This window comes from Rattus norvegicus, chromosome 3 (assembly GCF_021556685.1).
Source record: "Rattus norvegicus strain SHRSP/BbbUtx chromosome 3, alternate assembly SHRSP_T2T, whole genome shotgun sequence".
Classification (NCBI taxonomy): Eukaryota; Metazoa; Chordata; class Mammalia; order Rodentia; family Muridae; genus Rattus; species Rattus norvegicus.
In genome coordinates this window covers 71,901,295-71,962,340 of record NC_141536.1, presented here as the reverse complement: position 1 = coordinate 71,962,340, position 61,046 = coordinate 71,901,295, and the positions used below count along the sequence as shown (strand labels likewise).

Genomic DNA, 61,046 nt, shown 5'->3' with positions numbered 1-61,046 from the left:
CTAGCTGAAGGTTGAAGACCATTTATTTGTGGGTATACAGACAAATGTTTATAGATGGTTGTTAGGGGTTATGCAGGTTTAGAAATTAGTAGCTGTAGATTTTCCTCTAGTAACTATGGCTTCACTAGCACTGAGTAGGTAGGTTTCTCAATGTTGAGTATGATCCCACATGTTAAATCCATTTAGTGAGCTGATGTTTATCCCCAAAGTATGTATGCCATTATTACACTCTATGTTTACAATGTCATGATATATGTTTATATACTTCAAAGCATCATAACTTCGCTGAACTTCTTTTGGGGCTTGCATAGTGCCTTCTACTATTATGAAAGCTAATATTCAGGAAGTGGGCTTTCAGGTCAGTTCCAGCACAGCTGGAAACAACCAGATATCCCACAACAGAATAATGGATAAGAACATGTGGTTCATTTACACAATGGAATACTACTTAGCTCTTAAGAACGAGGACATCCTAAATTTTGCAGGCAAATGGATGGAACTTTCTAGTTCTAATATAATTTTCTATATAATATAATAATAATTTTCTAATATAATCCTGACCAAGGTAACTCAGACCTGAAAGAACATGCATGGTTTGTACTCATAAATAGGTTGATATTAGCCAAATATTTAAAAAGTACAGACCTTCTAGAATGTACTAAGGACCTGGGAAGTGAGAGACTCTGAGAGTTCAAAGAGGGGTACTCTAGATGAAATGCCCTACAATGGCGAAAGGGAACTTATTGAATCCACCTCCAGCAGAAAGACAGGGCATCAAGTGAGGGATGGGGTGGTTATTCTACAGTCAAAATTCTGACCCATAATTCTTCCTGTCTGAAAGAAATGCAGAGATGGAAATGGAGAAGAGTCTGAAGAAAAAGAGGTACAGCAACAGACACAAAGTGGGTTCCAGCTCAAGGGGAGGCCCTAAGGAAGCCTAACACCATTACTTAAGCTATGGGACAGTCACCAAAAGGGACCTACCATGACTGCTCCCCAAAAGACCCAACAAGCAGCTAAAAGAGTCAGATGCAGATATGTCCACCCAACCAATGAACAGAAGCTGCTGACCCCTCTGTTTGAATTAGGGAAATGGTGGAGGAAGATAAAGAAGAGGGTAAACCTGTAGGAGGACCAACAGTATCAATTAACCCAGAGATCACTTAGACATTGGATCACCAACGCGGCAGCATACACCAGCTGAGGTGAGGCCCCCAAAACATATACAGTAGAGAACTCCCATGTTTGCTTTCAGTCAGAGAAGATGCACCTAACCCTCAAGAGACTGGAGGCCCCAGGAAGTTTACAGGTCTGGTGGGTGGGGTGGGTGGTGTGGGGACATCCTTGTGGAGAAGGGTGGGGGTGGGCAGGAGTTATGGAATATGGAATCCTCAGGTGGTAGACTAGGAGGGGAATAAAATCTCGAGTGTAATAATAAATAAATAAATAAATAAATAAATAAATAAATAAATAAATAACAGAGCTAGTGACTAGGCTTTGTGTTCGATAATGGAATCCTCAGGGGGTAGACTAGGAGGAGAATAAAATTTCTGGTATAATAATAACAATAATAATACATACATACATACATACATACATACATACATACATACATAGAAACAGAGGTAGTGACTAGGCTCTGTGTTCTCTAACGGCTTCCTCTTTACTGTGGAACAGCAACAGACATGCTAAAGGCACAAGTTCACTCAGTGAATGAAAAATATGAATCATGTGAAGCTGTGATTGGACACCCAAACTTACCAACACTGCCCTAATACAGTCCCAGATTAGTACAATTGTAACCAATAAAGCAACTTTTAAAATAAAATTTTAAAAAGAGTCTTTATGCTCTGTTTCTGAAGTCCATGATCTCTTTAAACAATAGGGACTCTCATTCTGCTTACTCAGAATAAAAAAAAAAAGACAATTGACTCTGTTTTAGGACTTTCTTTTGGTTTGCCCTGGACAATAACTGAAAAGAGGATTTCTTATGCTTAGTATCAGGGGTTTTGGTTGGTAATCTTTGACACTTGAGGGGAGCAATGTTAACCCAGGTGAGAAAAGTTTATTAAATCTTTATGTTCTATATATAGTGTATTTTAGGACAGCCAGAGCAACATAATAGGGTAAATCTGTCTCAAATAAAAAAAAGGAAGCAAACAAAAAATATATGTGCATATTTATATGTAGAATTAAGGGTGTTATAGGTTTTTGGATTTACTTTTTGGTAAATATATAATAATATTATTTGTTTCTTTTTCAAATATGCCTATTTTTATTTCACACATCTCCATCATTCTTTGTATTTACCAAACATACTGTTTTGCTTTGACAAATTAATAAACCAATTATTTATCAACATTTAATGTACATTTTAGTAAAATTGAAATATTTTTCATCTTTATTAAATTGGGTATTTCTTATTTACATTTCGATTGTTATTCCATTTCCTGGTTTCCGAGCCAACATCCCCCTAGCCCCTCTCCCTCCCCTTCTCTATGGGTGTTCCCCTCCCCATCCTTCCCCCATTACCGCCCTCCCTACAACAATCATGTTCACTGGTGGTTCAGTCTTGGCCAGACCAAGGGCTTCCCCTTCCACTGGTGTTCTTACTAGGCTATTCATTGCTACCTATGAGGTTGGAGCACAGTTTCAGTCCATGTATAGTCTTTGAGTAGTTTCTTAGTCCCTGGAAGCTCTGGTTGGTTGGCATTGTTCATATGGGGTCCCAAGCCCTTTCAAGCTCTTTCAGTCCTTTCTCTGATTCCTGCAACGGGGGTCCCATTCTCAGTTCAGTGGTTTGCTGCTGGCAAATTCGCCTATGTATTTGCTGTATTCTGGCTCTGTCTCTCAGGAGAGATCTACATCCGGTTCCTGTAGGCCTGCACTTCTTTGCTTCATCCATCTTATCTAGTTTGGTGGCTGTATATGTATGGGCTACATGTGGGGCAGGCTCTGAATGGGTGTTCCTTCTGCCTCTGTTCTAAACTTTGCCTCCCTATTCCCTCCCAAGGGTATTCTTCCCTTTTTAAAGAAGGAGTGAAGCATTCGCATTTTGGTCATCCTTCTTGAGTTTCATGTGCTCTGTGCATCTAGGGTAATTCCAGCATTTGGGCTAATATCCATTTATCAATATTTATTTTATATATGTGCATACCTGATGCCCACAGAGACCACAATAGAGAATTAGATCCCTTGTAACTAGAGTAAAAGAGAGTTATGAGGCTCCATGAGAATTTTGTGTTTTCTGCAAGAGCAGCAATAACCCTTAACTGTTGAGCAATCTCTTCAGCCCTTAAAGTATATTGGTATATGTAAATAAAACCTCATTATTTAAGAGAATAAACATACTTTCATAAAAGTTTCATATTTTGGGACTATATGTAAATAAAACCTCATAATTTAAGAGAGTAAACATACTTTCATAAAAGTTTCATATTTGAGGACTAGCACATTGATGCACAATCTTTTAATGAGGTTTTTTTTTCTATTTCAGTGTTTTTGTAAGTTCATAAAAATTTCCCACTAACTTTATCCTCAACACATCATTATCTTTTTATTCTTATTTCTATATATGTTTTGTTATGACTATAGTAAACAAAATGCCAGTGTTGCTTCAAAAATTTTGGTTCTTCAGTAGATTCATGTTTTCCTAATGCTGCAACCAAGAATGATTTGAGGTGTTGCTTCATTTAATATTAAAATAATTAACATTTAAAATCCTATGACTTGTTTCTCTCAGGGTAGTTCATTATTTTTATACATGTGTATGATGAGTTTGGATTACACTAGATGCATATTTATCCATTGTACTTGCAGTACATGTACATAATGAATTCTGTACTTTCTCCCACCTCCTCATATCTGTCTCTGAACCCTATTAATCCTGCCTTCTTTCTTTCTTTTCCCTTTTAAGATTCATGACTTTTTCTGTAACTAAGTACAACCAGGGACCTCTGTGTGAGCATATGTCAGATTTGTCTATTAGGGCTTGACTATGTCATTACCCACTCACCTGAAATTTATTAATGACAAAAAAATTCATTAGTGAGACATAGTATCTTTGAGCTCCTCTCCCACCCAAGACTTACCTTTACACTCTCACTACATTAGCTACTTTTCAACCTTTCAATGGACTGATCCTAAACACAGAATGAAAGTACCAAGCATATATTAAATCAAATCAAAAGAAAATCCATTTCACATCATGACAATAGCCTCTTGTTATAGGACAAAATTAGTTATTATCCATTCATTGGTCATCCTAAGTTCTTTAGGCATTCTGAACAGAGTATTTAGCAAAAACAGAAAAGGAAAGGCTTTATAAATGACATGGACAGGTGATGTAATATATAATAAGGAATATGAAAGCCCTGTACTAAAGTGTGAACTTAATGATGCATGACAAACTTTGGGTGGTTTCCATATTTTAATCAATATTTAAAGAACATCAGAATAAAACATTTTTCTTTTTGTCTAAATGATGAACAGACATCCACCTATCAAGTATTTGCTTCACACTAGTATCTTACTGAGCAGTTTTCTCAGAGCTGCCATGATGTCCTTGTTCCTCAGAGTGTATATAATGGGATTCAGAGTTGGTATCAAAATGGTGTAGAAGAGAGACAACAGTTTTCCTGTAATTTCTGATTGATTTGGCTTGGGTTGTAAGTATGTGATGCCAGCTGTTCCATAGAACAAGACTACAACAATCAGGTGAGAGGAGCAGGTGGAGAAAGCTTTGGTCCTTCCTTTGGCTGATGACAGTTTCAGAATGCTCAAGATAATTTTGCAATAGGAAAAAATGATCAGCATAAAGGGAACCATGACAAATACCATTGCAACTATGTAGACTGCTATCTCGTTCACAAATGTGTCACCACAAGCAAGTTTGAGTACAGGTGGGATGTCACAGATGAAATGATTAATTCTATTAGAGCCACAAAAAGGCAGAGAGAAAATTTGATATGTTTGTCCAATTACAACTGGTATGACACTGATCCAGCAGGCTGCCACTAACAGGGTACAGATCCTGTGGTTCATGACTAGAGAATAGTGTAGAGGGTTACAAATGGCCACATAACGGTCATAGGCCATTGCTGTCAGGAGGAGGCACTCTGTGCCTCCAAGCATAAGGATAAAACACATTTGAGTGGCACAGGCAAGTACTGAGATATTTCCTTTTTGAGTACACAGGTCCACAAGCATCCTTGGGATTGTGACTGTTACATAACATATTTCCACAAAAGAAAAGTTGCTAAGGAAAAAATACATAGGCGTCTGCAGAGCAGGGTCAGTTCTTGTTATTAGCACTATAGTACTGTTGCACATTAGAATAGTCAAATATACCATCAAAAATATCCCAAACAGAATCCATTGGAGATTGGGGACATCAGAAAAACCCAGTAGAATAAATTCTATCAGAGAAGAAGCATTTGATATTTCTGATTTAATTTTCTGTTCATCTACAAACAGTAAATAAAACATGGTTAATTATGTCATACCTACTATTCTCATTGACATTTTACTGTACTTGAATGAAGAACATTAATATACATATAATATATATTATATATATATAACTGAAAAATTATGATAGCTAACTTAAGGTGTCTCAATGAGACTTGAAATTGTTGTAGACAACAGGTAAATAATAAAAATCAATTAAATCCAAATAATAAGATCTGTTCTATTTTATCAGCTTTGGATAAAATGACATGAAGATATTGAACAGTAGCCATTACCGTTTAAAATGTTACTAACCTATGCTTTTTGTTGTGAGTATTGGTAGCTCAAGCAGCTTAACATATATAAAACCTAGAAAGATCAGATTTTGACATTTGGAGTAACAGAGCAATCTTAATTGTGTGCATCAAAGAAAGAAATAGAGGCTTGAACAGAGAGTTGACAAAATAACAAACCATGACTCTGCTGTCCATATATATGTATTGTATATAATAATATGATTTCTTGGGGATTAACAAACTTGGTTTTATTTGTCCCTCCTTTCTCTATCAATGCTTTATTAATATTGCATCTAGGTTTTATTTTCCTTTCTGTTGTCTTGCTTTATTATTTGATTAATTTTATTGTTTTGTTAAATTAACCTTACCCTTTAGCTCCTGTGAAGTATATTCTAAATATTTAAAACCATTCATTTCAATAAATAAATAAGTTCCATTTATAGTATTTTCATATTTTTAAAATTTTCTTTGTGGAGATTTTCTTGTATATATATATATTTTTTTTTTGGTTCTTTTTTTCGGAGCTGGGGACCGAACCCAGGGCCTTGCGCTTCCTAGGTAAGCGCTCTACCACTGAGCTAAATCCCCAGCCCCTGTGGAGATTTTCTTTAACACAGACTCCTCATTTTCAGGTATAATTCCTTTTTCACATTTTTCTATATTTTCTCACTTTTACTGTTGGACTTTTTAAAGATATAGTTACAGATTCCTCTGGATCTTCAATTGATCAAATATGGAAAGGAGTCTTAAAAGCAAAAATAAACAGAAATTTCCATGCTTTTTCATACTACAATCATCTAATGCAAAGAAGTTAACACTATTTGAAGATTTGCTTACCTTTTTCTTTATGCATATTTTCTAAGTTTGAAAAACAAGACTTTGTTCTTTCATAATTTTCAAGTGCTCATACCTTCCAGAATAATAAACTGATACTTTTTTGTTAGGATAATGCTACATTCATGTTCAAACATTTTCTCCTATCTTATATTAGTACTAGTTTTAAAAATTTATCTCATTTTAATTTCAAATGTAAAATTTTATTTCTTGAAACATACTACTCTTTAATGTTATAAATAATAAACCTAAACATTTATGATTAAGTCCTCCATTTAAGTAAAGTGCATATATTTTTCTTTTTTTAAAATTTATAACTACCCTTAAGTAAATTATAAACAATAATGTTGCATCTTACCTTTGTACCTTTGCATGAAGACACTAATTAAATAAGTGATTGTTAATTTATAGTTTCTTAATCTTATTTTTCAATGTCACAAAACTTCTACAAGTTTATTTTGCTGGCTTTGAACAGCAACTCTGCTTAAATAAGAATACTGATGTTCACTCTAGGGATAAGCTTCCCCAGCGTAACAATTTATCTGGAATAAATCTGTTAGGCAACAATTATGGTTCACTTTTCAAAGCTTTCTTCTTTGCATGAACAAGTCCCTTACTTAGTTACTCATCATTAAGCTAACTCATAGGATTTTTCTACCTTTGTGTGTGCATGTGTGTGTCTCACACAGAGAGCTAGAAAGAAGACAGAGAAAGAGAAAGAGAGAGAGGCAGACAGAGACAGACAGGCAGAGACAGACAGAGAAACAGAAATAGAACACCTATGTGAACCAATGTATGTGTGACGGCAAGGAGATGGGGAGAGAAAAAGCATGGAGCCCATGTACTCACATATGTGTGTAGACATGTGTCTATGTATGCTTGTGACTGTTCCGGTATGTTCTTGAAAAGACTAGAATTCTCATTGTGTAGATTTTTAGAGATACCCACATAGAGGCCAGAAAAATCCTACCATTTTGATTGTATTGTGTGTCCATTCATTTTATTTTTTAATTATTTGAAACTGCCATACATGTATACAAATATTTTGGTGATATAAACCCTCATCTTCCCTCTTCCAACTCTTTTCCATTCCCTTCCCTAGAAGACACATCTGCCCAACTCCTTGTCCTCTTATGGGATTCATGCTTGAGACCTCAGTTACTCAGGATGTTGGGGCAGATGTGGTCTGCTCATGTATGTTCCTGGGTGTGTTAGAGCACCTGTGAGTTGAGCTTCCTCTGGATGTTGTGGGACTGGGTGTGGGACCCGACTGGAACGTGTGTGTGTGTGTGTGTGTGTGTGTGTGTGTGTGTGTGTGTGTGTATTTGTATCCCAAACATTGCCTCTTCCCACAGAGATCCTCACTCCTGCCTTCTCTCTGAGATTGTGATCACTCACTGGTTATTCCTCTACTCTGGCGCATCAAATCCCTGTCACATCCCTTCCCACCAAGACTAGGCAAGGCAATTTGTTTGGTGCACTGGTATCAGTCAGGTTACACCTCCATGGGGAACCTCTGGTAGAGTTGTTTGGGGGCACACATGGGGTTAAGCTGCACATCTGATACATATTTGCAAGAGCCTTGTTCCAAGCTTGTTCCAGGTTTGGTTGGTGGTTTAGTCTCTGAGAACTCCTAGAGATCCAGGTCTGTTGGTCCTCCTGTGGGTGTCCCATTCTCTTCAGCACCTTCAATCTTTCTCCTAATTCTTCCATAAGCGTACCTGATCTCTATCCCATGCTTGGTTATGGGTATCTATGTCTCTTTCAGTAGCTACAGGGTAAAGCTTACAAGAGGGCAGTTATTCTAAGCTCCAATCTGCAAACATAACATACTACCACTAATAATGTAAGGGTGAGATGTTTGCCCATAGGATCAATTTCAAGTTGGACTGGTTATTGGTTGGCCATTTCTTCAGTCTGAACTTCATCTTTGTCTCTGCATTCCTTTAGACAGGACACATTTTGAGTGAAAGTTTTGTGGTGGAATGGTGTACTTACTGGGGGTCCTGGCTGGCTATTAGAGGTAGCCCCTTCAGGTTTTTTTAAGCACCTGGGTGGTCGTATAGGAGCCTCCCCATACCTGGTCTCTTGGACTTTGTAAAGAATCTCCCCATAATCCCTATTCTTGGCAACTTCAGATTTCCTTTCATTCTCCTGGCACTGGATTCTTTCTCCTGTCTCTCCCCACACCTGATCCTCTCCCACATTCCCTTTCTTTCCCCTCCCCCACCCACTTTCCTTTCTCCATCCACATCTAATGACTATTTTGTTTTACCTTTTGAGTGAAATTCATCAGCCACCCTTGGACCCTTCTTATTAACAACATTCTATGAGTCCGTGTGGAGAAAAATTAGCGCCATTTCAAAGAAATTGGCAAGAATATTTTATATTTGGGGTAGGACAAGGAAGTAGGTTCAAGATTTTGATCATGTTTATAAGTCCCTGTATACCATAGGACCATTGTTTATACCTCATTTTTCCTTGACTCCTTTTCTATGATTTAGAACTAGCCATAATTTTTTACCTCTATCTAGAATGATAAAATCAGACTTGAAAAACTTAAACCTGTTTCAGCACTGGTGTGGGGTCATGTTATAAAGTCTAATTGTCTCCTTTTGCTTTAATATTCCCTTCCTTGAGACCAGGTTGACTGACTGATCTTGCTTTATCAGGTGGTGCTTCAATTTTCGGGCTTGAGTATGAGAGATACATTGAAGGACACCATGGGAAAAGGAAGCATACACAACGAAAAATATAGAAAATTTGGGCCATCAGTGAATAAACCCTGTAAAACTGGGACAAATTTAGTGATAGAATACTTTTTGTACATTGTAGATGGTAGCATGGTTATGTTGTACTTTGTGGCTAATGGCCAATTATAATTGAATATTCATCTTTCTTGAGTCTTAGTTATCATACTCAGGATGATATTCTTAACTTCCATTCATTTTCTTTGAACGTTCATGATGTCTTTGTTTTTAATAGCTGTATAGTTTTCAACTGTGTAAATAGACCACATTTTCTTCATCCATTCTTCAGTTGAAGGACATGTAGCTTGTTTCCAGTTTCTGGCTATTGCAAATAAAGTGCAGATGAACATTTTGAGCAATAGTTCCTATGGTATACTAGGGCATTTGGGGAGTATTTGACCAGAGTGGTATAGTTGAGAATTCTGGTAGAACTATCCTCAATTTTTTGAGAAACCATCAGATTGATTTTACAAGTTTGAACTCCCATCATCAATAGAGGGTTATTCACCTTTTACCACATATTTGCCAATGTGCTATCACTTGAGGTTTTGATCTTGACCATTCTGAAGGGAATCTGAGGTCCTTTAGACTTGCATTTCTCTGAAGACTAAGTATGTTGAGTAGAAGTGATTCTGTGACATTAGGGATTTTTGTTGTTGTTTAGAATTCTTTTATGGCTCTTGTCTTAAGGTTTCAGTGCTGTGAATTGACACCATGTCCAATGCAAATCTTGTAAAGGACAACGTTTAATTTGTTCAGAGTTTCAGTCCATTATCATCAAGGTGAGAGCATAGCAGCATACAGATAGGCATAGTGAAGGCAGAGCTAAGAGTTCAACATCTTCATCTGAAGGCTGCAAGTGGGAGACTGACTTCTAGGCATCTAGGAACAAGGTGTTAAAGACCACTCCCACAATGACACACCTACTCCAACAAGGCCACATCTCCAAATAGTGCCATTCCCTGGGCCAAGAATGTATAAACCATCACAGCTCTGTATCTACTTTTAATTGGTTATTTGATTTATTGGTATCTAATTTCTTGAGTTCATTATGTATTTTTGAATATTAGTCCTTTTTTGGAATCAGGGGTGGTCAAGATCTTTTCCCATTCTCTAGACAAATGTAGGTGTTTATTTATTTTAGCCCATTTGAGAAGCCATTTATTGTAATACCTAATGGATAGAACATAATTTTTAGTCAATCATTCAAATCACCAGTATAAACATTCACAATGTTAGAAGGTGATTTCATTGTAATGTAGCCAAACAATGGAAACCCTAGTTATTTGTTTGTTTGTTTACATATTTATTTATAGAAGATTGCTTCTTTCATGTCGAATTTTAGCAGGATCAAATATTCTTAGCACAATAAAGTGTTAGAAAATTTGCCGTAGTTACTATTTCAAGTCACAGTCCTGAAGGTGAGTCTTGCTGTCATCCAAAAGGAAAACGTTGATTCAGATGATGAGCAGCCTGTTCAGTCACGGAAAGGGAAACTACAGCAGTCACAGGTGTGAACAACATAAAGAATTACTGCCCCATTCATGACATTGTAGGTATGTGAAAGGACTACCCCTTCTTTTATGAGGTGTGTAACATGCAGCAAATATCTGATCTCAGCTCTCAGTTTGGAATTATACACATCCCTTTGTTGAAATAACCTAAGCTAAACGAATATTTATTAGCCATGAAAGACAAGACATAATAGGAAATCTGTATTGTTGGGTATTTGGAGAAATTGAACTTTCCATAAATTAAACTGAATTTCCTTTTGAACTTTTTCCTTTTAAAATATTCCATAACAATGCATGTTACTGTTCATCATTGTCTTTTCAAATTTATAATTATATGACATAATTACTCCAGCTTTGTGACACTTTGTTTAGCAATTAATAATTTTAACAATCTGAACAACAATTTCAAGGCAGAATTAAATACATAAAGAATTTGAGCCTGTTTGTAAGAAGTCTACTCCTTATGTCACATTTACTATATCTAATGTAAATTTCTCATTGGTATAACACTGCAGTATTGGATGTGTAAACAATTATATTCTATTTAGGCCACATAAATTCCTGAAATGTGAATATTTAAAATAATTCAATTTCAATGTACAATAGTTTTAGTTATGTACAATGATTTCATTCAATTTTTCCCCTCAGAATTTATTTTTTAATTAAATTAATTAATTACTTTTTTTACTTATTAACTTTATATCATACTCACTGTCCCCTCCCAGTCAAACCCTCCCAAAATCCTTCCCCCTTACCCGTCTCCTTCTCTGAGTGGGTGGGATCCCTCTGGTGTTCCCCAACCCTGTCACTTCAAGTCTCTGAGAGGCTAGGTACTTCCTTTCTCACTGAGGCCAGACAATGCAGTCCAGCTAGAAGAACATATCCTTGAAGAGGGAATAAAGTAATCAAAAGTGGCAGATGAAGTGAGGGAACTGGGAGGGAAGGGGGAGAGGGAGGGAAATGGTGGTTAAGGATCAGATTTGAGGAAGAACAGAAGAGATGGATAGATGGTCATGTGTCCCACGCTACGTCTTGCCAGCAAGAATGACGCAGGACACAAAGGATCCTCCTGCAGAAATAGCTTTAATGCATCTTGAGAGCGAGAGCACAAGCTTAGAATACGGAGACCCCGAGTGAGGGAAAGACCATCCCTTATATAGGAAACTATCCTCGCCTCGGACGTGTCACTCTCTGGCTGGTCGCTGCCAGATGTGCCAGATGACGTACCACAGCATACGTGTCCCCCTGAGTGAGGAATTTACCAGGCGCTTGCGTATTGCCCTTTTATTAGGTGCATCCTGCCGGATATCGGTGCCATCTTACAATGGAGAATGTGAGGACGGCCCTCCACATCTCCCCCTTATCTGTTTTTAAGCAAATAGGACACCCATAAATAGGAGGGTGAAGGCAGAGGTCATATCCTCGCACAAAGTTGGCGAACCTGTACAAGAGAGATACCCTTAAGCTGTTGTTGAGACCCAGGGCACTCCCGACCCATCGCACTGCCATTTTTTCAAGGGAGGGAAAACTGGGGCAGATACCCTCATGTAATATGACATTCCTTCCAGGGAGCGTGTTTGGTAGAGCTTCCCTGTGCGATGCTAAGCTCGTCATCCCTCATGGGCTGCTCAAGCCGGACACTCTAATCCTGTGCAATGAACCGAGGTTCTAGGAGTGCAAGAGCTGTCCAGCCGGCGACCTATTGCTTAAGCATGGTTAACCAAATATCGGCTGACGCTTCTTGTTCAAGGGCTATAAGCGCCTGGGCGATCACAATTTTGTCCCTCTTTGTTTGAAATCTTAATTTGCAAAGCAACCAGAGGAGTAACACTAATCCGCAGCAGAGGACTGCTCCAAAAAGTCCCACCCCCACCCATTCCTTAAAATAAGAGACTGCTGAGGTGATCCAGAATGACAATCCTTCTGTCAAAGACATATCCAGTTGGGTAGAGTTTACTTGAATGATGGCCGCTCTCAATTCCCTGAGCGTCTGTTCAAAATCCGAGGTCCAATTCTGTAACAAATGCTGTGAAAGGGTTTTAGACAAATTGGCAGCTTTGGTAAATTGTTCATACTGTATAGACGTGACACAAAAGCCGGGGAGCTTTAGTTCACAGCCAAGCTGGGCCAGTTGCCATAGGATGTCTAGTTGCTCTTGGACCAGATCTATACGTTGGTTAACAAGCATGAGGCCTCCTTGTATCTGAGTATTAGCCGAGGCCTGTCTGTCCAGAGCCACTGAGACGGTAGCCGATAAATCATTGATAGTTTGGGTTGTCTGTACTGTGTTTGACAAGGCCAATGCCGAAGCAGTAACTGAGGCAGCAACTGCCGTTGTAGCAATAATGCCAACAATGATCGCAGAAATGCCAAAATCTCTCTTTCCTCTAAATAAGGTCAGGGTCCCCGGAGTCTCAACAGGGACCGGGATAAAGCGAGGCATATGGGTAACTACCGCTATGGGATATTGGCTAGCATCCCAACACAGGGCACAAAAACATGAACCGTCTGTACAATTCAATTTAGAAACTTTAGTGGCATTATTTATAATCCACACAAATGGCGGCCAGACACAAACTGGAGCAGGGTTAAACCCCGTGCTCCAGTAAGGTTTATATTTTATACGAGTAGCTGTCCAGACAGAGGCTGAAGGGTGGATATTCCCCATCCAGGAAAATGATAACCGTCCCTTTTCGCCCTTTCCTCCAAGTAGCATCGCCATGGGTGTAAGATCAGTGCAGCTACCATATGCTACGTCTCGCCAGCAAGAATGACGCAGGACACAAAGGATCCTCCTGCAGAAATAGCTTTAATGCATCTTGAGAGCAAGAGCACAAGCTTAGAATACGGAGACCCCGAGTGAGGGAAAGACCATCCCTTATATAGGAAACTATCCTCGCCTCGGACGTGTCACTCTCTGGCTGGTCGCTGCCAGATGTGCCAGATGACGTACCACAGCATACGTGTCCCCCTGAGTGAGGAATTTACCAGGCGCTTGTGTATTGCCCTTTTATTAGGTGCATCCTGCCGGATATCGGCGCCATCTTACAATGGAGAATGTGAGGACGGCCCTCCACAGTCATGAAATATGTAACTGATGGGGCCGAGGGTATGGGGGAATCCCTAGAACAAGAGACCTGGGATAAGGGAGGCACCAAAGAATCAATGGTGGTGACCTTAACTATGACTAGTGAGTATCCGTTTGGGATATGGAACCTGATGAGGACACCTCCTGTAGAATGGCAGGACCCCAGTGATGGAAGTGATGGAAACACCAACTCACTCGCAAAACATTCAACCCAAAATTTATCTTGTCTACAAGAAATGCAGGCATGGGGGAAGAAGCACACTGGGGGAATGGATAACCAATAACTGGCCCAACTTGAGACCTATCCTATGGGCAGAGTATTAATGGTACTCTGCTATGCTTGCAGACAGGAGCAAGTCGTCCTCTTAGAGGCTCCAACCAGCAGCTGACTAAGACAGACACAGACATCCACAGCCAAACAGCAAATGGGACTTGAGGATTCTTTTTTTATTGGATATTTTTTTATTTACATTTCAAATGTTATTCTCTTTCCTGGTTTCCCATCCATAAACTCCCTATCACACATCCCTCCCCCTTCTTCTATGAGGCGTTCCCCCACCCATCCACCCACCCCTTCCTGCCTCCTGGCCCTGACATTCCTTTACACTGGGGGGTTGAGCCTTGGCAGGACCAAAGGCTTCTCCTCCTATTCGTGACCAACAAGACCATCCTCTGCTATATATGCAGCTGGAGCCAAGGATCTGTTCATGTAGTCTTTGGATGGTGGTTTAATCTCTGGGAGCTCTGGTTGGTTGGTATTGTTGTTCTTATGGGGTTTCAAACCCCTTCAGATCCTTCAGTCCTTTCTCTAACTCCTCCAATGGGAACCCTATTCTCATTTCAATGGTTGGCTGCAAGCATTCGCCTCTGTAGTTTTCATGTTCTGGCAGAGCCTCTGAGGAGACAGCTGTATCAGTCTCCTGTCAGCATATACTTCTTGGCATCAGCAATATTGTCTGGATTTGTGGCTGTATATGTACGGGCTGAATCTGCAGGTGGGGGAGTTTCTAGATGGCCTTTCCTTCAGTCCCTGCTCCAAACATTGTCTTTGTATTTGCGCCTATGAATATTTTTGTTCCCCCTTCTAAGAATGACTGAAGTATCTGGTCATCCTTCTTCTTGAGCTTCATGTGGTTTGTGGATTGTATCATTGAATAATCCAAGCCTTTGGGGTAATATCCACTTATTAGTGAGGGTATATCTTATGTGTGTCTTTGTGTGTGTGTGTGTGTGTGTGTGTGTGTGTGTGTGTGTGAGAGATTGAGTTACCTCACACAAGATATTTTCTAGTTCCATCCATTTGACTATGAATTTCATGAAGTCATAGTTTTTAATAGCTGAGTAGTACTCCATTGTGTAAATGTACCACATATGCTGTATCCAATCCTCTGTTGAGGGACGGAAGAATAAGACAAATTATTGTAGGCTTTGAAGGTGACAGTAAATGCACAAGGAAGCCAAGAGAGTTAACTAACCTAGACCTCTGAGGCTCTCAGTGTCTGAACCACCAACCAAAGAACATACATTGGTTGGACCTAGGCCTCTCTGCACATATAGAGCAGGTGTGTGGCTCAGTCTCCATGTGGGTGCCCAAACAAGTGAAGCAGAGGCTCTTCATAAAGCTGTAACCTGACTGTGGTATCAGTGCACCAACAGAGATACCTTGTCTGGCCTTGGTGGGAAAGGATGTGTCTAATTTGGCAGAGACTTGATGTGCCAGGATAGAGGGATATCCAGTGAGTCATCAACCTCTCAGAGGAGAATGGGAGAAGAGGAGATTCTCTGTGAGCAGCTAGGTCTTCATGTGAGTCCAAACAACTGGAATGGAGGATATTCCAAAATAGGTTGCATTTATTAACTGTTGATTTTGAAGCTAGTAGATATTGATTTTCTGTTCACAAAGTTGTCTCCTTTGCCAATGAATTCAAGTATATTCTCCACTTTCTCTTTTATTAGATTTGATGTGTCCAGTTTTATGTTGAGGTATTTGACCACTTTGACTTGAGTTTCTTTCAGGGTGTAGATATATGTCCATTTGCGTTCTTTAACATCCACACATCCATTTAGGTCACCACAATATGCTGAAGATATTTTCATTTTCCCATTGTATAATTTTGACTTTCTTGTCAAATATCAAGTGAATATAGTTGTGTGATTTTTTTTCTAGGTTCGTGATCTATTCATTGATCAACATTTTTGTTTTTATGTCAATGCCATAAGATTTGTGATCCTATTATTATGCAGCATAGCTCGAAATCAGAGATGATAGTACCTCCAGATGTTCTTTTATTATACAGGATCTTTTTCTATTTAATCAAAGAAAACTTTAATAATGAACATGCTTTAACATTGACTGTAGATTATATACCTTTGTTCCTCTAAAACAACACAAAACTAAGACTCATTCATTTTTTTCTTTCTTCTTCTTTCCTTTATTTTTTATTTTTCCTGAATATTTTATGTATTTACATTTCAAAAGTTATCCCCTTTTCCCCATTTCCCATCCACCCTCCCCCTGCTTCTGTGAAGATGCTCCCAATTCCACCCATCCACTTCCACCTCAACACCCTGGCATTCACCTACACTGGGAAATGAGCCTTCACGGGACCAAGGACTTTTCCTGTTGATGTCAGACAATGACTTTTTAAAGGTATACATGTTTTGTTTTTTCATTTGAAGCTGAAAAATAATCTTTTAAGGTCTGTAAAGAATTTTGTTGAAATATTGAAGAGAATTGCATTGAAACTCTATAATGCTTTTTGGTAAAATATCAGTTTTTGCTATGTTAATCCTACCAATTCATGAGCATTGGAGATCATTCTATCATCTCTTATCTTCCTCACTTTTTTTTTTATTTAGGGCCTTGAAGTTCTTGACATACAGGTCTTTCATTTTCTTTGTTAGAGTTTCACCAACATATTTCATTTCATTTGTGTGTATTGAAAAAGGTATTGTCTCCAAAATTTCTTTCATAGCATATTTATCTTCTGTATGAATAAGAGCTACTAATTTTGTATCCAGTTTCTTTGTTGAAGGTTTTTATCTGCTATAAGAGTACTCTGATAAAATTTTGTAGTGACATTTTTATAGTATCATATAATTTTCAAATAGTGATACTTTGACTTGTTTCTTTCCAATTTCTATCCCTTTATCTTCTTTAGTTGTCTTGTTGCTCTATCTAGACCCTCAAGACCTGTGTTGAATAGATAGGGAGAGAGTGGGAAACCTTGTCTTATCCTTGATTTTAATGAAATTGCTTTAAGTTTATCTCCATTTAATTTTGTGTTGGCTATTGGCTTGTTTTCTACAGCTTTTACTATATTTAGATTTACTTCTTGTATGCCTGATATCTCCAAGATTTTCAAGATGAATGGGTGTTGAATTTTGTTAAAGGGTTTTTCTGCATCTAGTGAGATTGTCTTTTTTTCAGTTTATATGGTGGATTACATTGATAGATTTTCATATATAGAACCACCTCTGTATTCTCTGGATGAAGCTTACTTGATTATGGTGGCTGATATTATGGGTATTTTCCTGTGGGCATGATAGATATGACCACTGGGAGTTCCACATAAGATATGCAGCATCCAATTCTTAAGCAGTCTCCTCTTTTTAAGGTAATACATCAAGAAATCATCTGCAAAAAAATATGTTAACAAAGCCTGAATTCTTCTAATAACACATTTTTCTTTCCTGTTTGATTTTCCATCTCTTTCCCTTTTTGAATATGTTTTTGCGAGATCAGCTATTCTCTAAAAGAAACCATTTTGTATCAGTTCTAGAATTATTATCCTATGACTCTTTTCCATCTCTACTACCACCTCCAGAAAGTTTGTGCTTCCATCCAGGCCTTAAGTATCCTTTCAGTTCCTGTCCATACTCTTTCTATGCTTGCTCTTTTATAGCCCAGAGTCTGAATTCTACTCCTACTCCTACTGCTATTGCTATCCCTGCTGTCTCTGCTTTCTCTGCTGCTCCCACATACACTGGAATTGCCAATCAAACTGTTTCAACTACTAGTCCCCCACTGCTGGAGCTGCTTCCACTGCAGCTACTGGTCACTCCTACTTGCCATACTGCTACTCCTGCTTTACCTACTACAATCATTTGTTTTATTTCCTGCTTGACTTCTACTTCTGCTCCTATTTCTTTTACTTTTTTTCTGCAAGTACTGTCAATACTGGCTCTACTGGCACTTCAGGGAATTTTCTAGACTCTAAAGGAAAATGGCTCTACTCAATAGTAAATTTCCTTGCACCAGAATAACCCGAGGTCTCAGCAGATCGATCTCTAGTGTGTAGAAAAATGCTTATGAATACAGATTTAAGATTCATGCTAGTTCCTGCCTCATTATTTCATCAATGATATTTGCAGAATTTAATTTTCTTGGATTAATATGCCATTATTTTCTTAGCAATTCACTTCTGACCAGTTTCTGACTCTTTAGGTTTCAATTATTATACACATATTTTCGTGAACAAATTTTAAATTTTACTGCACATATTTATCTTCTACTTAATAAATATTTATATGCATAGTTTTGTATACTGAGAAAACAGAATGTTTTCTGGTATGGCCTTACCATTTCACATTACCGTCACTACCCATATATCTATGTCCATACTTTGGAAACATTTGGAACTTTCTGGAATTTCAGTTTCAGTTTCCATCATTGATGACCTCATATTTTTCATTGTTGCCTTGATTCTCAAGGATTCAATAAGAAAGACAATTCATTTTTATGTGTTTACTATACATTCCTCCTTAATTTATAGTGTTTATTGACCCATTTGCTCAGTTATGACTTGATTGCCATCAACCTATTTATAATGTTCTCATGAAGCTTAGTCATTTGATTATATATATTTAATATAAATGTTTAAACTACTTTCTTGCTTAGGCCCATGTTTTGTTGTATTAAGTATTCTATATTTTTGTTTTCATGAATCTCAATATATATTTTTTAACTTGCTTCATGAATTATTTTCTGATATTTTTGTTTTAAGAGAGTATGTTCCTTGACTGAAGAGTAGCTCAGTAGTGGTGTCAATTCTTGTCTACAATCTATAATTATGAATTAATCCTCTGTGCTAAAAAATTGATGATCTTTAATTCTTACTTTTGTTCTTTTAAAATAGATTTTGTAAGTTTCCAATACCATGTATATTCTGTATAAATACATGTACTTTATTTTATGAGTTAGAAGAGTCCTATGTTTTATTAAAGGGAAATTGCATGAATGGGAGCAATACTTTATTTTCTGCTTAAAGTTTATTGTTAATTAATTAAACAATTAATTTCTTATTTGAAACAATGTGTTTTGTATACGATACTGGCCACCAACTCATGGTGTAGTTTCAATCTTGGTGTTGATTTTTTGATCCTGTTGCCTTAACCTTTTTGGGGATGCAATAATAACTTTGCTAACAAGCCCTTCTTTTAGATCTTATGTTTTACATCTTACTTTGCATCGAATATTGACATAGAGTTGTCCACATTATGTATAAATATTCTACCAAAAGGGAACTTTGATTTTATGTTTTACATCTTATGTTGCATCAAATATTGACATAGATAATGTCCACATTATGTATAAATATTCTACCAAAAGGGAAGTTTTTTTTTTTTTTGCTTCCCACTAACAAATCTTTATTTCATTCATGAAAGCAGTAAATCATCCACATTCACCTTCCTTGCCCAGTAATTCAAAAGGAAAAACCCAAAAAGATTAGTAACGAAAAATGTAGGAATTGACATCCCCTAAATTTTTAAAAAATATGTTTAAGGTTGAAAAATGTTTTAAGTTTGTAATTCCTAATAGGAAAACATTATCTGAATGAACACTCTAATGGCAAACCACTGTAATATGCCTCAGCCGCATATGATGCAGAGGGTAGGGATTATCTTCGAAGCCCCCCAGCTCTCTGGTGAGGTCAGAGGTACACTGGTTTGTATTATTGCAACATCCAGTAAGTGAGCTAAGCTGTTCTTCATTCAGCAAGGGCTTTGACATTATGAGTGACCTCCAAACTTGGCTGACAATTTACTGATGAGATTCATAACCTTTGGGTTGTTCTGATATTTTGACATATTTGATGGGTTCTGGGCCACATCCTGGAAAGCCACCATGACTTCTGGATCCTGCATGGCTGCAAGAACCTCTGGGTCACTGAGGATTTCGTCCAGGCATTCCTGCCATTCCTGGCATGACCCCTCCCATTCCAGGCATTCCTCCAGGAAAATTACCAGGCATTCCCCCAGGAAAACCACCTGGAAAAGAGCCAAACTGAGATCCAGATTGTCTTCTGCCTTCTTCTTCCCTTTGGGCTTTTTCATGCTCTTCTCGAGCCTTCTTCACCCTTTCTATTTGTTCTTTTATCTCTCGCTCTTCACGTTTTCGCTCATACTTTCTCCGATGTTCAGCAATTTTTTGAGCCCGAGGCTGGACTTCTCTCAGCATTGCACTGGCGTCCTCATCATAGTCCAATTTACAGGTCAGGGCAAGATCGCGAGCTGCTTCTTCCCAGTCACACAGGAGTCTGTGCGTTTTCCCTCTCCATTTGTATGGCTGAGCTGAATCAGGGTTTATTTCAATAGCTCTGTCACAGTCTCGGATGGCAGCATTTGGCTTCTGTAATTTGACGAAAACACTGGCTCTCTAGCATACAGAATGGCCAAGCGAGGGTTTAGCTTGATGGCGTCTGTGAACAAGTCAATGGCTTTCTGGAGCTCACCATCATTTAGAGAGTCGATGGCAGCCCCCTTCTTTTCATTTGCTTCATCCATCATCGCCTCAGTTATCTGTGCATTTTCATCTCCCATTTCCTGAGGAGCATCAGTGTCTGCTTCAATTACACCTTCATTGTCAATTTCTAGATCGCTCTCCTCACTCGATGGCTCCTCTGTCTTTATGTTGTCCTCTGTCATCTTGTCTCTTTTTTCTTCCTTAGTGTTTTCTTCTGACTTCGCTTTATGAGTAGCAGGTGGTACTTTACCCCCCATGCTCTCCACCCACTCCCTCAGGAAACGCATTTCCTCGGTGTGCAGGACGCTCGGGTCCTGCCTACACATCTTCACGAAGGCCCGAAGCTCGCTCACTTTGCGGGGATCCATAGTGGTGAGGCTGGAAGCTTCTGGCGGTGGGCGGCTGCGGAGGCCCGATGCCAAGCCCGGGAGCGGCTCAACGTGACCAAGTAGAAGGGGGCCAAAAGGGAACTTTTATTAAAAGTTTATTTTTTTTTCTTTTCTATTTTGGATGTCTTCTCACCCCAACCACAAGTATGACATTAGCTGGATGATTCTGCTTCTGCCAGCTTATGGCATGAACCTGTTCGTTTCCACCTACTGCAACTCTACCACGTGGTTTGAAACTCTGTGTTTTATTAGGATAAATTCACCAATTTAAAACTTTTTCTAAGAGCATATTATCCTTGTTGATATTTTTTATTGCAGAAGAGTTTGCAAATTGCAGCTCAGCAATACACACAGCACAAAGGCATGCATGAAACTCATTTTTACATAATTATGTGAAAAATACAATATATTTTGATCAATTTACCACTTAACTTCTTCCTCAACTCCTTCAAGATCTATATCTATTTAAATACCTGCCCCCTACTTCAAACATTTAAATTCTAAACCCATGTAAGCAAATATGTGCTCCTGCTAACAAGGCCATTTACCTTGGTCAGAACTACCTGAGACCACTATACTCTTAAATAAAAATTGATTTTTCTCTCTCCAATAACATATCAATTACAAATATCTCCTAAGTTAGCAGTTAATGCTCATTATGCACTACTCCCTCATACTATAATATTGACTAATGAAAGAAAAGATTGCTATAATTTCTTTATGGATTACCATAAGGGTTGTTAACTGAACTTAGTCAAACAAAGGTCACCTAACATGAGATGCCTCATTAATGATTATAATTGTATATTGCAGAAATTAAGTTAGAAATTCTGCTGTGCTAAACCTGCATGTAAAATATACAAAGAAACCATTTTTTTTGTGATTTTAAGTGTTCCCATATACTGATAACTTAGTTTTCAATTTTCTAAGTGCTACCATTATATCCTTATTTCTCAATGTATATATAATGGGGTTCAACAGTGGAATCAAAATGGTATAGAATAGAGACAGCAACTTTCCCAAGCTTTCTGACTGATATGCTTTTGGTTGCGCATATGTGATAGTAGCTGTTCCATAAAATAAAACCACAACTATCAGATGAGATGAGCAGGTGGAAAAGGCTTTAGACCTCCCTCCAGTTGATGCCAGTTTTAGAACATTGCAGATAATCTTGCCATAGGAGACAAGGATCAACAAAAATGGAACCATGATAAACACTACTGAAGCAATATAGATTGCTAAATTATTCACAAATGTGTCACCACAAGCAAGCTTGAGTAATGGGGGGATGTCACAGAAAAAGTGATGAATTTTGTTAGATCCACAATAAGGCAAAGAGAAAATCTGGTAAGTTTGTCCACTCACAACTGGAATAATACAGACCCAGCAAGCTGCCACAAGCTGCACACAGACCTTATTGTTCATGACCAGGGGAAAGTGCAAAGGATTGCAAATGGCCACATAACGGTCATAGGCCATGACCGTTAGGAGGAGGAACTCCATACCTCCCAGCATGATGACAAAACAGAGCTGTACAGCACAGGACAATAAGGAAATTGTTCCTTTTTGTGTACAAATATCCATGAGCATCCTTGGGATGGTAACTGTTACATAGCAGATTTCCACAAAAGAAAAGTTGCTAAGGAAAAAGTACATAGGGGTCTGCAGACCTGAGTCAGTTCTTGTGATTAACATTATAATGCTGTTGCTGATCAGAATAGACAAATACATGAACAAAAATATCCCAAAAAGCATCCACTGGAGTTGGGGGACATCAGAAAACCCCAAGAGAACAAATTCTGTAATTGTAATATTTGAAATTTTTGTTTTAATTTCCTTTTTATATGCAGATCCAACAAATTCCATATGTTTAGTGAATATAATTCTTAATGTCCACCAGCTTTTTCTTTGGCCTGATGAGATGAATGGGTATGTTTATATGTTCTTTTCAACGGTCATTTACCATAATTTTGTCTTTTAACTCCAACATCATATTTTTATCTTTAAACAGCATGTAATTAAAAGGACATGAGATTTATTTTACTAGTTTCAGCTACATTTCAGCAAAGGTCTTGAGATGCATACAAAATAATAAAAACACATTATAGAGAAAATATACATATTTGGAGATTTTATTACAAACTTAAACAAATATTTTTGTTTTTCCATATTTCCTTTTCTTCATTTTTATCGGTGCAAAAGCTTTAAATCTACAAATCTTGAAGATTTTCCTTGATTCTTTTTCAACAGGATTTTTAGCTGATTTATTATAATGGCCACAGAATGTGATGCTGAGTACCTAGAAAGATGGATCCACAATTAAATGCTTGCAACTTTCAGTCAGCAGCATTCCCACTTGAATAGCAAAGTTCGTATCTCCAGAAATCCAAATAAATACTAAGAGGGTGTGGAAACTCACTATGATTCCACCAACCATAGACAGATAGGGTCTACAGCAAGCTGATATCTAGACTAGCCATTGCTGAGATCTAGGTTTGATCCTCAGACCATACACTAACAAGTTAAGTAGAAGAGTGATTTGAAGTTATTCCTGATATCAGTTTCTGGCCTCTACAAGTATGTACACCCATAGAAAACAACAACAACAAAACAAAAGAAAAAACACAGCAAACACACACATTACAAATGAGAAATGAAAAGCTCTAACAGACCATAAAGTAGATTATTCCTAAAAAGAGATCAGAGGTCCATTAGTATATTACTCTGCATAATCTATAAGTTATGGAAATTATGGTAAATGTGAATACAAGAAGTTTCTCTAAATTTCTCCTTTAAAACTATTTTCATGTTCTCCTTGTCATGTCAGATTTCTCTGTTATGTTTTTCACTTGTAGCATATGTGTGTTTTGTCTATTTTCCCTTCATTTGTGTTAATGGCAAAACCAAGACTATCTAACAAACATGAATGTGATCAAAATAATTAACCAAATTAAATGCAATACTCATCTTGATTAGAAGCTCTATATGATTGGACAATCCCAATAATAGCTTGACAAATGTCATAACATTTCCAAAGCACTTGTTCTCTAACAGCACATGATAAGTATTTATGCATTTGCCACTCTATTAGTACTCTATACGTTCTAGACTTAAGTGATGTCCAAGTTTTTGCATTGAGGTGGATGATTAACAGTTAAAAGCACTGCCTGCTTTTTCTGTGGACAGGTATGCCAATCTTAGCACTCATGTAGTATCTGACAAACTTTGGTAACATTAAGTCCTGGGGATATGAAATCCTGTTGTGGCTTCCATAGACATCAGGCATGGATGTGGTATGTAGACATACATTCTGGAAAGTCATTCAAACACATAAAAAATAAATGTAATGTAAAAACAGCACGTTGATAATTATATGGTCTGCTGTTTTCAAATTCCCCCTGTGTTTGCTTTCACTACGTGGGAAGTGAACATTTTTACCAATGGTATAGTTCCCAGAATCTAATAAATATCTAACTTCATTTAGTAAGAACAGTGGTAAGACATATTTAGGAGGCAGCTCATTTTAAAATTATAACCTTAGACATGTCTGTGTTGTCTTCAATTCCTCTCAGAATTGTTGTTCAGATCTTTTCTTGGTGTAAGGAAATGACTCAAGCTTACCTCTAACACAGCACACAAAGTAGTCTATCAAACCAAACAGGAATTTTATCTTTAGTGTTTTATATGCCCTTGTTTTCCTCAGACAGCCACAGATTCTATTGTAATTATTTTGGTTTTGGGAATGAATTACTACTAAATAAGGACAATAAAACCCCTGGGGTTCATTTCTCCTGTGCATCAACTAAATTTCATGAGACTCTTTATAATGAGTTTCTGAGAAATTCACATTAATCAAATTTTTTGTTCATCTAACCTCAAATTATCTGGGTACATTTATGTTATTTACTAAAGGCGTTTACCATTCTATCTTTGGATCTAGCAATCACATATAGTCTTTGTGCATTACAAAAGAGTTTGCTTTGATATATATATTTATTTTATGTATACAAGCATATTTTAGGAATTTCACAAATTTTCTCATCTTCTGTTCAATGTTATAAAACCTATTTTAACAAATAAAAGTTGTGGCATACACTTTTAATTCCAGCACTCAGGAGGCAGACAGGATCACTGTATATATGTGTCAGGTCTGGTCTGTAAAACAAGGTCTAGGACAGTCAGGGCTGTAATATGGAAAATTATTTTGGGAAAAACCAAAACAAAAGAAAAGAAAAACTAAAACTAAAACGGAACTATTTGAGCACCAATCTCTGTATTGATGTCTATTCTCTATGTCTTCTTCTGTTGCATTTATATTGCTTTTCTATTTCTGTTTTAGGTGATATGATGAATTCAGTCTCCAACATTAAACAAATATTGTACAATTGTGATAAATTCTGTGTTCCAATGTATAAGTTTTATTGTAATCAGTCTGGTTATGAAAGCAAATATATACTCATATGTCTATCTCTCTGTCTACATATTCTCTATCTATTTCCAATAAAGAACCAGAGACAGTGTAATTTAAAAATTTATATTAGAACTAAACTTGCAAATTAACAATATTTTGGCTGTATTTATAGTGCAAAAGTGAGGAACAACTTATTTGAGTATGAATGGCCCCAAAATATCTGTGAAGTCCCACATCATCATGGAAGATGACATCCTGGGACTTTTATCAAAAATTACAATCAGCTTTGTATTTCCTTTACATTCCAGTAGTATATGAGAAGGCATAGTGAGTTTTTGTACTCAAAGACCTGATCATAGGGATGATCATTTTATCACCAGAAGAGTGCAACCAACTACACAGTACAGTACTTTTTCATTATCTATTTTAATCCAGTGATCATAATTCAATTATATGTTCTCTAGATGTTACTAGTCCCACCATTAGCCAGGATTATTCATTTTCAATATTTAACATTTTATTGTTTTAATATTAGAAACCAAAAATCTCCAGTTAAATGGTCAATAACATTAGTAAGAACAAATATTTCTTGATCTCAAACATAGAAGGGGCTATTCTGGTATATCCTCCTTATGAACTTTTCCAGAACATATTTTCCACTCTATATGGATGAGTAATGATGTAACATTTCATTATCTATATTTCCTCTACTTATATATTACTTTTCTTTTAATATAAAATGTCTAAGAATGAATTCTATTCATCGATTCTTGATCTTAGAGCCTGAGCCTTTGGAGTTCTATTTAGACTTGCCCCTGTACCAATGAGTTCAAAGCTCTTGCCCATGTTCTCTTCTATTAGATTCAGTGTATCTGGTTTTATGTGAGGTTTTTGATCCACTTGGACTTGAGATTTATGCATGGCGATAAGTATGAATCTATTTTCATTTTCCTACATACAGACTGCCCATTAGATGAGCACGATTTATTGAAGATGCTTTCTTTTGGCCATTGTATATTTTTGGCTTCTTTGTCAAAGATCAAGTGTGCATAAGTGTGTGGTTTTATAGCTGGCTCTTCCCTTCTATCTCATTGATCAATGTGTCTGTCTCTGTACCAATACGATGCAGTTTTTCTCACTTTTTCTTTGTAATATAACTTGAGGTCAGCGATGGTACTTTCCCCAGAAGTTCTTTTATTGTTAAGATTTGTTTATGCTATTCTGAGTTTCATTCTTTGCAGATGAATCTGAGAATGGGACCTCATAAATCTGAAAAGCTTCCATAAGACAAAGGACATATCCAGTAGGACAAATTAGCAACCTACTGGTTGGGCAAAAGTCTTCACTAACCCCACATCCAATAGAGGGCTAATATCCAAAATATATAAAGAATTCAAGAAGCTAACCACAAATAAAACAAATAATCCAATCAAAAATAGGTTATATTGTGGGGCAGTGAGTTGTGAAATGTACCCTGATTCCTGGTCGAGACAGGTCAAATCCCCAGGGATAAAGGGATGGCAGGTGCATTCCCAGCCTCCAAGATCAGGCTCTCACTAGATGCAGTCTCCCACAAAACCCTGTAGAGAAGTTTGAGACAGACCAAGTCTCGTAGAGCAATGCCCCAAAACCTTCCTTCACAGGTGAGGATGTGACCACAAGTTACATAGGCTCAAGACAGATCAGTCACAGAGGCCAACACCCCAAACCCTCCTCCACAGGTGAGGATCTGACCATAGGTCACATAGGTTCAAGACAGATCTGTCATAGAGACAGGACCACACCTCTGAATATGTAAATGAGGTGATCTACCCAAATATCTGTATTTAAGGGTCATGTTCAGAATTAAAGGTGCGCACGAATCACTCTTTCATCTAAGAGCTTCTGTCATAAGAGCTGTAACACTGTAGCTTGGAGAAGAGATCTACTCTCCCAAAATTCTTGCCAGAAGCCTGTCTGCATCCCTCCCATGTCTCCTGCTAGCTAAGCCCAGCCTGAAATGGAGAGAGAACAAAACCTGCCCAAGTTCTCTTCCTTTCTCCTGGACCCATGACCTAGTCAAACCAGAGGTCTCTGTGGAAAACTTTGGGCATGAAAGCACACAGTATATAACTAGTCAGAGAATTTACAACAAAGGAATCTCAAATGGCTGAGAAGCACTTAAAGAAAAGTTCTTAGTCATTAGTGAAATGCAAATCAAAATGACCCTGAGATTCCACCTCACACCAATCCAAGTGGCTCAGACCAAAAATTCAAGTGACAGCACATGTTGGCAAGGATGTATCTAGAGAAAGAAGTACACTCCTCCATTGTTGGTAGGTTTGCAAACTGATAAAACTACTTTGGAAATCAATCTGTCAGTTCCTCAAAACATCAGATACAGATCTACCTGAGGACTAAGCTATAGTAATCTTGAGCATATAACCAAAAGATGCCTCACCATGCCATAGAGGCACAGGTTCCACTATGTTCATAGCAGACTTATTTGTGATAGCCAGAAGTTGGAAAGAACCCAGATGTCCCACAATAGAAGAATGGATACAGGAAATGTGATTCATTTACACAATGGAATACTACATAGCTATTAAGAATGAGCACATCATGAGTTTTGCAGGCAAATAGATGAAACTAGAAAATATCAACCTGAGTGAGGTAATTTAGACCCAAAAGGATATGCATGGTATGTACTCACTAATAAGTGGATATTACCCACAAAGAGTACAGAATACCTAGGATACAATCTACAGATCTCAAGAAGGCTAACAAGCCGAAGGTCCTCAGTTAGTATGCCTCAATCCCACTTGGGAGGGAGAAGACAGCCATCACAGGAGACAGGGGACGGGGCAGAAGCCTGGGTGGGAAAGGCAGCAGGCATGGGAAGAGAGGAACATGATCAGGTATTGGGTGTGAGGACAGAATTGAAGCCCTGAAGTCCAGCAGAAAGAATGGAAACAGGTAACCTCTGGAGGTAGGAGGTGTGGGGACACTATACTCTACTGCAGATATGGGAAGTAAGAGATTCTCAGAACTCAAAGAGAGGGACGTTAAATGAAATGCCCTACAATTGGGAGAGGGAACTTGCAGAGTCCATCTTCAGTAGAAAGACAGGGCATCAAGTGGAGGGATAGGATTGCATTCCCATAGTCAAAAACTCTGACTCAGAATTGTTCTTGTATGAATGAACTGCAGGAACAAAAATGAAGAAGAGCCTGAGGGGAAGGAGGGCCAAAGACAGGCCCAAGTTGGGATCCAGCTCAGGGAGAGGTCCCGAGGCCTGACACTATTATTGATGCTATGGTGTCTTTACAAACATTGGCCTATCATGAATACCCAAAAAGCAGCTGAAAGAATCAGATGCAGATATTTGAATCCAACCAATGGGCAGAAGCTGTGACAGATATCGTTGAATTAGGGAAAAGCTGGAAGAAGCTGAGGAAGAGGATGACCTTAGAGGAAGACCTGCAGACTCAAATATCCTGGACCGTTGAGATCACTCAGATACTGAGCCACCAACCAAGAGGCAAAACCCAGGTAATATGAGGCCCCCAACGCATATACAGCAGAAGATTTCCAGGTCTGCACTCAAGTCGGAGAAGGTACACCTAACCCCGAAGAGACTTCAGGCAACCCCTAGTAGACCCAGAAGGCGGGGAGTGGTGGTAGTGTGGGATGTGGAACAGTCCAGGGATAGACTGCAAAGAGGATAAGTCTGGACTATAAAAAAAGATTAAAGAATAAATAAAAATTGAAACAAAAAATAGTCTGAACAAGTCAGTGGACAACAAGGCAATAAGCAGCATTCCTCTCTAGTCTATGCTTCAGTTGCTGACTCCAGGTTTCTGCTTAGAGTTCTTGCCTTGGAAAGATGATGGATTGTAACCTGGAAACCAAATTAAAGAATGAATTCTAAAGACTGGGAACAGGATTAAACTGTCCCATGAATGTGAAGGCCTGATTTTTTTCTTTTTTATTAAATATTTTATTCAATTTCATTTCAACTGCTATCCGCTTTCCTGGTTCCCTCCTCTTCCATCCCCTCTCTCCTAGCTTCTAAGAGGATGTTCCCCCTCCCATTCACCCACTCCCACCCTGGCATTCCCCTACATTGGGGAAACAAGCAAGGCCTGATTTCTTATCTCTAGTACTCCTGTCAAAAAGCCACAGTAGATGTGGCAGGCTACCTTTTACCCCTGTGCTAGGTAGTTAGAGAAAGTGCATTGTGGAAGCAAGCAGAATCAGCTAGCTCCAGGTATAGGGACAGATCTTGCCTCAGCAAATAAAGTGATGAGTGTAGAAGCAAAACATCTGAATGTCAATATCGCCAACCACACAAAGGCACATATATGCATGCACATACACTGATATCTGTGACCACATGCATGCCAGCATGTATAGACATATCAATCATACTCATATAAAAGCACAAAAGGTTTCAAAAGGGCCAATTTTTAGTGAAAATTTCAATGGTGATATTTTGAAAGATTCATAATGGAAAGGTATTTTTCATTGGATCACTGAAATAAAACTGTGATATCTGTATTATTTGTTTCATAAATTTACCTTAAATACCTTTTAGTACTTATGCCTTGAATATAGCTGATTTGTAAGTCAGTTTTCTTCATGTCCGTAGGATATTTTGAACACATTTACTTCTATAACCTCTACTGTCCTCATCACTTCCACCTTGCTTCCCATTGGTTGTCATGGAATATCATGGTTTTTCTCTCTCTCTCTCTCTCTCTCTCTCTCTCTCTCTCTCTCTCTGTGTGTGTGTGTGTGTGTGTGTGTGTGTTTGAAAAGATAAGCTGCAAAGAGAGAATGCATGTCATTCCCATTTGAATGATTTTTTTCTGTAAAAATTTAGACTTATTTTTAATAAAAAATAATTTATTGTCAACAAAGGCAATATATACAACAGGACAATAGATGCAACAGTACAACAGGTAAAGGGGTAATAAAGGGATTCCATGGCAGGGATGAGGAAGTAAGAAGTGATGGAGGCCTACTGCTGTAGGAGCTGGAAGTGGGGGAGGAAAGGTGTCCCCTGAGGTAGTGGGGTTCAGTTCAAACCCCATCATAACCAACTTTTCATAAAGCACTGTGTGAGGGGAGAATGGTGGGAAGGTGATAGGAAGGAGGAGTTGTGGGGTCAGCAAAGTATGGGGAAGGTATTCTCCACAGGACCAGTGCCTTACCACCCAACAACCCAAGCCACTTCTCCCTACCTCAGGCTTGGGCAAGGGCAGGCGTTTTCTAGTACCCCTTTGTATCAGTGATGTCACCCCTCCCCTCTCCACAATGTCCTGTCACCTGGTTTAATAAACTTTCTATCAGGTGGCCAAGCTGGGCAGATATGTGATTTAAGCCAATGGGGGATAACTGCCTCCTACCGCCCACCTTTCCTTCTTCCCACTCCTCCCTGACTAGAAAACTGAAAACATATACTCCACTTCCTTCCTCTGGTTGTCGGTTAACAGTGGCATTGGATTCTGACAAAACCATGGGCCAGCCTGGGTTATCACCTGTTACCAACCCCTTGGTGCCCTGGGAGGTGCTTGGACCAGTCGGGTAAGAGGCTGACTGCTGGTTATTTCCTCCATCAGGATAACCTGAATATCCAGTGACCCACGGAGCTCTGGAGGGGAGGCTGAAGAGGGACTTGGTGTCTGGGGCAGGCCCTCCGCAGCTTTTCTGTCTTTTGAAGAATCCTTACTGCCGGTAGTCCTGAGTTGCATGTGGGAAAAGAACTGGAGGATCAAGCCAGGAGGGAAGCTGCCATCAGTGAAGTGTCAGACTTCAGCTGGTGCTGCGAATATCTCTGTAGGTGACTCAGGAGATGGGGATTCTGAGTCAGAACCCAGGTCTTTGGCCATACGTCTGCTTCTTTTCTTTTTAGCAGGCTCTTCCTCAGGGCACTCTTTCCATCTCTGACCACAGGACTTTCCATTTCCTTGCTCTAAGACAGGGGCAACAGGAAGCTCAAGGAGGGCAGAGCCTTTTGGGCCAGAGTCTCTTCGGTTTGTTCTTAAGAGTTCAAGAGGACTACAATCTCTGCTGGCAGCCTGGCAAGATCTTATTTGGAGATGGGCTCTGACTAGCCATCCTGGCAAGACTAGACTGGGCAGAGATGACTGGTCATCATGGGTGCCTTGTAGAAGGGCAACCCCTTCACTCAAGGCTTTCAAGATGTTGCTCTTCTCAGAGGGGCTGAGGTATGGCATATGAGGATGCTGCTCCAAGAGGTGTGTGAGCAGTGTCTGCTGATGGGGACCAGATCTCAGTACCCCCTGCCCCCTCAACCATGCAGAGCACCAGTCAATGGCATCCAGGTCTGTTCCCCACCCAGAACTCCTGCTCTCATGAAATTGCTGCTTGGGCTCCTCATAGCCTTCCACATCTGCTTCCAGCAGGTTAGGCTGAGGCGCTAGCATCTTTTCCTGTTGGGTTACTCTGATCATCAGTTCAGGCTGTAAGATCACAGCTGCCAGCACAGCCTCCTCCTCATCCTCCCCTTCCTCACACTTGAGCCTTACTTCAAAGCAATCCAGCACAGCAGCACTCTTGCTCTCAGGACCATGGCGAGGCTAAAAAGGGATACCTACCCCAGACAACTCAAGGACTGTGGCCTGCCTAGATCACCCTCCACTCACCAAGATGTTCCACAAGCCATAGGCTTTAACTTTCCACAACCCTAGTCCATGAGGTTATGATCCCAAAAGTATAGATTTTTAAAGGAAAAATTAAGGTCTTGCAAAAAACAGGAATTCAATGTCCATACCAAAACATAGTAAAAGCAACATATGGAAAAGCAATAACCAATATCAAACTAAATGGAGAGAAACTTGAAGCAATCCCACTAAAATAAGGAACTAGACGAGGCTGCCCACTCTCTCCCTACCTATTGTCTGTAGTATTCCAAGTCCTAGTCAGAGCAATTAGACAAGCAAGAGAGTTCTAAAGGATACAAATTGGAAAGGATGAAGTAAAAATATCACTATTTGCAGATAATATGATAGCATACTTAAGTGACCCCAAAAATTCCGACAGACAACTCCTCCAGCTGATAATCCATTTCAGCAAAGTGGCTGTATATAAAATTAACTCAAATAAATCAGTAGCCTTCCTGTACTCAAAGGATAAACAGCCCCAGAAAGAAACTAGGGAAATATACACCCTTCATAACAGCCACAAATAAGACAATATACCTTGGTACGGCTCTAACCAAGCAAGTGAAAGATCTGTATGACAAGAACTTCAAGTCTCTGAAGATAGAAATTGAAGAAAACCTCAGAAGATGAGAAGATCCCCATGCTTATAAACTGACAGGATTAATATAGTAAAAATGGCTGCCATCGTGCTGAAAGCAATCTACAGATTCAATGCAATCCCCACCAATATTCCAATTCTGTTCTTTACAGAGTTAGAAAGAACAATTTGATGTTCTTTGTTAGTTGTGATGAAGAAGTTTGATATAGATGAATCATCTGTAATTGAGCATTTACTTCTGGCTCTTTGCAGTTAAGCACTGATAGGCATCTATATTAATCATTACAAACTATAAAAGATGTTTTGATCTGAGCAAGTTTGGGAATACCAGTGTGCTAACATAAAAAAATGCAGTTAAACCACCTGATGACTTAAAACATCAACATCAAGATGATCCATATCCAGTGTCTATGACTTCTCTAACCATGGGGTTTTGACCAGGTTGATATTAACAGACATGAATTTTCTCCATCTAATTATAAGTCAGTTACTATGCTCATGGGAGACATGCTGTTATTGTTTAGTGGGCATCCCTTATCTGGTTAGTTAATACTCTAGCACACATCATCTAATCCTGGAGAAATGACATTGTATACTCTAAGGAAAGTTTCAATGTTTGAAAATCCCTTTATACATGATCTTGTATTGGGTAGAGGAAAAGAACTGAAGCCCTGAGGGCCAGAAGAAAGAATGAAAACAGGACACCTTGAGAGGAAGGAGGCTGAAAGAATGCTCTGGAATGTACCAGAGACCTGAGAAGTAGAGATACTCAGAACTCAAAAGAGGGACCTCAGATGAAATGCCCAACAGTAGGGGGAGGGAACCTATTGAACCAATCTCCAGCAGAAAGAGTGAGGGATGGAGTTGTTATCCCACAGTCAAAGCTCTGACTTCCTCTCTTAAAGAACTTCTGGGATGGAAGTGGAGAAGAGCCTGTAGACAGGCCCAAAGTGGGTTCCAGCTCATTGGGAGGCCCCAAGGTCTGACAACATTATTTAGGCTACTGGGCATTCACAAAAAAGGGACCCATCGTCACTGCCCTCCAAAAGACCCAACAAGCAGCTGAAAGAGTCAGATGCAGATATGGGCACCCAACCAATGAACAGAAGCTGATGATCCTTCTGGATAAATTAGGGAAAAGCTGGAGGAAGCTGAGAAGGAAGGCAACCCTGTAGGAGACCTAGCAGTCTCAATTAACCTGGACATCTGAGATCTCTCAGGCAATGGATCACCAACTAGGCAGCATACACCAGCTGATATGGAGCCCCCAACACTTATACAACAGAGGACTGAAGGGTCTTGGTTCAGTCAGAGAAGATTCACCTAACTCCCAAGAGACTGGAGGCCTCAGGAATTTTAGAGATCTAGTGGTGTGGAGACATCCTTGTGGAGATGGGGGTGGGGTGAACAGGGAGGAGGTATGGAACCTGGAATAGTCAGGGGGCATGGACCAGAAGGGGAATAATATCTGGAGTGTAAAAATAAATAAATAATAAATAAATAAAAAATATTTATTATTCTTTTCTGGAAAACTAAACCTTTAGTTCTGTAATGAAGTTTCTGCACATAGATGACTTTTTCTTTGCTTACCAACTTTGTAGGACACATATGTTTGTGAAAAATTTTCTTCTTTTCTTTATTTAAGTTTTCTATATTTCAATTTAATTTTATTATCATTAATACAAGATGAAAATATGAAATAATAATACAAGTCCATTCCATAAATACTTAGTCTATATTGGGCACAGCGTTAGTTTTCCAGAATTTGCTTTGTCCTGAGAGACTATTATTTTTTAAGTATTAAAGGTTATTTATTTTTTATTGGATATTTTTATTTACATTTCAAATGATATTTGATTTCCTGGTTTCCCCTCCATAAACCCCATATTCCTTCCCTTCTACCTCTTATTTTATGGGGTGTTCCACGGCCCACCCACCCTTTTCTGCCTTCCTGCCCTGACATTCTCCTACACTGAGGGTCCAGCCTTGGCAGGACCAAGGTCTTTTTCTCCCATTTGTGTCCAACAAGGCCATCTTCTGCTACATATGCAGCTGAAGCCATAGTTCTGTCCATGCGTACTCTTTTGATGGTGGTTTAATCCCTGGAAGCTCTAGTTGGTTGGTATTGTTGTTCTTAAGGGGTTGCAAACCCCTTCAGCATCTTCAATCCTTTCTCAACTCCTCCAGTGGGGACCACATTCTCAGTTCAATAGTTGGCTGTGAGCATTCACCTCTGTATTTGGAGAGTCTAAATTTTAAAGGCAGATTTGACTCCATTTATGATCATTTATGATTTATGCAAAGTGATTGTATACTTGGATGTTCTTTTAAATGCTACCACCCATCTGGAACCACGGTCAGCACAGACCATTTAATGACTGGTCCTTGGGCCTAGAAAGGGTACCATTCAATAAATTTATTGGTAGGAATTGGGATTATATGGGTCCATTGGTGTGAAAACATTCTATCAGTAAATTAAGGTCTAATAATGATGTCCAAGAATTTATAAGATACTCTAGACCAAGTAATGGGCATACCATTCTCATCGGCACCCTTTAAAAATGAGATAGCAAACTATCAACAGAAGAGACATATTACAGAATGTAAGATATCTTAGGTGGCCATATGTCTAGACTATGATTAATATAGAGAATATATATTCAAACAATTAATGAGAAATATATTAATTAAATATTTAAAATTATGAGAAATAATTTTTTCCCAAAATTGATAAGAGATGACAAAAAATGAGATGCCAATGTCCAGTACTCACAGAGTAACATAGTCAACCTCAATCGTAACAAAGAAACATGGATTGAAAACTACACTGAGATTTTCCCTTGTTAAAGTGTGAATTCTAGTCATTTAAGAAAATAAGAAACAGGACTGGAGTGGTAACTTAAAAATAAGTTCCAAAAGTTTCAAGAAATGTCCAAAAATATCTAACAACATTTTATGACTTCTTGTGCCACCTGATCTCATATGATGCACATAAAGTAATAAAAAATTACATGCAAATAGATGTAAATAGAGTATAAAAATACAAAAAAATACAAAAAGCTGGTAGAGGCAAAGAGACAGAGACAGATAGAGACAGAGAAAGACAGAGTAGGGCATAGAGACACACAATGAGAACCATTAAATAATTTTGTGGAATGCAAGACATTTTAGCCTCTATAGAAATGAGCATTAACACTACCTAAAGACTATACATGGACTGACCCTGGACTCTGACCTCATAGGTAGCAATGAATATCCTAGTAAGAGCACCAGTGGAAGGGGATGCCCTGGGTCCTGCTAAGATTGAACCCCCAGTGAACTAGACTGTTGGGGGGAGGGCGGCAATGGGGGGAGGGTTGGGAGGGGAACACTGATAAGGAATGGGGGGAGGGGGATGTTTGCCCGGAAACCAAAGAATTATTATTAAGTATTAAATAAATTAAAAAAAAGAAATCCAATAAAGTATTGGTGTAAAAGTAAAAAAAAAAAAAAAAAAAGAAATGAGCATTAAACTGTTGTCCATGCTGATAATAGATCAACTATATGGTCAAACTCTGCCACTTCAGAATAGTGTTTAAATGTTCATTTGTCACAGAGGTACATCAGCATTCATTGCAGAACTATTCATAATAGGTTAAGATTTGGAACCTATCACCTGGAAAATATAGCATATGTATACAATGGGTGTGTTTGCAGTGTTTAAAAAACATGAAGAAAAATAAATTATTCCCTTTGGAGAAAAATGTACACAACTGAAAATCTTAGCTTAATTAAGATTTCTCAGAAATGTATAATTTAATCTGTCATTTCTTTCTTGTTTTCTGTCATTTGTGGATTCTATATTTTATTGACATTTGTTTATTAGTATATGTTTCAACTCACATATACCTATATAAAATTAACATAAATATATGTGTGTGTGAGAGAGAAACAAAGACAGACAGAGAAATAGAGAGAAGGAGAGAGAGAGAGAGAGAGAGAGAGAGAGAGAGACAGACAGACAGACAGACAGACAGACAGAAGAGGATGGCCATTAGGAGTAAGTATTTTAAAAATATATAATTAGTACCAAAGATAAATAATGATAAATAATATATGCCATTGTGTGTGTGTGTGTGTGTGTGTGTGTGTGTGTGTGTAAGGTGATAAAGAAATAATATTCTATAAATAAAGTTGAACATGACATTTATGAATCAAATTCTATAATACCTAGAGTAGATATTTGGTGTAGATGTAAAATTAATGAATATTTTATAGGCATCATAGGATTTGAAATCAACTTCACAGAAGATTATAGAGTTGTGGGAATGCAATAACGTAACAGAGACACATGATAGGTTCAATGTTTCTTTCAGTTTCATTGTTCATAGTCTCGCAGCTGACCAAAAATCTGTCACAACACATAAAGTTTCAGGACTTCATCCATTAACTTAACCTATGCTTACATATTATTAATTACATATTTGACATGTAATTATAATAGTTAAGTCAGACATGATAAAAATGAAAATAATAGGAAATATCAATGTGAAGATGAGGGAGATAATTAACAAATAATTTAGAGGTATAAATATGTCACATGAAAACAGACTGATTCAGATTTTCTTTTCATGCAGATACATGGCTGCACAAACTGTTGCTAATAAGTGAGAATTGAACTCACAGTAGTTGCTACTCTTCAGTTGACTGGACCTGAATGAAACTTGCCCCATTAAGAATAGGTTATGAGTATGAGAAGGAAACCTACTCTGTTGTCAGCAATACTACCAACAAAAATATTTAGATAGAGCGGGAATCAATGCCTTCAATAGAGGATCTATATATAATACATTTAAACTGGTCATACAGAGGACCTGAGTCAAGCTTATTGGGCCATGAAACAAAACAAAGACTTACATGTAGGGAAGGATTTGGATGTAGCAATTGGATTTTGATAGGAGAAGGGAATGTATTGCATACCCAAAGAAAAATTATCAAAGAAAATATATAATGGACAAATGTTTCATTAACACATAACATCTTCAATATCCATTCAGTGACTGTATTTCTAAGCAAAATGATGTTATACTAAATTTCAAAATAACAAAGACAGTTCCTAGCAGGTGGTGAATAGCATCTCAAAGTAAAAGAACATAGGGGAAAAGTCTCTGTGAGTCAGACCTGGGTTTGTAATTTTGTCACTTGAGTTGAAAACCGTGACACTATGTTCTAAGCAATAATCTTCTCAGAGCTGCAATAACCTCTTTGTTCCTAAGGCAATAAATCATGGGATTGAAAATGGGGGTGACAATGGTGTAGAAAAGAGAAAGGAATTTGTCACTTACTGCAGAATGAGTTGATTTTGGCATTAAGTAGGTAATAGATGCAGAGGCAAAAAACAAAACTACAACCACTAGGTGGGAAGAACATGTGGAGAAGGCTTTTGCTCGTCCTTCTGCTGTTGGCAGCCTCAGGATGGTGGCAATAATTTTGCTGTACGATGTTAGTATTAGTATAAAAGGGATTGCAGCAAGCAAGATAGCCACTACATAGACATACATCTCATTAACAGAAGTGTCTCCACAGGCCAGTTTAAGTACAGGAGGTATGTCACAGAAGAAGTGATCTATTTGGTTAGAGTTACAGAAATGTAGAGAGAATATTTGACAGGTTTGCCCAAGCTGGAATGGCATGCCACCGAGCCAGGACCCTGCTGCCAGCTGCCTGCATTTTCTTGGGTTCATGACCAGAGCATAGTGCAGAGGATTACAGATGGCCACATAGCGATCATAGGACATCACGGCCCGGAGAATACTTTCAGTGGCTGCCAGCATTAGGAAGAAGCACATTTGTATAGCACAAGCCAGAAGAGAAATATTTCTGTTGTGTGTCCAAATGCTGTACAGAATCCTAGGGAGAATGACTGATACATAACAGATTTCCAGAAAAGAAAAGTTGACCAGGAAAAAATACATGGGTTTCTGTAGTGCAGGATCCAGTGTGGTTATAACAATTATGAAACTATTGGCAATTAGTATAATCAAGTACATTATAGAGAATATCCCAAATAGAAAGCTCTGGAGGTTGGGAAGATCAGAAAATCCAAGCAGAAGAAACTGTGTCACTGTGGAGGCATTGTCCTCTTCCCTGATGTCTGTGTGTTTCATCTGCGGGGATGATTCAAAGTATACCTCCTTATCCTCAGCTTTGGTGTATCATTCAGAGACTGAAACCATAGTATTTGTCTTTCTTCATTCTGTTTAATGTTTATGTGTGTGTGTGTGTGTGTGTGTGTGTGTGTGTGTGTGTTTGTGTAGCTAATGAACTCAGAATTTGTCATGACATATATTCTTTGTCGCTAAAGTAAATGCTTCTTTTCCCACCCACTACCTGATGTAATTTATACCCTTTTAAATGACACAATGACACATGCTACTTTAAATGATTATCTAAATATGTAAAATGAAAAATTCTGAATTGATGATTCAAATTTCAGTTGGTTCTTTAATTTTCTTCCAAAACTGTTTCCTAAGACTATCACAAATCAATTTATTGTGATTAAATATTCTTTATTCATTTAAAAATTAACTTAAAATATATTAAGCATATATTTTCAGTGTCTTGATGTGATATTTCAAACTCCCTTTTATTCTCTTAGTTGCCTTTATGTGCAATTTCATTAATGATCAACAGCACCAGATTTTATGAAATGCAATTTTACACTTAAAACTTTCGAAAGTTCAATGTAAAAAACTATGTAATCAAAGTTAGTATTTTCACACCTACCTATGACATTCTTAATTTGAAACTGTATGTAAATAAAAAATATAGTAATTGAAACTTTTTACAAATAGCACTTACTCTGCACTTTTATTTGCATGGGGTCAACCATTCTTAACCATAGCTTTATAGTGGCTCGGCTGGCACTCTACCTACCTCCAGTCTGTTTCCTCAGCTCCTGTAAGTATTTTATGCACAAATTGCTAAAACAAACCTTCCAAATCATCTAACATTAATCTCTCTCTCTCTCTCTCTCTCTCTCTCTCTCTCTCTCTCTCTCTCTCTCACTCCCCCCCCCACAAACACAAACACACACACATTCTCCTTTGTGTGTGTGTATGTGTATGTTTGTATGTCGGTAATTTGAAAACTTTTTTTTTTTTGGTTCTTTTTTTCGGAGCTGGGGACCGAACCCATGAAAACTTTTTGATCCTTATTCTTATACTGAGAAATTAATTTAGTAGAAATTTCAAGTAAATATAGGCATTAGAAATTTCAAATAACTTCTCATTTAGTTTTATTCAAATACTTCTATAAGGTTTAGCTATTATCACCTTTGAAATGAAATCTTTTCTAATATATATTGCATATATTGCATAATTAATTAAATCATTTGATAAACATCTATGTATATATACATATGCATACACATAAACCATACACACACACACACACACACACACACACACACACACGGCTGCATTAATTTAACAGAATTTTCCTATGGCAAAAATTGTGCTGAATCAAATGAAGATATGCTAATATTTTATAACATTTCTAGAATCATTTCTGATAGACATTAACAGAGCTATCAGGAGCTATTTAGGTAATAGTATGTGTTATGCTTACATCAACAATTTTTATTCAAGCATTTAATTCTCTATTGTAGATAGGTGGAATTTTATTATATATATAAAATATAATATATAAGTTTAATATAATTAATATATTTTATAATTTTATATAAATTTAACATAATTTAATATAATATATAATTTTATTATATATACCTGTATATACACACATATATGTTAGATGTTTTATCACAGAATCACTTAAATATGCTTAGCAAAATAATGAGTTAATACACATTAGCACATTCTATGTTAATATTGGTGAACATGATGTTTCATACACTAGTCTTTCATAATAAAATGGTTTGTAAATGTTGTTTTCTCTCATTATTATAATAAAAATATTATAATACAAAAATAGTATAATTCTAAAATGAAATCCTAATTTATTCCTAACAAAAATATTTAAAAAATATATAATTTATGCAATTTTATCATTTTGATTATGATAAAATATAGTTCAGGTACATAATTTTGTGCTTAATCAAGTTAGTCTATTCTCTTTGTAATTAGGTGAATTCAAATTCTTACCTTGATTTATTGCCATACAACACTAAAATGATAAAGAATTTTATTTTTCTAAGGTTAAGTGTCTTCCTTTATTTGAGAGAAACCAAATTTCTTACAAATATATTCTACTGTCATAACACACTAATCCATTTAACAAGGCATGCTCTCTACCTTGGGGACAATTCCTTTCCCATGTTAATTTCTAATTGTATAGAATTTTGTTTTTCTGTCAGTCATAAATTTAATATACCAAGAACTTCAAATTAAATGAAAAGAGAAACGCCATGCCTTATATATCTTGGCAGAATTGGGTTTTATTATTATTCAAAATTACTATAATAGAAAATATCAAAAATTGGTCATTACACGTTTACAGCATTGAAAACTGAAATTAAGGCTTCCTGGTTGGAAAGGAACACTCAATCACTGAATCACTTTTTCAGAGATATCATTTGTTGTCATAAGGCACAACTGGATGACAAATTAATTATAGTGGAGAACATTTATATGTCTTCATAGTGTTGAAATCAGTGTTTATGGCACATCCCTAAATGTAACTGCCTTTTATATATGGTAAGACACTTTAACATAGTGTACTGTTTTAAAGTACATTAATATGTACTTTCTATCATCACAAATGCAAAGAAATTTTGGCATCTTCAACATGAGTTTTCTATTCAAAAAAATTGTTGAGGATGGGCACATTACATCTCAATTGACAAAAACTATAAAGAGAGCTGTCCATCTCTTGTATGAAATATTTGAACTAGGAAATGTATATATAATTTCAAGTAACAATAAATCATCAAAAACTAGTCATAAATCTACAGCAACTGGGAAGACAGGATTTAAAATTTACTTTCTAGCTAGGATTCTCAATTTTTAACACTAAATGCATTCAGGTGTCACAGTGCAGAATTCTTCCTATTCATTAAAGGAGTTCCCCATCAATGACTGCCTCAGACTGACCCCCAATTCATAAGGGCAATTTTGGTAAAATCCCGAACAACCCAAATGGACACATAATTACATAATAAATGAAAGAAAACATTAGATGACTGTGAGATTTGTAATTAATTTACATAAACATTAATATTTTGATTAAATTATGGCTAAGAAATATGGGTTGTCCTCTTGCTCACATGCTGACATCCTTCCAGAGGAGGGAGGACTGTATAATAGTTAACTGTGAATGATACAGTATGTGCTAATGTGGCTAAATCCTAGATATGAACATATTTGCATAACTGAAAGTCACTTTGTTTTGCCTTACGTTTAGGTTTTTACATAATGATATTATAGCTCTTTGTCATGTCATTTACCCATTTACTCTATTGTTGTCCATTAAGTTAAAGGTTCAAAAGGGATCATGCTTAAAAACATTTACTTAGACATATTTTTTAACTATGGGTTGTTTGGATATTTTTTTAAATTTCTACCCATATGAATATGTGTAATATATATTTTGTATTGGGATGGAGAGATGGCTTAGTGGTTGAGAGCATTGATTGCTCTTCCAGAGGACCTGAGTTCAATTCCCAGCAACCACATGATGGTTCATGACCATCTGTAATTGGATCTTATGCCCTCTTCTGGTGTATCTGAAAACAGCAACAGTGTACTCGTGCACATAAAATAAATCTTTAAAGGTGATTAAAAAGATTTTACGTTTGCATTCTTTTGCTTAGAACTTTTAAAATTTACTGAATATATATATATATGTATATATGTATATATATATTTACTATATTCTTGGAAAAATCAAAACCTTCTACAAAAATATATCTATTCATATATCTTCTATGACACACATAAATCTGTAGGGAGAAGAAAGAAAAGAATAAGAATACAGTGGTAAAAGAAACAATTACTTCCTGTTCAAGTCCAAATTATATTGAAGTATGCAGCAAAGAAGTTATATAGACTATGTGTAATATTTGGTTTTATATATATATATAATAAAAATAATGAAAAATAACAATAGATTTGAAAGTGAATGGGGATGCAGTAGAAGGCAAAAAAATTATTTAAAAAAATTAAATATCATTTTTGTTACCATAAAAATAAAAAAAAATAAAATCATATGGGAACTTTAGGAAGTAGAGGAGAATGAGCAGAAGAGGGAGGAGGATGAGGAGAAGGAGGAGGAGGAGAAAAGGAAAGAATAAAAATTATGTTTGTTTCTAAAGGCATCTGGGACTTCTTGTATCTGTGCATGTGTCTTCTGCAGGGAATCTGTGAATATTGGAATATACAAATCCACATTTATCTTTGTACCTCACTTTGTGTATCTACATATCTGTTCTATGATAGTTAAATGACTTTTTGAAAATTAAAAACAATAATAAGAAGGAAAAATTTCATTCTCCTTCTATAGTAATAAAAGTGATCTAGTGAAATTTGATGGTAAGTCTGAGAGTATTAGAATTAAAGTTAAATGGAACCATTAGGGTCAAGGTGACTATGCTATAATTTCATTGATTTAAATACCAGCCCTGATCATTTTTAGTTGTTGTTTAATGTCAGAAAAAACATGTTTTTTATCTATGTAATTAAAGCAAGGAAACATTACAAAGATTATATATGTATGTAAACACACACACACACACACATATATATATATATATATATATATATATATATATATATATATTTTTTTTTTTTTTTTTGGGTTCTAACTTCTACACCTGTTCAACTTTTTCACATTCAATTGTGTAACACTAGATAGGAAAAAAAAAAAGGAAGAAGGGAGAGAGAGTGAAAATTTCCAAATAAATAAGGAGCAGAAAGAGTGCTGAAAATATAATCAGAGTACTTTCTATTCATTACGTGCATCGAGTTCCTTGGGTCAAATTTGATCTTCACTGTCAAGATAAGTGATTTCTTCTTTTCATTGTTTCTTCTTTGGGCAGGACTTCTTGACAAATCTCAAACAACAGTGACAACCAGCCTCCAACCAGCAGTCGCTCACTCAGTCCCTACTAGCGCTCTAGAATTTATATCTTCTGAAAAGTCCCAAGAATTCCTAAACCATACACTCACAAAAGCTATCTGCAGCTCTCAAAATCATGCCCCTGCTATAGCAAAATATCCTCAACCCCCCTTTTTTTTCTGGAGCTGGGGACCGAACCCAGGGCCTTGCGCTTGCTAGGCAAGCGATCTACCACTGAGCTAAATCCCCAACCCTGTCAACCCCTTTTGATAATCTGAAGCAGCCCCATATCCCATACCCAAAATTAAAATGAAACTACCTTCTTAAAATATTCTGTGTTTTTAAAGAAACTAAAATTCTCACTAGAATTAGGGTTTCTTTTTGATTCTGTGGCTAGTTTTAGGGTTTGTTTGTTTGTTTTTGTTTTCTTTTAGGGATACAAATGAATAAATGGCATGTAGAATTTCTAGAAATAAACAGCTCACCAAAAATTGCTCAAACATTTATAGCAACAGGAGGAGACTCTGCAGAATTTAATTTCTAGCTAGACTAATATTGAACAGCTAAAATTGTCATCTCTAGTCCTTCAGTGGTCACAACTAAAACGTCCATTAATATTTGAGCTGGATCTAGCCTGAACGCTTCTTTTCTATGGTCTAAATTTCTGGGTTCTAGAAAACTCTATTCAAAATTTCAGAGGAAAGATACTATTAAATAGTCCCAGCCAACTCCAACATCTAGGAATCACAAAAATTACTAGTATGTCAAAATATGTATAAAGGCATATTTACGTGTTGGAAAGCAATGGCTTTCTAGTTAGATTTAATACCCATTCAACAGTAGGAATATTATGTCTAGTCCAGAATATGTAGCTACTTTCCCGGGGCCTTCAGAAAGAATCTACTGCCTCTACTTTTGTAGTTCAACATTATTACATACTATGTTAAAAATTTTAACTTTAAACCTATGTGTAAGTGTAGGCATGCATCCTCAGCAAAACAGCCTCTATTTAAAGTAAACAGAAACCACAGAAAACAACTGAACACAATGCAGAAATGAAAGAGAAAAATCAAAAAAATCTCAAAAAGCAAAAAACAGTGGAGAACTCAGACAACACTACATACATCCACACTACAAATATTGTATCTGAGAACATAATAAAAGAGGTGGTAAAGAGATTTTAAGAGGCAGAATACCAAAAACGGTGCTGTAATGAAACAGTATCTTGTAGAAATGGCTACAGAAATAAAAGCATTATAATGGTAACACCAATGGACATGTCAACATAGAACAGCAAAAATCTCCAGGAGATCTAGCCTCAGACAAAGAACTACAGGAAAATGATGACTACTGCCCTAAATTGTATACACACACAACAACCACAGACTTGGAAGGTGGTATTAATGTTTACCATCTCTCTCTCTCTCTCTCTCTCTCTCTCTTTCTCTCTCTCTCTCTCTCTCTCTATCATCTATCTAAGCCACATTTTTGAGAAGGATGTAGTATAAGTAACATGGGAGAGGCAGAAGGAAGAGGTAGTGAAACATTTTAAAGGAGAAAAACCAAAAGAGAAAGGAATTATATTTTAATTAAAATATTTCAAAATTTAAATATCCATACATATGATACAATAGACATAGTTACAATATAAAATGGAATCTGAACAGTTGAAATAGTTTTCATGAGTGTGGAAGAAGCTGATTATTCACTTGTACCTAAGTCAGTTGCTCTAAATTTTAAGTAAAAGCCTTCTTAGTGCTGCAATCACATCCTTGTTCCTGAGGCTGTATATGAGGGGATTGAACATGGGGGTCACAATTGTGTAGAACAGAGAGAGTAGTTCATCAGTTCTTACAGAATGAATAGACTTTGGCCTTAAGTAGTTAATGGTAGCTGATCCAAAAAACAAAACAACTACCATCAGATGTGAAGAACAAGTGGAGAAAGCTTTTGCCCGTCCTGTGGCTGTTGGCAGTTTTAGAATGGTGGCAATGATTTTGCTGTAGGAGGCAAGGATCATCATAAAAGGGGAGGCAACAAAAACCATAGCTACTAAATATACAGACAACTCATGCATTGAAGTATCCCCACAGGCCAGCTTGAGAATTGGGGGAACATCGCAGAAGAAGTGCTCTATTATATTAGAATTGCAGAAATGAAGAGAGAATATTCGACAAGTTTGTCCTATCTGGACTGGAATACCACCAAGCCAAGAGCCCACTGCCAGCTGAGTGCACTTCGTTGGGTTCATAACCAGAGGATAATGCAGAGGGTTACAGATGGCCACATAGCGGTCATAGGACATCACAGCCAGCAGGAAACACTCAGTGGCTGCCAGAATTAGGAAGAAAAACATTTGAATAGCACACTCCAGGAGACAAATTCTTCTATCTTGTGTCCAAAGATTGTAGAGAATTCTGGGAAGGGTGACTGATACATAACAAATTTCCAGAAATGAAAAATTGGCCAGGAAATAATACATGGGTTTTTGTAGTGCAGGATCAATTCTGACTATGACAAGTATAAAGCTGTTTCCTATTAAGATAACCACATACATTATGGAAAACATCCCAAACAGAAATGTTTGCAGGTTATGAAGATCAGAAAACCCCAGTAAGAGAAACTGTGTCACAGTGGTTGCATTATCCATGGCGCTGTTCTCTGAGTGTTCTGTCTGTGGGCGTGATTCAACCAGAAGAACCATTATTTTACTGTCACTGTCTATAGCTTTATCTACAAACTGAAAATAACATCATACCTAATGCCTCAATTCCATAGATGAAACTGAAATGTGGCAAACTATACTGTCAGGTACTAAGTAGCCCCATGGAAAACATTATTTTTCATTTTTTTACTAGATGTTAATGCATGTTCTAGCTAACAACAGTAAGTCATGTCATTTTCAATGATCATCCACTCAAAGGCAGAACTCCAAATTAATATTCTTTTATACAATGATTCAGTTCTTTCTCTTAACATTTTTTATTATTACCTAATGGGGTTATGTGAAATTATTATCACAATGTTCTTTTCAGATTAATAAAGATTTGTCTTATTATTTTTAATTAAACTTTCATACAACGTTTAATCATTTTTTGGCCACCTCATTCTACAATCCCCACTATTCTACAATCAAACTTTACTTTCTTTCTCTGTCTTACTCTCTGTCTCCAAAACGTGAAAATCATACTAAACAAAAACAGCATTAGAAAAACAAAACTATAGACCACCCAAAACAAAACAAAACAAAACAAGCAGCCTATTTTGTATCTTCCAAGTCATCCAGAGCACAGCATATGATTTCTATGTCCACTGACACTGCGATAGGAAATACTGACTTTTTATTACCAAGCAGGCATATGTAGGAATTACTTAATTTTATCTACTTTTACAGAAATAGTTCATTTCTCCTTTGTTTTCAATACATGTTGAGTAATTTCTACATTAAGCATTATTATTTTTAAAAAAGGTGAAATTCACAGCAAGTATGAAGCAGATCACCAGTCATATTAAAGACTTATGAGTGAATGGTGTTCCAAGAATTTAAAATATAGTTACAAGTTGAGGTAATGTTAAATGTAAAAAACAAAACAGAATTTTATGATGATAGGAATTTGATGTTATAGTTTCTTTCCTTTTCACAACTTTTCATGTGAAACATTAGTAGACTAAAAATAATTAGTAAAATGTGAAATTGTATTGACTGAAAATTTGATGGACTGCAACTAGTAGACAAGAATAGTAATTATGAAGGTATGACTTTACACTCAGAAGTGCACAACAAAAGGTTTTTTTATTGTATACTATATGATTAAATTCATGTAATATCTATTCATCAATTTAATTCAATATGGAAACTATGGAGATAATATTAAAATTTCATCTCATTTCACTGAGGACTAGAAACTATTATATATTCTGAGTTTGCTCAGCCAAATACTGCCCACAAAACTGCTTCTTTTAAGATCCCACACAGAGAAAATTTTCTTTCATTGTATGTTCTGCTTCTTATACTTTCCCCTATCACTCCTTACTGTTAAGTAAAATAATGCATTTCTATGTTGAACTAAAGTACATTTATAATATTTTTAAAAAATCAATCTAGGAATAGACTCACTTCTACATTTCTAACTTAAAAATATTTATTAAACTTCTCTGATTTTCTGCTTGGTTTCAGGGAGGTAGTATCATTTTAAATTCTAAAAAGAGCAAATACTTTTACTTACGTTTATAAATTCTTCATTTAAAACTACATGTAAAAAGGAGGTACTGCAATTACATAATTCAAGATATTTCTACATTCTCCTTTTGTTTGTGGTTCTGACCTAATGTAAGGGTTTCATGTATGCTAAGCAACACTTTACTAAAAAATGTCCTTAGTACAATTACTTCAAAAATTTCTTCAAATATTTGATAGGTATGCTTTATGTTTCTAATGATTGGAAAGCATTATGGAGTTCTTTAGAACTGTGTGAGCACAGAAAAGAAAAGAAAGACAGTAGGCTTTTAAGTTAAATCTAGGCATATTTAGTTGGTGTACCTTACTTTTATTTAACAAAAATCCTCTTTTGAAATAGCGATTTTGGTTATTGTAGCATTCGGTGTGATATTAAACAGATCATTTAACATAAATGTACATGCAACTTTTTTCTTTCTCTGACAACGTGTTGAATAAATTGAAGATGATGAATAAAAAGTTTCATGTCTTTAATGACAAAAGGAAATATGTTAAAGTTCCAGATTGATTTAATATGAATATTAACTCTTAACTATCAGGAACACTTTGTGAAATAGTAGGTTACCAACTGATATCAATCATATTCATCAACATTTTGATCAGCTGTTATATTTGGAACTCCAGATTAAATACAGATATGTTTAAATATGTTCCTAGTCAAAAAATAAAATGACTTGGTACATATTAGCACATAAGTTAATGATACTGTTGATAATAATTTAAATCATTTCCCCTTGATTTTAAAAGTTTTCTTACATTTGATCTAATAATGTCAAATATTGGAACAGTAGTCACTCTAAAATAGCATTTGTAGTTATAAAATGAGAAGTCCATGACTCCTTCTAAATATTTTGTATGACTCCATTCAAATGCTGACATTTTTAAAAGAGTAAAAATACAATTGTAGGTAGGTTTGCTATTTGCCAAAAGTATTTCAAGGGTATCAGTTATGACTTTAAGAAAAGATAACATTCTTACCTCTATCGATTGATACATCTCAGAAAATGAATAAAAGTTAGTTTAACTGTGCCTAAAATTTTTCCATTTGTCAGAAACTGACCATCTTTAAATATATATTCTATTGGCAGAAGACACACTGCAATTGCAGTGGTAGATGTGCATTACTCTGGGGATAAGCTCCTTTCTCATGTTACATTTTAATTGAATGGAACATTTTTTTGCCACTCAGTGAGTTTAATCTAATAATGAAAATGAACAGATGAAGAAAACATAACATGAGCTATCATTACTACATGTCCTTAGCTTTTCTTTTTTGTATATGATTATTAAGAAACATTAGCTCTGAAAGTAAGAAACATTGTAAAGTAGAAAACATATTAACTCGAGATTTCATCCCTTTGAAAAACTGAATAGTCTCAAAGGAAACGTAAATGTGAAGAAAAATTCTCCCAGTATCTAACTTCCCAATTCTTTTTTTTTTTCAGTTACTACTGTACTTTATAGTGTTCAACCAAATCACCATGTTACAAAAATAGCAAGCTGCCATAATAAAAAATAAGGCTCCTCTATCCAGCACCAGATAGCATCATTTTACTTTCAAGCCTAGAAATTGCACACTTGTATATAAACTAACTGAAGATGAGGATTGAGAGTTCATCTTGGTGGATTTTTCCTTTGATGAATATGAAGTGTCCTTCCTTATCTTTTTTGATGACTTTTAATTGAAAATTGATTTTATTTGATATTAGAATGGCTACTCCAGCTTGCTTCTTCTGACCATTTGCTTGGAAAGTTGTTTTCCAGCCTTTCACTCTGAGGTAGTGTCTGTCTTTGTCTCTGAGGTGTGTTTCCTGTAGGCAGCAGAATGCAGGGTCCTCATTGCGTATCCAGTTTGTTAATCTATGTCTTTTTATTGGGGAGTTGAGGCCATTGATGTTGAGAGATATTAAGGAATAGTGATTATTGCTTCCTGTTATATTCATATTTGGATGTGAGGTTATGTTTGTGTGCTTTTCTTCTCTTTGTTTTGTTGCCAAGACAATTAGTTTCTTGCTTCTTCTAGGGTATAGCTTGCCTCCTTATGTTGGGCTTTACCCTTTATTATCCTTTGTAGTGCTGGATTTGTAGAAAGATATTGTGTAAATTTGGTTTTGTCATGGAATATCTTGGTTTCTCCATCTATGTTAATTGAGAGTTTTGCAGGATACAGTAACCTGGGCTGGCATTTGTGTTCTCTTAGGGTCTGTATGACATCTGACCAGGATCTTCTGGCCTTCATAGTTTCTGGCGAAAAGTCTGGTGTGATTCTGATAGGTCTGCCTTTATATGTTACTTGACCTTTTTCCCTTACTGCTTTTAATATTCTTTCTTTATTTTGTGCGTTTGATGTTTTGACTATTATGTGACGGGAGGTGTTTCTTTTCTGGTCCAATCTATTTGGAGTTCTATAGGCTTCTTGTATGCCTATGGGTATCTCTTTTTTTAGGTTAGGGAAGTTTTCTTCTATGATTTTGTTGAAGATATTTACTGGTCCTTTGAGCTGGGAGTCTTCACTCTCTTCTATACCTATTATCCTTAGGTTTGATCTTCTCATTGAGTCCTGGATTTCCTGTATGTTTTGGACCAGTAGCTTTTTCCGCTTTACATTATCTTTGACAGTTGAGTAGATGATTTCTATGGAATCTTCTGCTCCTGAGATTCTCTCTTCCATCTCTTGTATTCTGTTGGTGAAGCTTGTATCTACAGCTCCTTGTCTTTTCTTTTGATTTTCTATGTCCAGGGTTGTTTCCATGTGTTCTTTCTTGATTGCTTCTATTTCCATTTTTAATTCCTTCAACTGTTTGATTGTGTTTTCCTGGAATTCTTTCAGGGATTTTTGTGTCTCCTCTCTATGGGTTTCTACTTGTTTATTTATGTTTTCCTGGAATTCTTTTTTTTTTTATAAGCTTATATACAATTTTATTTTCAAGTCAGATGTGGTAAAATGCCTTTTATCCCAGCATTATGGAGGGAGAAGCGGGTGAACTATATGAGTACTAGACTAGTCTGTTCTATACAGTAAGTTCTAGGGTAGTCAGGGATATATATGAGACCCTGTCTCAAAAATGTTTCTTTTATAATTCAACTTTATTTTCTTTTTTTTTAATTTATTTTTTTTATTTTTTTATTTTATTTTATTTATTTTTTTATTAACTTGAGTATTTCTTATATACATTTCAAGTGTTATTCCCTTTCCCGGTTTCCGGACAGACATCACCCTCCCCACTCCCCTTTCTTGTGGGTGTTCCCATCCCAAACCTCCCCCCATTGCCACCCTCCCCGCATAGTCTAGTTCACTGGGGGTTCAGTCTTAGCAGGACCCAGGGCTTCCCCTTCCACTGGTGCTCTTACTAGGATATTCATTGCTACCTATGGGGACAGAGTCCAGGGTCAGTCCATGTATAGTCTTTAGGTAGTGGCTTAGTCCCTGGAAGCTCTGGTTGCTTGACATTGTTGTACTTTTGGGGTCTCGAGCACCTTCAAGCTCTTCCAGTTCTTTCTCTGATTCCTTCAACGGGGGACCTATTCTCAGTTCAGTGGTTTGCTGCTGGCATTCGCCTCTGTATTTGCTGTATTCTGGCTGTGTCTCTCAGGAGCGATCTACATCCGGCTCCTGTCTGTCTGCACTTCTTTGCTTCATCCATCTTGTCTAATTGGGTGGCTGTATATGTATGGGCCACCTGTGGGGCAGGCTCTGAATGGGTGTTCCTTCAGTCTCTGTTTTAATCTTTGCCTCTCCCTTCCCTGCCAAGGGTATTCTTTTTCCTCATTTAAAGAAGGAGTGAAGCATTCACATTTTGATCATCCGTCTTGAGTTTCCTTTGTTCTAGGGATCTAGGGTAATTCAAGCATTTGGGCTAATAGCCACTTATCAATGAGTGCATACCATGTATGTCTTTCTGTGAGTGGGTTAGCTCACTCAGGATGATATTTTCCAGTTCCAACCATTTGCCTACGAATTTCATAAACTCGTTGTTTTTGATAGCTGAGTAATATTCCATTGTGTAGATGTACCACATTTTCTGTATCCATTCCTCTGTTGAAGGACATCTGGGTACTTTCCAGTTTCTGGCTATTATAAATAAGGCTGCGATGAACATAGTGGAGCACGTGTCTCTTTTATATGTTGAGGCATCTTTTGGGTATATGCCCAAGAGAGGTATGGCTGGATCCTCAGGCAGTTCAATGTCCAATTTTCTGAGGAACCTCCAGACTGATTTCCAGAATGGTTTTACCAGTCTGCAATCCCACCAACAATGGAGGAGTGTTCCTCTTTCTCCACATCCTCGCCAGCATCTGCTGTCACCTGAGTTTTTGATCTTAGCCATTCTCACTGGTGTGAGGTGAAATCTCAGGGTTGTTTTGATTTGCATTTCCCTTATGACTAAAGATGTTGAACATTTCTTTAGGTGTTTCTCAGCCATTCGGCATTCCTCAGCTGTGAATTCTTTGTTTAGCTCTGAACCCCATTTTTTAATAGGGTTATTTGTTTCCCTGCGGTCTAACTTCTTGAGTTCTTTGTATATTTTGGATATAAGGCCTCTATCTGTTATAGGATTGGTAAAGATCTTTTCCCAATCTGTTGGTTGCCGTTTTGTCCTAACCACAGTGTCCTTTGCCTTACAGAAGCTTTGCAGTATTATGAGATCCCATTTGTCGATTCTTGATCTTAGAGCATAAGCCATTGGTGTTTTGTTCAGGAAATTTTTTCTAGTGCCCATGTGTTCCAGATGCTTCCCTAGTTTTTCTTCTATTAGTTTGAGTGTGTCTGGTTTGATGTGGAGGTCCTTAATCCACTTGGACTTAAGCTTTGTACAGGGTGATAAGCATGGATCGATCTGCATTCTTCTACATGTTGCCCTCCAGTTGAACCAGCACCATTTGCTGAAAATGCTATCTTTTTTCCTTGGATGGTTTTGGCTCCTTTGTAAAAAATCAAGTGACCATAGGTGTGTCGGTTCATTTCTGGGTCTTCAATTCTATTCCATTGGTCTATCTGTCTGTCTCTGTACCAATACCATGCAGTTTTTATCACTATTGCTCTGTAATACTGCTTGAGTTCAGGGATAGTGATTCCCCCTGAAGTCCTCTTATTGTTGAGGATAGCTTTAGCTATCCTGGGTTTTTTGTTATTCCAGATGAATTTGCAAATTGTTCTGTCTAACTCTTTGAAGAATTGCATTGGTATTTTGATGGGGATTGCATTGAATCTGTAGATTGCTTTTGGTAAAATGGCCATTTTTACTATATTAATCCTGCCAATCCATGAGCATGGGAGATCTTTCCATCTTCTGAGGTCTTCTTCAATTTCTTTCCTCAGTGTCTTGAAGTTCTTATTGTACAGATCTTTTACTTGCTTGGTTAAAGTCACACCGAGGTACTTTATATTATTTGGGTCTATTATGACGGGTGTCGTTTCCCTAATTTCTTTCTCGGCTTGTTTCTCTTTTGTATAGAGGAAGGCAACTGATTTATTTGAGTTAATTTTATACCCAGCCCCTTTGCTGAAGTTGTTTATCAGCTTTAGTAGTTCTCTGGTGGAACTTTTGGGATCACTTATATATACTATCATGTCGTCTGCAAATAGTGATATTTTGACCTCTTCTTTTCCGATCTGTATCCCCTTGATATCCTTTTGTTGTCTGATTGCTCTGGCTAGAACTTCAAGAACTATATTGAATAAGTAGGGAGAGAGTGGGCAGCCTTGTCTAGTCCCTGATTTTAGTGGGATTGCTTCAAGTTTCTCTCCATTTAGTTTAATGTTAGCAACTGGTTTGCTGTATATGGCTTTTACTATGTTTAGGTATGGGCCTTGAATACCTATTCTTTCCAGGACTTTTATCATGAAGGGGTGTTGAATTTTGTCAAATGCTTTCTCAGCATCTAATGAAATGATCATGTGGTTCTGTTCTTTCAGTTTGTTTATATGAAGGATCACGTTGATGGTTTTCCTTATATTAAACCATCCCTGCATGCCTGGGATGACGCCTACTTGATCATGGTGGATGATTGTTTTGATGTGCTCTTGAATTCGGTTTGCCAGAATTTTATTGAGTATTTTTGCGTCGATATTCATAAGGGAAATTGGTCTGAAGTTCTCTTTCTTTGTTGGGTCTTTGTGTGTTTTAGGTACAAGAGTAATTGTGGCTTCATAGAAGGAATTCGGTAGGGCTCCATCTGTTTCAATTTTGTGGAATAGTTTGGATAATATTGGTATAAGGTCTTCTATGAAGGTTTGATAGAATTCTGCACTAAACCCGTCTGGACCTGGGCTCTTTTTGGTTGGGAGACCTTTAATGACTGCTTCTATTTCCTTAGGAGTTATGGGGTTGTTTAACTGGTTTATCTGTTCCTGATTTAACTTCGGTACCTGGTATCTGTCTAGGAAATTGTCCATTTCCTGTAGATTTTCAAGTTTTGTTGAATATAGGTTTTTATAGTAAGATCTGATGATTTTTTGAATTTCCTCTGAATCTGTAGTTATGTCTCCCTTTTCATTTCTGATTTTGTTAATTTGGACGCACTCTCTGTGTTCTCTTGTTAGTCTGGCTAAGGGTTTATCTATCTTGTTGATTTTCTCAAAGAACCAACTTTTGGTTCTGTTTATTCTTTCTATGGTTTTTTTTGTTTCTACTTGGTTGATTTCAGCTCTGTGTTTGATTATTTCCTGCCTTCTACTCCTCCTGTGTGTATTTGCTTCTTTTTGTTCTAGAGCTTTTAGGTGTGCTGTCAAGCTGCTGACATATGCTCTTTCCTGTTTCTTTCTGCAGGCACTCAGTGCTATGAGTTTTCCTCTTAGCACAGCTTTCATTGTGTCCCATAAGTTTGGGTATGTTGTACCTTCATTTTCATTAAATTCTAAAAAGTTTTTAATTTCTTTCTTTATTTCTTCCTTGACCAGGTTATCATTGAGTAGAGCATTGTTCAATTTCCACGTATATGTGGGCATTCTTCCCTTATTGTTATTGAAGACCAGTTTTTGGTCGTGGTGGTCCGATAGCACGCATGGGATTACTTCTATCTTTCTGTACCTGTTGAGGCCCGTTTTTTGACCAATTATATGGTCAATTTTGGAGAAAGTACCATGAGGAGCTGAGAAGAAGGTATATCCTTTTGCTTTAGGATAGAATGTTCTATAAATATCCGTTAAGTCCATTTGGCTCATGACTTCTCTTAGTCTGTCTACATCTCTGTTTAATTTCTGTTTCCATGATCTGTCCATTGATGAGAGTGGGGTGTTGAAATCTCCCACTATTATTGTGTGAGGTGCAATGTGTGTTTTGAGCTTTAGTAAGGTTTCTTTTACATATGTAGGTGCCCTTGTATTTAGGGCATAGATATTTAGGATTGAGAGTTCATCTTGGTGGATTTTTCCTTTGATGAATATGAAGTGTCCTTCCTTATCTTTTTTGATGACTTTTAGTTGAATATTGATTTTATTTGATATTAGAATGGCTACTCCAGCTTGCTTCTTCTGACCATTTGCTTGGAAAATTGTTTTCCAGCCTTTCACTCTGAGGTAATTTCTGTCTTTGTCTCTGAGGTGTGTTTCCTGTAGGCAGCAGAATGCAGGGTCCTCGTTGCGTATCCAGTTTGTTAATCTATGTCTTTTTATTGGGGAGTTGAGGCCATTGATATTGAGAGATATTAAGGAATAGTGATTATTGCTTTCCGTTATATTCATATTTGGAAGTGAGGTTATGTTTGTGTGCTTTCATTCTCTTTGTTTTGTTGCCAAGATGATTAGTTTCTTGCTTCTAGGGTATAGCTTGCCTCCTTATGTTGGGCTTTACCCTTTATTATCCTTTGTAGTGCTGGACTTGTAGAAAGATATTGTGTAAATTTGGTTTTGTCATGGAATATCTTGGTTTCTCCATCTATGTTAATTGAGAGTTTTGCAGGATACAGTAACCTGGGCTGGCATTTGTGTTCTCTTAGGGTCTGTATGACATCTGTCCAGGATCTTCTGGCCTTCATAGTTTCTGGCGAAAAGTCTGGTGTGATTCTGAAAGGTCTGCCTTTATATGTTACTTGACCTTTTTCCCTTACTGCTTTTATTATTCTTTCTTTATTTTGTGCGTTTGGTGTTTTGACAATTATGTGACGGGAGGTGTTTCTTTTCTGGTCCAATCTATTTGGAGTTCTGTAGGCTTCTTGTATGCCTATGGGTATCTCTTTTTTTAGGTTAGGGAAGTTTTCTTCTATGATTTTGTTGAAGATATTTACTGGTCCTTTGAGCTGGGAGTCTTCACTCTCTTCTATACCTATTATCCTTAGGTTTGATCTTCTCATTGAGTCCTGGATTTCCTGTATGTTTTGGACCAGTAGCTTTTTCCGCTTTACATTATCTTTGACAGTTGAGTCAATGATTTCTATGGAATCTTCTGCTCCCGAGATTCTCTCTTCCATCTGTTGTATTCTGTTGGTGAAGCTTGTATCTACAGCTCCTAGTCTTTTCTTTTGATTTTCTATGTCCAGGGTTGTTTCCATGTGTTCTTTCTTGATTGCTTCTATTTCCATTTTTAATTCCTTCAACTGTTTGATTGTGTTTTCCTGGAATTCTTTCAGGGATTTTTGCGATTCCTCTCTGTAGGCTTCTACTTGTTCTCTAAGGGAGTTCTTTATGTCTTTCTTGAAGTCCTCCAGCATCATGATCAAATATGATTTTGAAACTAGGTCTTGCTTTTCTGGTGTGTTTGGATATTCCGTGTTTGCTTTGGTGGGAGAATTGGGCTCTGATGATGCCATGTAGTCTTGGTTTCTGTTGCTTGGGTTCCTGCGCTTGCCTCTCGCCATCAGATTATCTCTAGTGTTACTTTGTTCTGCTATTTCTGACAGTGGCTAGACTGTCCTATAACCTGTGTGTCAGGAGTGCTGTAGACCTGTTTTCCTGTTTTCTTTCAGCCAGTTATGGGGACAGAGTGTTCTGCTTTCGGGCGTGTAGTTTTTCCTCTCTACAGGTCTTCAGCTGTTCCTGTGGGCCTGTGTCTTGAGTTCACCAGGCAGGTTTCTTGCAGGGGAAAAGTTGGTCCTACCTGTGGTTCCAAGGCTCAAGTTTGCTCGTGGGGTACTGCCTAAGTCCTCTCCGCTGTGGCAGCAACCGGGAAAATCTGTGCTGCTCCTTCCGGGAGCCTCCGTGCACCAGGGTTTCAGATGACGTTTGGTGTTTTCCTCTGGCGCCTGGATGTGCACAGAGTGCAGTCTCTTCTGGTTTCCCAGGCGTGTCCGCCTGTCTGAAGGTTCAGCTCTCCCTCCCACGGGATTTGGGTGCAGAGAACTGTTTATCCTGTCTGTTTCCTTCAGGTTCCGGCAGTGTCTCAGGCGCAGGGGTCCTGCCGCTCCCGGGCCCTCCCCTACGGGAACCCAGAGGCCTTATACAGTTGCGTCTTGGGCCAGGGATGTGGGCAGGGGTGGGCAGTGTTGGTGGTCTCCTCCGCTCTGCAGCCTCAGGAGTGCCCACCTGATCAGGCGGTGAGGTCTCTCTCCCACGGGGTTTGGGAGCAGAGAGCTGCTGCGGTCCGGGATCCGCGGGTGTGGGACTTCCGGTAAACACAGGAAGTGCCCGGTCCTAGAGGAATTTTGCCTCTGTGTGTCCTGAGTTCACCAGGCAGGTTTCTTGCAGGGGAAAAGTTGGTCCTACCTGCAGTTCCAAGGCTCAAGTTTGCTCGTGGGGTACTGCCTAAGTCCTCTCCGCTGTGGCAGCAACCGGGAAGATCTGCGCCGCTCTTTCCAGGAGCCTCCGTGCACCAGGGTTCCAGATGGCGTTTGGTGTTTTCCTCTGGCGCCTGGATGTGCACAGAGTGCAGTCTCTTCTGGTTTCCCAGGCGTTTCTGCCTCTCTGAAGGTTCAGCTCTCCCTCCCACGGGATTTGGGTGCAGAGAACTGTTTATCCGGTCTGTTTCCTTCAGGTTCCGGCAGTGTCTCAGGCGCAGGGGTCCTGCCGCTCCCGGGCCCTCCCCTACGGGAACCCAGAGGCCTTATACAGTTGCCTCTTGGGCCAGGGATGTGGGCATGGGTGGACGGTGTTGGTGGTCTCCTCCGCTCTGCAGCCTCAGGAGTGCCCACTTGATCAGGCGGTGAGGTCTCTCTCCCACGGGGTTTGGGAGCAGAGAGCTGCTGCGGTCCGGGATCCGCCGGTGTGGGACTTCCCTTTCCTGGAATTCTTTCAGGCATTTTTGCGATTCCTCTCTGTAGGCTTCTACTTGTTCTCTAAGGGAGTTCTCCACGTCTTTCTTGAAGTCCTCCAGCATCATGATCAAATACGATTTTGAAACTAGATCTTGCTTTTCTGGTGTGTTTGGATATTCCATGTTTATTTTGGTGGGAGAATTGGGCTCCGATGATGCCATGTAGTCTTGGTTTCTGTTGCTTGGGTTCCTGTGCTTGCCTCTCGCCATCAGATTATCTCTAGTGTTACTCTGTTCTGCTATTTCTGACCGTGGCTAGACTGTCCTATAAGCCTGTGTTTCAGGAGTGCTGTAGACCTGTTTTCCTGTTTTCTTTCAGCCAGTTATGGGGACAGAGTGTTCTGCTTTCGGGCGTGTAGTTTTTCCTCTCTACAGGTCTTCAGCTGTTCCTGTGGGCCTGTGTCTTGAGTTCACCAGGCAGGTTTCTTGCAGGGGAAAAGTTGGTCCTACCTGTGGTTCCAAGGCTCAAGTTTGCTCGTGGGGTACTGCCTAAGTCCTCTCCGTGGCGGCAGCAACCGGGAAGATCTGCGCTGCTCTTTCCGGGAGCCTCCGTGCACCAGGGTTCCAGATGACTTTTGGTGTTTTCCTCTGGCGTCTGGATGTGCACAGAGTGCAGTCTCTTCTGGTTTCCCAGGCGTGTCTGCCTCTCTGAAGGTTTAGCTCTCCCTCCCACGGGATTTGGGTTTAGAGAACTGTTTATCCGGTCTGTTTCCTTCAGGTTCCGGCGGTGTCTCAGGCGCAGGGGTCCTGCCGCTCCTGGGCCCTCCCCTACGGGAACCCAGAGGCCTTATACAGTTGCCTCTTGGGCCAGGGATGTGGGCAGGGGTGGGCAGTGTTGGTGGTCTCCTCCGCTCTGCAGCCTCAGGAGTGCCCACCTGATCAGGCGGTGAGGTCTCTCTCCCACGGGGTTTGGCTAACTTCCCAAATCTTTAAGCCCTTAAAAGCATATATTCACTCAGGTGCATGGGCATGCACAGACACACACACACACACACACACGCACGCACACACACACACACTCACACACACACTAAACAGGTATCTTCAACTAATTATAAAATGTGATATTCTCTTGACTAATTTTGCTATGTTTCATATATCCTCAGGAATTGTATTAGAAATGAACCTTAATTTATATTTCTTAATTGCACTTTTATTTACATTTTAAATGTTATCCTATTTCCCAATTTCACCTCCAAAAACTCCCTATCCCACCACCCACCCTGCTTCTATGAGGATGCTCCCTTACCCACCTACTGACTCCCTCCCACCTCCTAGCCCTAATATTTCCCTACACTGGGGCATCAAGTCTTGACAGAATCAAGGGCTTCTCCTTCCATTGATGCCCCAGAAAGCCTCTGCTACATATGCAGCTGGAGCCATGGGTTCATCCCTTTGTTGTCTTGGGATGGTGGTTAGTCTCTGGGAGCTCTGTGGGGTCTGGTTGTTTAATATTGTGTTCTTCCTATGGGGTTGCAAATACTTTCAGCTCCTTATGTCCTTCCTCAAATTCCTCCTTTGGGGACCCTGTACTCAGTTCAATGTTTGGTTGTGAACATCCACTTCTGTAAGCCTCTGGCAGAGACTCTAGGCAGACAGCAATATCAGGTACCTGTGAACAAGCAGTCTTTAACATCCACAATGTGAACTGGATTTGGTGGACTGGGTTTGTTGACTGTATATGGGATGCTTCTCCATGTAGGGCAGTCTCTGCATGAACTTTCAGTCTCTGCTCCAAACTTTGTCTCTATAGTTCCTCCTGTGAGCATTTTTGTTCCCCCTTCTAAGAAGATTTAAAGTATCCACACTTTGGTCTTCCTTCTTCTTGAGCTTCATGTGGTCTATGAATTGTATCTTCAGTATTCAGAGCTTTTGGGCTCATATCTGCTTATCAGTGAGTGCATACCATGTATGTTCTTTTGTGACTGGGTTACCTCACAAGTATGATATTTTCAAGTCCCATTGATTGGTCTAAGAATTTCATAAAGTCATTTTATTAGCTGATTAGTATTCCATTGTGTAACTGTACCACATTTTCTGTATCCATCTTCTGTCGAAGGACATCTGGGTTCTTTCAGGGTTCTGGCTATTATAAATAAGGCTTCTATGAATATAGTTGAGCATGTGGTCTTGTTATATATTGGAGCACCTTTTGTGTATGTGCCCAGTAGTGTTATAGCTGGGTGTTCAGATAGTAAAATGTCCAGTTTTCTGAGGAACTTGCAGACTGATTTCCAGAGTAGTTGTACCAGCTTGCAATTCTATAAACAATGGAGGAGTGTTCCTCTTTCTCCACATCTTCACCAACATCTATTGTCACCTGAGTTTTTGGTCTGTGCCATTCTGACAACTGTGAAGTGGAATCTCAGAATTATTTTGATTTGCATTTTCCTGAGGACTAGGGATATTGCACATTTCTTTAGATGTTTCTCAGCCATTCAATATTCCTCAATTGACAATTCTTTTTTTTTTATTTTTTATTTTTTTTATTAACTTGAGTATTTCTTATATACATTTCAAGTGTTATTCCCTTTCCCGGTTTCCGGACAAACATCACCCTCCCCCCTCCCCTTCCTTATGGGTGTTCCCCTCCCAAACCTCCCCCCATTGCCACCCTCCCCGCATAGTCTAGTTCACTGGGGGTTCAGTCTTAGCAGGACCCAGGGCTTCCCCTTCCACTGGTGCTCTTACTAGGATATTCATTGCTACCTATGGGGACAGAGTCCAGGGTCAGTCCATGTATAGTCTTTAGGTAGTGGCTTAGTCCCTGGAAGCTCTGGTTGCTTGACATTGTACTTTTGGGGTCTCGAGCACCTTCAAGCTCTT

The 61,046-nt window shown here is 38.0% G+C and overlaps 5 protein-coding genes and 2 pseudogenes across 6 annotated transcripts; all 7 read right to left on the bottom strand.

Annotated features, from left to right (window-relative positions):
• Positions 1 to 4,515: 4,515 nt before the first annotated feature.
• On the bottom strand, positions 4,516 to 5,487 carry Or10ag2 (olfactory receptor family 10 subfamily AG member 2). The gene is given in 1 exon segment (NM_001000511.1): positions 4,516 to 5,487. A coding segment is annotated over 1 exon segment (972 nt).
• Positions 5,488 to 12,541: 7,054 nt separating this feature from the next.
• Positions 12,542 to 13,564, bottom strand: LOC148006501 (endogenous retrovirus group K member 7 Env polyprotein-like). The gene has a single exon (XM_087655039.1). The coding sequence runs from the start codon at positions 13,562 to 13,564 to the stop codon at positions 12,542 to 12,544; it is 1,023 nt and encodes a 340-aa protein (XP_087511165.1).
• A 6,009-nt stretch (positions 13,565 to 19,573) lies between these two features.
• Positions 19,574 to 21,130, bottom strand: St13-ps7 (ST13, Hsp70 interacting protein, pseudogene 7; annotated as a pseudogene). The gene has a single exon (XR_015683646.1). The product of XR_015683646.1 is annotated as an ST13, Hsp70 interacting protein, pseudogene 7 (transcript).
• Positions 21,131 to 21,949: 819 nt separating this feature from the next.
• Positions 21,950 to 22,930, bottom strand: Or10ag57 (olfactory receptor family 10 subfamily AG member 57). The gene is given in 1 exon segment (NM_001000325.1): positions 21,950 to 22,930. A coding segment is annotated over 1 exon segment (981 nt).
• A 7,798-nt stretch (positions 22,931 to 30,728) lies between these two features.
• Spindoc-ps1 (spindlin interactor and repressor of chromatin binding, pseudogene 1) lies at positions 30,729 to 35,287 on the bottom strand (annotated as a pseudogene).
• A 2,655-nt stretch (positions 35,288 to 37,942) lies between these two features.
• Or12e9 (olfactory receptor family 12 subfamily E member 9) lies at positions 37,943 to 38,887 on the bottom strand. Its single transcript, NM_001000668.1, is given in 1 exon segment — positions 37,943 to 38,887. A coding segment is annotated over 1 exon segment (945 nt).
• Positions 38,888 to 45,525: 6,638 nt separating this feature from the next.
• Positions 45,526 to 46,446, bottom strand: Or12e8 (olfactory receptor family 12 subfamily E member 8). The gene is given in 1 exon segment (NM_001000324.1): positions 45,526 to 46,446. A coding segment is annotated over 1 exon segment (921 nt).
• Positions 46,447 to 61,046: the final 14,600 nt, after the last annotated feature.

Excerpts from the sequence above, each read along its gene's own strand:
- LOC148006501 (XM_087655039.1), bottom strand. The coding sequence starts at position 13,564 with ATGGCGATGCTACTTGGAGGAAAGGGCGAAAAGGGACGGTTATCATTT.